The following is a 60,948-nucleotide window of genomic DNA, read 5'->3' on the forward strand; positions in this document are numbered from 1 at the left end:
GGTTAGGCCGCTCGGCTACTGAGCCGGGAGTAACTGTACCCGGGAGTAACCGCGACGGTAGCGTTTACATGGCGGCGAAACGCAAAAGGCGAACGTGTCCTGAGCGATGTGAGTGCACATTAAAGATCCCCAGGTGGTCGACATTATTCCGGAGCCTTCCACTACGGAATCCCTTTCTCTTTTTCTTCTTTCACTTCAACATTGCTTCCTTCTCTTACGGCTCGGCTCAGGTATCCACAGAGATGTGAGACAGATACCGCGCCATTCCCCCAAAAAACAATGTTTAAAAACCAATTTTTCTTTAGAGCGCGAATAAGATTAGACTGGAAACTAGACAGTCTTATTTGCTTCGTGCAAAAGGGCCCGGGACCTGCCAGGCTTTCTACTTGCACGCGTTGCCAGGCCGAAAAGCGGGGACCGCTTCAAGAAACAAGGCGACGCGCGCTCAAGCGGGTATACGAATGCCGACAGGGCGGCAGCGCGTTCAGCGGCTTCCGGCCATATCGGCGCTGCGCAGTTGTCAATTAGAGGACCTTCACTCCTTCACGGGAAGCGCGGCACGCCTCAGCGATCCCTCCGAGAGATGCACACTCGCGTGAACGCGCATGCATCATTGGAGCCGTTGGCGCCAAAGCGTCTTGGATGGCCGCCAAGTCGGTCCACAGATCTCCGCTCTCGCGTGCTCCCTGTGTGCCATCCCCTTCTCTCTTATTCTTTTCCTTTTTTGTTTTCTTTGAGTATTTCTCTCCGCTCTTGGCTTTCGAAAGTGCACGCAGTATATATATATATATATATATATATCACGACGTATTTCCTGATGAAGCGTGCGTCACACACTTGTGCATATCGCGTGGTGCTCCTCTCGAGATAATCGAAAGATAGGAAGTGCGAGAGTGTAAGCTCTCGTGACCCCATGAGCCCATGAGTGGTGCTCTCCCACCCGTGCTCTGGCACCTTAGCGGAAAGCGATTCACTGCTGTAGAGGTAGCCGCAGGGGCCTGAGAGGGCACGGCAGGACACGTACAAGAATATATTCCTACACCGTGAGGCGAGGGTTCGAGGCGCCTCTGAGGCGAGCAGCTCGGCGGCGGCGCTTGCGCGGGCAGTTGCGGAGAAATGTCGAGGTCAAGGGCGGGGTCCCGAAGGAAACGCGTACGCGTAGTGACACTAAGCGAAGCCGTAAAGCGCACCTTCAAATGTCCGTGGAATGTTCAGTTATGCGACGAACCCTTCTAAGCATGGTGGACAAAAAAAAAAAAAAAACTCAGGAGAGAGCGTGACGTGCGCCTTTTCTCCCCGGTTTTTCGCACTCCGAGCTTGTCCCTAATGTTCTGGTACCGGTATGTTTCAGTGCGCTCGTATGCGCGGCCCATGGCGCGGGCGTCTGCAGCAAGGAGGATAGTCTACAGCACGGTGGAAAAAAGTCTACAGTCAGTTTGCCGCGCTGGTCCGCGCATGCGCGTGAGCGGCGGTAAGAGGTGTCACCGCACACTATCGCGTGGTGTGATCACGTGGAGAACTGCCTATTTCCTTTTTACTTTTTATGACTAGGCTTCAAGGTTACCGCCGGACGAGCCCTCCTTAGTTTTTTTTTTTTCCTCCTTGCTTCTAAGCGAACTCTCTCTCGTCCTTCCTACCCTCAGCGCTTTTCCATGATGCACGTCTAAAATCTGCTTGAGCAAGAACACGAGTTGTGGCAGGAACTCGCATGGCTGCTGCCAGATCCGAGAATAGGCCATGCGGCGGGGTTATCGGCACCGTAACGGAGTCAACCTCCCCGACGCTCTGCTGCCGGATTCCCAACCGTGTTGATATGCGATTCTTTTTTTTTTTCTTTTTCTAGTAAATTGCTTTCAGCACAAAGAGTCGGGTGAGGCGAAATAAATTCGACAATGAGCTTATGTTCTTCGCCAAATGCTCGATCCTCAGCCATCCCAGAGTCCCCGTCAGCAGTTTGCAGGCGTTCGACATGCATGCTGCTACGCCACGAAACTCAGGATATGTTGAACCCATGTTTGCCCATATCTGATCTACCCAGGGTAAACGAACTCAAGCATTCTTTGCTTTTCTGCATTCACGTTCCCCTTCCAATTTTAAATGAATGAATACCTTCTCATTCCTTCCGCTATAATACTATACTTTGGTTACGGTATGAGTTCCTTACAATTTGTACCGTGCGCACACACAAAATCCCCACAGCTGCTCAGATCACCAACTCGGATCAAGAAAGAGTTTGAACAGGTTAACGGCCGATTTTATGCGAGCGATGAGCGTCATTTGTTGTGGGCATGCCCAGCTATGGCTTCTATGCGCAAACGCTTCCGCGGGTATGCAGTGGAACCGCGAAGGAGGCTACAAAAATTGGACAATGGACAGCCGGTATGCTGACAAAATTGTGGCTTCCTGAACGAAACTGGCCACCACGTCCTCCTTTCTCCTGTATGACCTATTCCCATTTCTAAACCTATCACTTGCGCATATGGCAGGTTCTCTCAGATAATGAATGGTAGCTTACCAATATCCCTGAAGAGAAAAGTATACAACAGCTGTATCCTACCGGTACTCACCTACGGGGCAGAAACGTGAAGGCTAACAAAGAGGGTTCAGCTTAAGTTAAGAACAACGCAGCGAGCTACGGAAAGGAAAATGACAGGTGTAACGTTAAGAGATCGGAAGAGGGCGGAGTGGGTGAGGGAACAAACGCGGGTTAATGACATCTTAGTTGAAATCAAGAGGAAGAAATGGGCTTGGGCAGGGCATGTAATGCGAAGGCAAGATAACCGCTGGTCCTTAAGGGTAACGGAGTGGATTCCAAGAGAAAGCAAACGTAGCAGGGGACGGCAGAAAGTTAGGTGGGCGGATGAGATTAAGAAGTTTGCGGGGATACAGTGGCGGCAAATGACAAAGGACAGGGTTAATTGGAGAGACATGGGAGAGGCCTTTGCCCTGCAGTGGGTGTAGTCAGGCTGCTGATGATGACTTGTGGCGAATTTGTCGAATAAAAAACAAAACAAAACCGCTCGATGGAAATTGAGCTGTTTACCGTTTAGTGAGGCAGTTGCTACGCATTTCCTTTCGACGTAACCACTTTTTTTTATCTATATCGTGGTCCTTTCGAGAAGCGTGACTTTGAACGGCGGCCGTGTGCCTCAATCGCCCTTCTGTTCTACGAACGCTTGCATGCCACGGTCGTCAGCTCTGCAGAGCTTTGTCCGCAGGGGTCTTCGCACATCTGTGAGGGAACCTTGCAACGGGACTCCAGGGACCAATTACGCATGCGCAAACAAACGCACCAGACATGCTGCGTACCATAGAACGAAGCTAGATGATCTTCGCTGCATTAAGGCATGCACCACAATGGATGATGCGTTTTGCGAGAGTGAAAGCCAGAACTTTGTGATCCAGACAGTTATATTCTTCATGCTTCATATAGATACCAAGCGTGAAGCTTCCCATAAAATCTGTGATTTTATGGGAGAGGCTCAGAGCCAATAACGAGAATTTTGTTCAAACTGAAAGAGTCAATGGTACGCCAGTGCCATTGGGGTCACCTACTCGCGATCACCGCATGAATTCCGTGAAGAATTTGAGCGTTCCCGTTTGCAGCTACAGCACATAGACACAAACACACAAAACCGCCAGCAAAAACACAGGGAAGGCGAACACACAGTCCGAGCAGCACGTACTGCCCTAGTCCCACCCCAACCCTTCGCTTCTCGTCTCTGGGGCATCCGGTCCGTCATGCGGTGTGTCGTCGATACACTACCCTCAAAACCCCAGGAGTCCGCTCATCGGCTCAATCTTGCGGCCTGAACGCGACCTTGCAAGGCCGGGCCTTTTCGCTCCCGGTTAACCGTCGTTGCCGCCATCTGCCGCGTTTGTTTCAAGGCACACTCATTTCGACGGCGCCAAAAAAGCGGCTGCTGAGCCTCGACAAAAAGCTAACATACAGAAAACAACGTTCGGGCTGCGCGCGCCATGGGGCCCTGCAGCGCAACAACGCGGCAACTCAACTGGACTCATCGTTTTCAGTCGCTACTCCAGCCAGCCAACACATGTACGAGCGTTTCTTTACTAATCTCAGTGACGTCAACGCTTCGCCAAGCGAAGCACTTTCCCTGGCTACGAGTGAATTTCGGTTTGCTCTTTTAGCTGCTTCAAAACGGTTCAGCTCGGTATACCGATCCAACTGTCCGCTAGCCACAGTCGCCCGTCGCCGCCGTGATGCTGTGTCGCTCACAGCGACAAGTTCGCGTCCTCTCAGGCGAATCTTATCCGAACCGAGGAGAAGGAGATATAAGGCAAAGGGTGTAGCAGACACGTCGATCGCCGGCCACTCCAGGCGGTTGTGCATTCACTGCACAAGGCGCAGCGCCGCCAACACAAAGCCTTCTCGAGTGGCCGAGTTGCGCTTCTGTTAAATGTGCGATATACACACGCGATAGCTGCTCAGCGCGATATCGCACTAGCCTCGGTGAGGTTTCGGGAAGCCGAACGATTTCGCAGCCGCGGAAGTATGCCGCATGGACGCTATACAGCCTCCTTTTCCAGGAGTGCTCCGAGCGCGGCACGATTATAGGAACTTATTCAGCGCAAAGAACACTTTTCTTTCCATGTATACTATAGTTCTTCCGCAAGAGGCGCGGTAGAAATGGTATTAGGTGAGCTGTTTCGGAGGGGGGGAGATGTTTTATACTCTATTTAAGCTAAGTAGCCTTCACATGATAAAAGCTTTTCCTGCTCCCCTGTTAGGTACACGGGTTCCTGAGTCAGATACAAAAACATTTATGGAAACGAACATTCCAAGCAAGATACTGCAACCTGCCACGCGTACAAGCATCAATTTGTGCACAACACAACTTTCAGGCATTCACTGACTTTATTGCTCGGGCTGGCGACAAATGTGCGGAGCGAATGATGTTTTCTCTCGTTCACCACATCGACCCTCCACACCGTGTATTAGTTTTTCTCGTAACATTCATCCAGAACGGTAAATCTTTGTGGAGAGTAGTACGGGGTCACCTTTGCATGAGCGCCGGACCTCGACTATCCAATCTTTTTAACCATCGATTTTCTTGAAGGATTTCGACGCAAGAATATGTCCTCGTTCGAAAATAGCTAATGCACGCTTTGTTTGTTTCAATGCTCCTCGCAGCGGACTGCGTGGACAATCCTGTTTTGAAATCTCATTCGCTCTCTCTTCTCCAACACACTTGCCAGCTCTTCTGTCATTGTCTCGTTTGTTCTGTCGCACCTCTCGGTTCAGAAGGGTGGCGAAAAGTTTGGGAGCATTAATTAACATGCGCTGAATCGAAAGCTGCAACCGCTCTTCGCGTTCTATTTCCTCCAATAGGAGTGCATGTGTAAGAAATTGCGGTTTGGGATGTTTTTTATAAGAGCAACGATTAACTCTGCGTGCTAATCAGCCACTATAGCGGAGGCATTAGGCAAGACACTCGAGGCACATGCATCATCTTCACCATCTTTAGTATGCATTCAAGGACACACAGCAATGCATCAGAAGCTGCGAGCACCAGATCTGTGCAGATTATTAGGGACGTCAGCGCGTGAGAGCAGCTTACTTGGCGAAGCCGTTTACAGCCACTGCAGGTGGCAGGTGGCGTACAGGAAAATCTCGGGAAAAGCAACCTGGCACTCACAGGCCCCATTAGCCACTTCCGGCAAAGGCATTGACAGCTTCTAATGCTATCGCGCTTCCGACTATCTTCCGACACATAACTGAATTAGGTACTCCAGTTTTTTTTTTATGAGCACCCTTGAACAGTTGTCAATGTTAATACTATAAAAAAAAATTCGCTGTGGCTTAGCTTGGTTAAGCCCGGTAATTGCGAAAGCAATATCCGTACGTACGCCATGGTACAGCTGGTAGTGTAGCTGGTGGTGGTCCTTGTGGTTAGACTTGTGGTGATGCATCGATTATATAATCCAATCCAATCCACTCCAATCCAAACCAATCAAATCCCATGCAATCCAATCCAATCCACTCTAATCTAATCTAATGTAATCTAATCCAATCCAATCCACTTCAATCCACTGCTATCCAATCCAATGTAATGTAATCTAATCTAATGTAATCTGATCTAATCCAATCCAATCCAATGCGGTCCAGTCCAAACCAATCCAATCTAATGCAATCAAGGTGAAATGAAGGTCAATGGTGGTCACCGCCGCGGCACGGCAAAGGCGTGAAAGTGCAAGTAGTATTGCTTTCGCAATAAAATAACTACAAATTGTAATGCTTTCCCAGCGGCGATTGTTTATCAGGGAAGTATTTGCATTACGCGTTCAATGCTGCAGAAATCTGAAGAGAAGGATGGTATCTTTACTCCACTTTAAAAACATTTAATTTCATCAATTTCATCACAACTGGGCCTACTATAGTTACTTATTGCGTACTTCTCAGTGAAAAGAGCTACACTTTACTTTTTTTCGCTCCTCCTTGTGCGGCCTGCCAGAGCTTAATCAGGTCACGATGGCGAGAGCGTTCTGCTTCCGCGCCACGATACTTCTTTAATAAAACACTCAATCACAAATTTCAGACAGATGGAGATGCGTGTTTGAAAGGGTAAAACCGCTTCCTTCATTTGCAGGACGGAACCGAAGGCTTTGCGGATTGGATTGGAAAACATTTATTCCGTCAAAAATGCAGATGCAGACGGTCCGCGCTAGATGGCCACCAAACCATGGCTGGCGGCGACCTGAGCGGCCCACTCGGTGGCCAAGGCTTGAACGCCCGGGTCCGAGCTGACCAGCACGGCCTCCCATCGCTCAACAGAAGCAATTCGTACTAGAACCTCCGGTGAAGGTTCTTCTTTACATTGCCATAGTATGTGGTCATACGTGGCTGTTTCGCCACAGAATCTGCACTCGGGGATATAGTCATCCGGGTACGTTTTTGATAATAGATAGGGGGTAAGAAAGGACCTCGTTTGGAGTCTCCTCCAGGTGGTCTCTTGTGCCTTATCCAACGTTTTGTGAGGTGGTGGAAATTTGTGTCTTTCCAATTTGTAATGAGTGGAAAAAAGTGAATTGCATTTTGGAGAGTCATAAACCTCATTTTATTTTGGCGACACTCCAAACATGCAAAAAAGCACACTTTTGTCTATTCTTGTAAGCAACAGGGACGGTGCACTGAAATTAAGCGCACAAAGCTTGCTATAGCTCAGAACGCAACGTATATGTGCTTCGCGGTGCTTACCGCAAAACCGCTAACGACGCGTTTTTCTGCGCAGAATGCCCTCGCTTAGGAGCAAAGTGCTCCAAAGGTGTGATTGCAACGCCGCATATGCTACACGGCGATTTTTTATCATCCAAAGAGGGAGAGCGAGGGCGAATGCTTACGTCAGCCAGGTTACGCTCTTTTCGAGATAACACTGGCTGCAATTTTTTAGACGTCTAGGTGTAGAACCAACTGTGCATTGGTCATCAGAAATGGATTTTCGTCTCCTTGTTGATGTGGATCCCCAGCTCGCAATAGGTTGTGTATCCCTGGAGTGACCTTCAAGGTGATCTTTCATGTCCCAACTTCAACAGGCAGCAGGTGCTCTCACTCAGAAATTTACAAGGGGGCTTGGCTAAAAATTCAGGGAGGCACTTTGTTGACCTAAAGTGCGGTGAGGCGGAAGCCTTAAGCGCGGTGTTGCTGCTTGTGTGACTGATGTGTGGTTAAGATGTTAAGCTTCGCCTCTGTGTGTGTAACGCGATAGCGTCTTGAAACGCTGCCAGGGAGACCACCGATCACCATCGCCCGTTCGGCTCTACGCCTTGCTCGTCGGTAAATTGGTTTTTGAGGAAAGGAAATGTAACTGTCTCGCATATCTTGGTGGGCACCTGAACCTCGCCGTAACGGGAAGGGAGGATAAGATGGGAGTGAACGAAGACACCGTATACTCACTAGACGCGCCTTTGTTCATTCCAAACAATCGAGCTGGCATGGCGGAGTGGTTAGCGTGCTCCTCTCGCACTCCGGAAACCCTGGTTCGATTCCCCAACTCAACCAATTAATTAGGCTAATTGGTTAATTAACTAATTAACTAAACTCAGTCACACTTACTTCGAGCATCACTATACCATCCCTTTAATTGGTTGCATGGTTACTAGCCAAAGTACACACAATTGGCCCCTTTTGATATTCGCGCACAGTGACGTCACGACTATTTGGACCAATTGAAAAGCGTAACATTTCTGTCGACAACTCCTGCTTACAACGATGAGGCATTAGAGAGTTTTAGTATAGCGTACGTAGACATACGCAAAGGCATAGCGTACGCTATAAAATAGCGTCAGTCGTACTGCGCATGCGCCAGACGCTATTTCAAACCGATGTCTTACGTACGTTCGCATTACGTACGCTATTTTTCGAATTTAGCGTGCGTGCTCTTGCGTACGCCAGGAAAAATGGCGTTGTCAACATGGCGGCGCCCACGTCCCCCGCTTCGGAGAGAAGATGTCATGTTATTGGGTTTTTAGGCACATTCGTTGCCCTTAAATGGAACGTGTGATATTCGCTTTGCCTCCTCTCGCCGACAGCAGAACGAATGAGTGATAAACTTGCCCTATTTTGGATGCTGTGTAACGATTCCGCCGTTCCTAACCCTATCAAAACACCGGCCACTGTGGATTGGCTTGATTTGGATTTTTATGCCAAGGTAGTCATAGCCTTGCCAAAAGTAGCCGTTTCGGCTGTTTCGGCTGTAGGGCAGTAGGGGTCCGAGAAAATAGTAGTACATACCATGACGTTCTTAAAAAACCTTGCTCGGTTCGGTTACCTAAAAAAATTAAAAGAAAGCTAGGCCCTGCCTCGACTGCGCAGTGCGCGATTCATCGGTGACGCCATGCAACCGGCTATCCACGTGATATCACTTGGATCAGCGGGGCCAATGCCTTGGCAAACCGCGAAATATACGACACAAAATGTTTTTACATTATAACACCAGTTGGCGCCACTGCGGTCTTCGCTATCGTTGCCTTCGGGCGGTTCTACGGTAAACTAAAAGTGCTCTTGCGACTCCCGCTAAATGCTTGCGTATACCGTACGTAAGAGCTCGTACGCTATACTAAAACTCTCTATTAATGGCTTCCGCCTTAAATTCACGCTGTACGTGCGCTTTGGTTGGTTGGTTTATGGGGTTTAACGTCCCAAAGCGACTGAGGCTATGAGAGACGCCGTAGTGGAGGGCTCCGGAAATTTGGACCACCTGGGGTTCTTTAACGTGCACTGACATCGCACAGTACACGGGCCTCTAGAATTTCTCCTCCAAAGAAATTCTAGCCGCCGCGGCCGGGATCGAACCCGCGTCTTTCGGGACAGCAGCCGAGCACCGTAACCGCTGAGCCACCGCGGCGGCGTACGTGCGCTTTCAGCCAACAGTATTAACATAAGGCATTCAGACCGGAATGGCGAAAGTCTTCCTCAGCATAATAAAATGCTGTAATAGAGTTACGAAGAAAAATCTGCAAACAGGATTTATCTAGAACCACCTGATCAGCAGCAAACTTGAGGCTCAATGTACGCCTTTGTCCGCCATGTGTGTTTTGTGTCCGTAATCTATAGCTCTACATTTATATCTCTTATTTACGTGTTCACTCATTTTACATTGAACGGCGGACAGGTAAGAGGAAAGTCGGCTCCAAAAGAAAGCTGAGCAGGTGCCCTTCTTAAATCCTGCTCTGCAGACAACCTTGCCGGTTTTTTTTTTTTTTTTTCAGAAAAAGCTGAGAAGGCGCACATTTTTAAACTGAAACTGTGTAAGCAGCCTTGAGACTGTTTTACAGCTGAAAGAATGCTTTCCTTGAGAAGTTTGTGCAGCCAGCCCTGAGTCTTTCTTCTAGGAAAACGGCTGTGAGCCTTTTGTTTCATTTTATGCAGCCTGTTTACGTGTCTAAAGCCATCATAATGTACCCCTATCATGCAGCAACCTCTAAAGAAGCTAGCAGTATGTTTTAAAAAAAATGTCTTCGTATATATGACCGAGAAGCCGTGTTTCAACATAGCCCAAATGTCTGCTGGTGCTAAAACATAGCATTCTTAGTGCAAACTTGAAGCACCTGGCTGTGATATTGCACAATGTGTATGTAGTCATACTCATTCTCAGCGCAGCATGGAGGCAAATGTCAGAACCGTACAAGTGCTACTTCCAACTCATCTTTTCGATAACAAATAGCAGCTTTTACATGGACACATACAGATGATACCAGAGGCAGGAAAGGGTTTGAAATATGGCATCTAAGAAATTAAATTCTGTGAAAAGCGAAACCGACATGTGTCTCCAGTAATAGGCGGGCTGCTGTATCTTTTATTGCAGGTATCCTGATTTAACGTCTAGGTTAATTGTTATCAACACCTCAAGCTCTCTGGCTGTTCATCGACTCTCCTCCTCCTGCACCGTCTCAGCATCTGGCACATGCAAGCCAGGTCTCAAGGAAACTCGAGTATACCCGGAAGAAGCAGACAATAAGAACTGCCGAGAATCGCTGAAGAATTGCCGGAGAATTGGAGGCATGATTTATAGGAATTATTTGGTTTGGTTTTATGGGGTTTAACGTCCAAGCGCGACTAAGGCTATGAGAGACGTCGTAGTGGAGGGCTCCGGAAATTTCGACCACCTGGGGTTCTTTAACGTGCACTGACATCGCACAGTACACGGGCCTCTAGAATTTCTCCTCCAAAGAAATTCAACCGCCGCGGCCGGGATCGAACCCGCGTCTTTTGGGGTCAGCAGCCGAGCACCATAACCACTGAGTCACAGCGGCGGCCAAATTTATAGAAATGAAACGGTAGGCGACCACAAGCGACTCAGTGTTGGGCTTGCTTCGCGGCAAATTTTATTTTCTACATGCCATGCTTAAGCACTTTTATGTCTCGGTTATCACACTCTTACATGTGCGTTCGTGTGCGTGCGTGTGCGTGCGTGTGCGTGCGTGCGTTATTTCTGGTCGATAATCTAGATTGGAAATACTGATTTTCCTGTGGCAGGCATCTCTAAGCTGTTGCTCAGTATATGATCCATTTTGGCAGTTATTTTAAGCAGAATAAAAAGTGGGACCAATGTGACTTTTTACCCACAGAAAGGTAACCCTTTGCGGAATAACAGATGTTATATGTCAGACACTTAATTAATACAGACAATACAGTGAAAGAAATGTTCACAGCACGGAATAGTACACATCAAACATTACTACATTTCATTTGCGTCAGAATTCAGTTGTTTACGACAAGTACAGCATGAAAAACAGGTTAGACATTCTGTGGCGTGAATTTATATGACAGCATACAAAATCAACGTATAATAAGTCAATTCAGGAAAATTAAGAAAGTTTTTGTTCACTTTCTAATTAATTTAATATAGTAGTGTGTGGTGCAACACTTCATGTTCGTATAGTAACTATGCGCGTCAGGAACAGGCGGCCCCCCGCAACGGCTCAGTGTTTACAGCCACGGAAGAAAATTGGTTTTGAAAATTGGCTTCGAGGAAAGGAAAGGGTGCAGTAACTGTCTCACATATCTCGGTGGTCACCCGAACCGCGCCGTAAGGGAAGGGATAAAGGAGGTAGTGAAAGAAGAAAGGATGAAAGAGTTGCCGTAGTGGAGAGCACCGGAGTAATTTCGACCACCTGGGGTTCTTTAACGTGCACTGACATCGCACAGTACACGGACACCCTTTGAGTTTCGCCTCAATCGAAACACGGCCGCCGCGGTCGGGTTCGACCCCGGGTACTCCGGCTCAGTCGACGAACGCCTCAACCACTGTGAATTGTAGGAAGCGGGATCAATCACGACCGTGGCGGCCGCATTTCGATGGATGAAAGAACTCCAGGCGGTCGAAATTAGACGTCTCTCACAACCCGTGTGTCGCGTTGGGACGTTCTACCCCCTATATACCATCCTCAGGGGTTAGAATTTTCATTTTGAACCAAAAAAAAAAACGCCGAATTCATTCTTGGCAATTCGGTTTTAACGGAAAACAGTCAGTCCTTGAAGGACGCTCAGAACTAGTTGCAAACAGTCACAAGTGAAAATGGAAAAAATGTGAAAGCCAGGAGCACGGTGAGAACGGGATCGGTGGAATTTGTAGCGCAGTTGTACGTCTTAAGGCATTACTCCAGTATAGACACAGGCTGCACGCAGACAAAGAGGCTCCAACACTCCGTAAAGCTTCTTGTATATTGACGACAGAGCCTTGTGCTCACAAACTGTCACCACTTTGTTTGAGCGGTTACATACTTCTGGATATGTTTAAAGACACTAAGGATGTTTTTAGTCGCAACAAACCAGATTCTAAAGCGAATCCCATCCATAAGGAGTCATGTTCTGGCTTCAGCGGTGGTTCAGGGGCACTTTCCTCACTGCCGCCATCATGCAGACTGCGTGATCCCATACGCCCTCTGGCTCCTCCTGGATTTTTGCTCTGAGCACTTTTTCTTTGAACCCGCCGCGGTGGCTCAGTGGTTACGGCGCTCGGCTGCTAGCCCGAAAGACGCGGGTTCGATCCCGGCCGCGGCGGCTGAATTTTGATGGAGGCGAAATTCTAGAGGCCCTTGTACTGTGCGATGTCAGTGCACGTTAAAGAACCCCAGGTGGTCGAAATTTCTGGAGCCCTTCACTACGGCGTCCCTCATAGCCTCAGTCGCTTTGGGACGTTAAACCCCGATAAATCGAATCACTTTTTCTTTGTTTTCAATCGGAAGCTTTTTTTTTTTTTTCCTATAGAGCGTTCGCTGCTTGCACGGTTCGTTCCGTGAGTGAAGGAGTGAGCAGTGTGTCGCATTTGTAAGCTATAGGATTACACTTCGATTTATCACAACCAGATAAAGTTATCCGCCATGAAGGCGACTATAGACACAGAGGCCTGGTTTTACTTGCATAAGCAGTTAAGTGTATGTGTTGCTTCCGCTTGCTTTTTTTTTCTTTTTTATCTTGTTTTAGCGCCCAGTTTTAAGAAATAAAACACTACTTCAATTCTTGTCCTATGAATCACTCACTTAATTTCTACCCCGTTACTTTTTTATCCCGGACGACGGTGTTTCATACTGCAACCATTGTTCTATACACAGCCATTTGTGTGCTCAGTTACAGGCACATCAGCTGCTCTCGCAAGTAAATAAGACAAGATAAACTGTCACAAGGCGAACCTTATTATAGTTTATGGTGTTCAAAGATATTTCTGAACTCTGTGGCGATCAAACAAACACTCTCGTTCAAGAAAATCGACTCTAGAAGGCATTTCATGTTTAAAAGTTGAACGTTTGCCACGTTGCCTAAACTGATCAAAAACGTCATTCACCATATCCTGGTGTATATAACAGAGTGATGTTTGTTCAATGGAACTAACAAATCATCCGCGCACCTAAAAACGTATAAAACATCTCTGCCATCGAGGGCATTCGCCAGTGAAAGGTCAGTATGTGATGTTCCTGTAACTAAAGGCTGTTATGACGTCGAGGTCAATCTCCTTATACGTGCTAACCACCTCTAATGTCACCCTAGCGGGTGCAGTTCATAGTATAGCAACAATAGTAGAAGTAGTAGCGGTTCAAAATAGCTGCAGGCACAGGAGATGCTATGAAGCATGGAGGAAGGAAAACTAAGGAGAGGCCCTTCGTATTCCCAATGCATTAGCGAGAATGTGGCGGAAGTGACTTCAAAATTTAGGCTTAAAAAGTCGGGACACTAGCAACGTTGTCGTTGTTGCTAAGAAAACTCGGGCCACTAGCAACGGCGTACGGCGTCGTTAGCGTCGTTGTTGCTAGGGGCCCGAGTGTTTCTCGGTGGCGGTGGACGGGCTTTCGGCACGGTGTGTTCGGCCTTGCTTGTTAAAGCCTACATGCCTGGCGTCGTGACGTTACGCACGCATCTAAGATTGCTTTTAAATGCAGCAAATAACCGCTCATTTGATATTTTGTTCGTCAAACTTGGTGTCGTTACGTGGAGCGATCGATGCATTGAAATGAATCTCGCGAAAAGGTGGCACTCCGGAACCGCGCTTCGACACGCGAAGAGGCGTTGATTGTTTTGATCAGCGAACTTTCGCACCTCACCAAACAGCACAGAAACATGAAGCCGCTCTCGGCGATGCTGAGCTGCGTTTCGAAGGCCACACGGCGGGTGTACGGTAGCCCGAGGAGGATGGTGAGCTGAGCTATAAGCGGCGCGCAATGTCGTCTTTCTTCGCCTGGCGTCGGAAAAGGTTCACCGCACCTGTGCGCCGGTCTGTGTCTAGGTGCGTGTTTGCGGGGAGGGAGGTGTAGGAGTGTAGCGGCGAGCGGCGCGGTTTTTTTTATACCTTTCTTTTAAGAAGCGCTTGCGAGCCGCGCGCGATCCCCGCCCCGTAGCTCGGTGGAGAAAGAAGATAGTCCGGAGAGCCGAGCCAACTTCCGGTTGCGGGGCGGCTTCACAAAAAGTGACGTCAGGGCCTCTCCTTAGTTCTTTCCTTCCTATATGCTATGAAGTCAATGCATCCTGAGCACACAATTACTCCCTGAACAATGCCAGTAAATCATAAGTTCCTGACAACGTCCATCATGCAACCACCGTTACTGTAAAAAGAAGACAGCCGACATCGAAGTTGTGAAAGTCCTGGCAAATCTCCTTTACTTTCACCGCCCACAGCGCTTCAAATGGAACCAGTCCATTCAATGTACGCCCGAGCAGAACTTGGCGGCGATTCGCAGCAGTGGATATGGCTTGTGCGGTGGCACAAGTCGCCGTTGGTAAGTGGTGCCCCCTGTTGTCTAGCGGCGAATACGCAGCCGCGCTTTGCTCCCGAGATGAACGGCTCCCCCCCCCCCCCCCCCCTCCCCTTCCCCTGGAAAAAGTTCTGCGGACGCCCTTGGACAATTGAGTCGTATTTATACAGTGTATGCACTGTAGGGAGTCCGACATCAAAGGAACTAAGCCAATCAAGTATCAAAACCGGCTGATCGACAGTGCAGACATGCAGTTTTGTTTAAATGCAAGCATACCACGAATTGATGAGCTTGCAAACGCGAAGTAACGATGGTCTTGCTACTAATATTTGCTACTAATAAATATTGCTACTAATATTTCGGTGCAGTTACTAGCAATACATGACCGGTGACAGCTCTTGCCGCGCAGTACACTGGATCGAAGGACAGCGTCGTTGAGATCTTTTCCTGGCCGTTGCATATGTACAAAAATGCAAAGCTTCTTGAACGACAAAGGTTCATTAAAATATTTGTTCTCTATACTTGCTAAGTTCATGCCTTTTACGTTTTTCATATCAGCGGCATGCACTGTTTTGCTGGTTTCGGAGTGATATAGTTTTAGACTTCGTATTATATTTTCGTTACTGATTAAATACTCAAAAGCATGGAACCATTATCAGTTATGTCTGCCACGGTGTTTAAGACATACGAGTGCATTCTCTTATTTAAAAAAATACATATTTCACTTGTCTAGACAGTGCGTAACGTTATCTAATACACAATGGTATTGCCAGTGGCAATGCAGTTATTATTCTTGCGTTTGATCCCTCCCCAAATTCTATGAGGAGGCCACGCTGCAACATGCCCCCCCTTGAACAAAATTTCTGGCTACGCCACTGCTCGATACTGTTATTCACCCTGTTACTTCTTAATTGTTACGTAAGTGCACTATGTGAGGCATTAACTGCCCGTACAAATAAACTGCTGTAGGATATGACGAAATTGTTATCATTATTAATTCCATAACAGCCACTTAGAGTTATGTACATAAGACAGGTCAGCACATTACAGTAACATAAATAATGAATTTTATTGGTTTAGTTTTATCTCCTAAAATAAGAACCTAGTAAACGCATTGTCTCACTTACTGTAATGTAATTAACTGTCCTTGTGAAGGTATTGGGTACTGTATAGTTTTTACTTACTTTCCTATACCGATACTTGATTTTCTGCGATTTATTCCGTTACTTCAAGAGTTGAACCAATTTAAATTCAAGCATTTATAAACATAGCTCGACGACGTCTCTGTTGGGTTTTGCCCCTGAAGTCAAGGCTGACTTAGGAATGTCTAAGATTTTTTTCTGTATTCTGCGAATAAAATTATGTCATCATTATTATTACCACAACCGGGGCTGCTTTAATGCACACCGAAATCTAAGCACCGGAGCATTTTAGTATTTCACCACCATCGAACTGCGACTGCCGTGGCTGGGTTTGCATTTCAACGAGAATCAGGGCAATATCTTAGGTCTACAGGCTTCTTTTTTTTTTTTTTGTCGCATGCCATCGTTCAGCTTTTCGTGGCGCATCTACCTCCCGTGGCAGGCTCGTTCTGTTCGAGCGCCTCTTGTCCCCTTGGCGGACGCATCCATCAGGGGCACCAGGAGTCGGCATTGAGGGCGGACAGTTGCGTGCATGCTTAAGCAGGGCAGGCGCCCGCACGGCGTGTCGAGTGGATGTACCGACGCAGCCTTGGTGTCCTCCATTCGAGCGTTGTACGCGCAGGACCGTTCTGTGCAGAGCCCGATTGCTCGATATGCATGTTCCCGCTGTTCGGCAATTTTTCTCTGCGGGCTTCCCGCGCGAACAAGAAAAGAAAAAAAAACAAGCAAAGATACTGTCGCATTCCAACGGTCCTGAAAAGTTACGCGAGAAGAGAGAGGGAAAAACTAAAAGAAAGAGTTGCTCTGGCTCTAGGACGCTCAACCGCAGCAACGATCCTCCGTCAGCGCTAGGCAGGCATGCCGAGCTTGTGAGGAATGCCAGCTTCGAGGGTTCCGGATAAATTTCTGCCACTTGGGGTTCATTAACATGCATTGAAATCGCTCAGCACCTGGGCACTTTTGCATTTCACCTCCATCAAAATGCGGCCGCCGCGGCTGTATTTCCATCTCCGCGAACTTGGCCTCATCAGCCGAACACCATAGCCACTAAGCCACCGCGGCGTGTAATATCGACCTTATTACGAGAACGGGTGCTCGACAGCAGTGATGGCATCTCCCTTGCCTATTCTGGACATCTGTATGTACCGAGAGTATGCCCACAGAGTCGGCGGAAAAATTTTCAGTGACATCATATGGCAGCAAGAGGGCGTGTGTGCTGTGCAGGCCTAATTACGTCGAGTTGCGACAAAGTAGCCCGAAATCGGCATTTAGTTTGACGGACTGGAGTCGCCGTTTCCTACCATTTGTCAGCAAGAGCGCGCGAATTGCTAGTGAAAGAGATTTTCAACCATGGGAGCACAAGATCGGTTGCCGGTGTTTGCGGCCCCTTTTTAATGGCTGGGAGGTCGTTTTGATATATGTAAGACACTTGATAGGGTGGTGATGTGATCGCATTTTTCGTCCTGACACCAGCCAAAATCTTGCAAAGTCAGGCACTGGCAGCTAGCGCCATAAGAGTTAAGTGTACAGAGTCGCCCACATTTAGTGCGAACACGCGAGGGCACGGCCGTGCTCTTTGAGGGCCACTGCGTTCGACACGGCCGCGCATCGAAACGAAGTGGCAGATGACGCGAAGCACCACGTCCAGGTCCATCTTCCTCTTGCGCCACATCGCTACGAAGGACGGCTGTGTCGCACGCAGTGGCCATGCGCTTGCCTGTTCGCACTATGGACAACCCTGTACTTGCCAAGCTTGATGCGTGCAGCTATGTTTGCCAGTTGCGCCGTCATACATGCAGCACATTCTGGGCCAGTTCCGTGAAACCTTTTCTTCTAATAAGCGTAATAGTCATACGTCTACCATTGTGTTCAGAATTGCTGGCTCTTTTAATTGGAATAGAACTGCAGATAAACAACGTCAAAAGTAATTTCTACCATTTTTTATTTCCTGCCCAAAATTTTTAAGCATTAAGTAATTTTGCAGAACAAATATTTCTCACTAGATTTTTCGCACTTTCGATACAATGAACTTTCTTAATCTTTCAGGAAAAAAATCCCCCCCTTCTGGGGTAAAAATCATCTTTTCTTCTGTAGCGTTTCTAAAATAACGGAAGAAATAATAGCACACACTTGCTTCTGGTTTCTTATGTTTAAAGCAAGAAGCAATTTTCGTCAAAAGCTGGTCTCCAATCAAGGATAAAGCCCGGCGTCATGCATATTCAAGGCAAGTATTCATCCCCGCACTCAGCTGTTCCAGGCAATAATACAAATTGTTTTGGTATAGAACACTTACTGATGTGTATGCAACACCACATCTTATGTAACATTTCTGAAGAGGGGTCTTTTTCGGAAGAAAACTACGAAAGTTTGCTCGTTAAACTCGGCGGAAGTTCGCCCATGCGCCCCTCCACACGCCTGCGCTCCTCCGTCTCCGCCGCGAGCACCCACAGCGCCATCCCGTGGTGTCGTCGCTAACTTGCGCTACGCCCAGTGGCCCTGGTGTACGGCGTTCTAACTAGTGTCTTTGGGTGCGACGCGGTTATGTGCTGGTTATATTAACTCTATGATGCGCGTGTGCCGTGGAAAGCCTTCAATGAACAGCTTTCGCTGTGATAAACTGACCTGAATATAAATGAATCCCTGAACACTAGCAGCCTTTTAAAGATTGGTGTAGTAAGCAATAGATCATTTTGCAAGATCCAGAAAGACACTGCACATGCGCTCATGCAAGCTCTAGGTGCTGACATTAGACTGTGTAGGCAGCACAATATATTGTCAGCATCTGCATTCTTGAGCGTTCTTCGCGAACTGAAAAGCATCGTATCATCGGCTTCATAAAGGTATGATTGTTTTATTCCTTGACGTCTCAGAACAACGAATATTGGTGCAAATGCAAAGCGACCATGACTGTGAAGCTGCAATAAAGCAGTAAAATGGGACAACTATAACCACACCAATCGTTAGGGTGTATTAGTCAACCTGAAGCCCATTTAGGAGATGTAAAAGTGAGAGTGAGAGTGATACCTGCTTCAAAACACCTTTAAGCACGGGTATCAAACTCATCTTGCGACGTGGGACGTTCTGACTTGACTTTCTGTCACTGGCCATTAGCCGCAATGAGGAGCGGGGAAGAAAGGAGGTGTCCAAGGATAAAAAAAAAAGTACAAAGTGAAAAAGTGAGTGAAAGTAGGTTAAAGTAAAATCAAGCACAAAAAGTCAAAGTAGATGAGCTAAAAGCTCCAGTGAAGAGCACAATAAATAAATGTGTTCGTGGTTGTGTTTTTATTTTCAATTTATTTTCTTATTCTAAGTGTCCAAGGCTTTAATCCCACGAACTGCTAACTATAGAGATGAGGACAGGAAAGGTCGGGCGTCGATAAATTATTTGTGGTCTTATAGATCACCAGGAAGTCAGAAAGGGGAGAACGAGTGACGCTCTTCCAAAACAAAAGGCTGGAATCTTCAGGCACAGCGGTCCGCGTGTTCGAGACCCCTGCTTGAAGGGTGCATTATTTATCGCGATAGCTATTATTACTCTCAAACCTTCGCCATGCGATGACGTCACACTTGATTCAGCTGGGGGCTAGAGCGTTTCGCTCCACCGAAGCCTCAATATGTGCGCGTCTGCGTAAGAGTTATAAGTAATAGTACGGAAGGGAAAGGTATACGCTACCAGGCTCGATGAAAAGGATGAAAGGTTAGAGACTTTCTTTTAATTGGCAATGTTTACGGTAGCTATCGCTGAATATGGTGATTTACGCAACACGCGTAAATTTTGACAATTTTGCACGAGATGTAACTTGCACGAGATGTAACGCTTTTTTTCTAGGACATACCGACTTTTAGTGAAAATTTATCGTCTCATACCCAACAATTCTGGACAAAAGCATTTCTGAACGGGAAAGAGTTTATGAACTCAATTTTTTATATATTTGAAGATTAGAACTATGAACAATCAATATATCCTCAGCTCTCCCGTCGTCAGGCTTGGAGGTGTTTGCTATTAACGTTATTGCTATCGTCAAAAGCGTTTGCCATTCGTTTTCTATGGCAGTATTAACTGCTCTATGCGAGCGATGGAAAAGATTTAAAAGATTTTGTTACACGTCGGAAGAATGGACTATTACCTTTAATATTTCCATATCAGTACCTTACAATTTTCCCGCATTCAAAATTTTTGTCCAGGGATGTTGGACATGGCCGCTTTGGTTACACATGACTACGTTCGCGAATAAGTTGAGCCGAATTATTTTAATAGGCTATATGGTATCTATACGCAATACACATGTGTGAAGTTACATTATACACAAGGTCTTGTGGGTGTGAAATGGCGTGGTAACTGTTACCTATGTTCAATGATTTCACTAATTTCCAAAAATTGACTTTTTATTAGTTAGGTTTGGGATAAGTACCGATATTGAAAAGCTGAAGTCTGTCATTTTGAAATTAAAAGTGCGGTATTTCATTACTTTGCTTTTAAAAGCAGCGTATGGTTCGAAACATCTTCTTGCAAATCAGCCTCACGTTCGGTCCCATTACGGACCCGACGGCCTGAACGACTCCGCCTACTTTCGACGACAGTGAGCGGCATGCAAATGAGTGCGCTCCGTAACTGTCCGGAGCGATAACGCCGCCTTCTTCGTCGTCCTTCCCGCCCTTGATCAGAAGTCCATGGCAACACTGAAGGACAGTGCGAAAAACCGATGTTCGGACGTCGGGGTCCTCGTGCTCTCGACTTGGTCATGCATCAGCTTCGGAACGGCCCCAGAATATACACAGCCTATCGCTTTTCTTCTTTATTTGCGTATACGCTTGGCCACTTCCAACGCGGAGCTTTCGAATACAAATGTGCTCTTTAAAAGGAATTCATGTACGTCGTCGTTTCTTCTTGAATTGTAATTGGTCGCACTCGCCACTATGCGAACATATTGGCTAGTTTATGTCGACTCTTGAATACAGAATTGGATTCAGACCAACAGGCTTGAACTACAGGCATAAAGCAGATTTTCGCGCGTTTTAATGTTCCAGGCAATATGGTGGCATCATACGAGGGGGTACCCAAAAGAAACCGGACTAAATTTTTTGGTCGGCAAAGCTTCTGTGGTACCACGTTTTGCCACTAGGAGCGCATAGAACGAACATTCCAGAGTCAGTAAGCCGAGTGCCGTCGTTGAAGGAGGTCAGACTAGTTTAGGCAGAGTTTTAGAGTGACGACTGTTTTGTGTGAATGTGGTTTTTACAATGGCTGATTTTCGGGAACAGCGTGCGCCGGTGAAATTCTGATTTTTGCTCGGAAAAAGTTGAATGGAAACTCTTGAAATATTAAGAAAGACGTACAAGGACGATGCTATGGGGACAACTCAAGTGTTCCTGAATCGAATCCTGAATCAAAGCAACAATCATTCCAATGGAAAACTTCAAATTCGCCTCGCCTCAAGAAAGCTCGTCAGGTGAAACCAAACCTCAAAACAATGCTGATTTGTTTTTTCGGCGTGAAGGGAGTCGTCCATTGAGAATTTGTTCCGCAGGGTCAGACAGTTAGCCAGGCTTTCTACTTGGATGTTTTGAAAAGATTGGGCAACAGTGTGCAGTGGAAGGGGCCAGATTTGTGGCGGTCGGGTGACTGGTTTTTCCATCATGGCAATGCCCCTGCTCACACAGCCCTGTCTCTACGACAATTTTGGACCAAAAATGGCATGACCCCTATTCCTCAACCCTCATACTCTCCCGACCTTGCCCCGTGCTACTTTCTTTGTTTCCTAGAATGAAAAAATAGGTGAATGGAAAGCGTTTCGCTGATGTTGCTGAGGTGAAGAAAAAAACGACGGAGGCACTGTCAAGCATCACAAAAGATAAATTTAAACAATGTTTTGAAAAATGGAATGAAAGATTCGACAAGCGGATCATTGCAAGTGGGGAATACTTTGAAGGAGATTGAAGGTCTGTGCTTAAAATGTGAACAAATAAGTTCAAACAAAATTAAGTCCGGTTTCTTTTGGGTACCCCCTCGTATAGGCTTCATAGCATAAAAGGGAGTGTTGTTTGCAATGTGAGAGGCTTGCTGTGGGACAGCTGGTCGCTGACGAATAGCCATATCCATCACAAGCGTCGTGCACGAACCATTACTACCAGGGACAGTTATTTTCCCTTTGGGGTCTCCAAGAAAGGCCAGGGCACTTCGTTTTTAGTGGCTGCCACATGTCGCGCTGCAACTATGACAGAGATAGGGTAGCTCGATGGGCCAGCGGACGCACCCCGTAACGCAGTGATCATCTCGCCGACGCGCAGGCTTCGACACCCGGCCCTTCCCACTGCGATGTAACGTTGTTGCCACTGTCGACGTCGGAATAGTTCGCATCTTCTTTCTAAAATTACATTTCATTTGCGAAGAATGTTAAATAATGCACCATTTCCCCGCGCACAGCGGCCGCGGGTGCCTTCCTCTTCAAAATAAAAGACTTTCTAACAATTCTTTGTGTTTATCATGTACAAGCTGCTACCGTCTAGTGTAGGGTACAGCAACTAATACAAGTATTACAAAACTTTACATATCGCAAAAAAAAAAAGACACTTCGAATAATGATTAACCTTCCTTGTGGCAGCCACACAGATGCTTCTTTTAAAGAACTGAATGTAATACGTATCCCTGGAATTCACAGCACAATGTTAATCAAGCGGTATAACTTGTAGGGGTTTGACGATTCGGTTTTTACTTTTTGAAATTTCGGTGGACTTTTTTCGGTTTTTATTTAAGAACGTGCCTTGTTTCTTCTCGGCGAATATTATTTTCGAGGACTGAAACATTGACTTTTGTCGGGGATTTAATGCAGAATTTTTCTGTGGTCAAAAGTCTACTGAAGTCTATCTAGGTGTTTTTGTCATCGTCAATAATTTACTTACCAGTGTTGTCATCGTGGTCCCAGCCAGCGGAAACGGCCGAGCCAGGCAGGCGCCATATCAAGCTACCGTGACCGAAAGCGCTGCTGTTCGGGGGAAGCACAAGAAACGCCGGCGTGGGGGCGGCTACTGGCGACGGCGTCGCCGTGAACAAAAACGTCTAATCCCCTTCGCCGGGTATGCTGAGTGCGGTGTTTCTCTTGGTTTCCCCCGGACTGCCCGTGGACCGACGGAAGAGACCCAGTGGCGGCGACGGTGGAGGCGACGGCGGCGCCGACCCATTGCTCGCGTGCGCCCTGAGCAGCCGACAATGCGGGGGTGGTCACGGCTGATTTGTCCCACCCACCTGAAGAGGTCACCGGGGTGAGCCGTCAGCACTCGCGTCTCCCATGATCAGAGTCGTCACTCAGCAGCGAACGACCTTTGGGCCTGGTCGGCCCGCAGCAAACCAAACAGTTCGCGACTGAGAGACGCCAAGTTCCTCCTTGCCAGTGTGTGTGTCTCTGCGGTGTGCGCGGTCACGTGGCGAAGGCGGAGCCTAAGAGGAGGCTCAGGGCCCATTGGACACTCGTCCAGAGTTCGGATTCCCAAGCTGGGGGCCTGGGGAATGTGAACTGCATTTAAGCAGCAATCTGTGGTGTGTCACAGAGCATCCTCCCTTTTCTGACTTTTGGTCTTCTTGCTATTCTGTAAATAATGTAAATAAACCTCCAAGTTTACTACTTCTCCTAGTCTTCCCTCCGTAGTCTGCCTGCTTCGTCCTCATGCGGTGAAGACCCTGGTCCAGATCCACAGAGCACATCACCAGTAACTAGCCTGCAAATGGTAGTCCTTGGAGCGGTGCTTATAAAATAAATTGTTATAAACATTAAAAGAGTAACTCAAGTAAATAAGATAGCCGGCAGACAAAAAACGCAAGTTGCAGTCCACTTCTAAGAAATGGGTCGGCATATTATTGTTGGGTTGTCGCGTTGGGTTGAGCGCGAGGGCGGGGGATCACGTGGTGTGCGTGTTGATGGCCTGATGGTACTGCCTCCAAATAGCCGCGATAGCCAGAGCATACATACTTTTTTGTGACTCCCGTGCACGGTTTCGTGTCAGTGTTCTGCATGCAGGTGCATAAACACTGCACCTGTGGCGAAGAGGTGGTGCTTCCCGGATGTCAGAGGCGTGTAAGCTTGCGAAGAAATACCTTAAATCGCACAACTGCGCCGCTTATCCAACAATGTCATCGTCGCATCATGTCCGTGGCTTCCTGATTATTTAATTTAAGCTTTCACTGAGTGTAACTTGCATTCAACAGCCAGCCGTCTATGTCTTGCATGCCAAGAATACTGATGAAGAACACTGACTGAATGTCAAAAACTTAGTTCGGCGTACGTTTATAGTTCTTTCTCGGTTTAAACCTAAATGTCCAACCTCTGGTATAAGCAAGGTATTAAAAGAATTAAGTCTCTTTGCAAAGCTCGCAAATTTACCTACAAAAATATGCAGACGTAACATTCGCCAATTTGAACAATAGATGATACCGCGTTTGCGAACTGATTATGGCTGAAGTACCATCTCCAATTTTTCTTGAATGACCTTAGTGCTACACAGCTTATAAGATGTGTAATGCGAATCTATGTGATAATGTATGCCATAATTATGTACGCTTGCTGCATGTTGTCAAGCACACGGGGCCGCGGACCCTGTCAAGCCCACTTTGAGTATTTTTACTTGCGGTCCTCAACACCACCGGTGTTGAAATAATCTTGATTGATAAATTGATAAACTTATCTATGCATGTTCAGTCTGGCGGGGGCAAAGAAGTAACCACCCTTTCCGCTATGGAGGTAAAAAAACTAGGAGGGAGTGCGCTCAGCCTCTGCAAGCCATCCTCCTCTGACGCCGCTGCCGAGGGCCCTTTTGCGCACTGACTCATGGGAAATAGGCCCTCCTCCACAGTTACCAGACTGCCAGCCAGCGGTGCTTTTTAGTGAACGTCCGTGCTCCGAAGTAGCGCAGCGCAGCTCTTTGGCGGAATGCGTACCGAGCTCGAGGTTGTCTGAAGGCTCCGCGTCTCTGTTGATTACACTCTTAAGTTTTTGGGTGCACTGTAGAAAACTGCGGGTAAACTTTTCATCAAAGGGTGCGGCCGCGACCTCGTCACTGTTCAACTGTGGTTCATAAAGAGAATGGAGAGGAATTCCTTTCGTCGTTATACACACATACGGAGCGTTTATTTCAGCGCATGCTATGAGCGGAGAACTCGAGAGTAGGCGAAGAAACGAGCCTCTAAAAAAGGGCGCAGCGGCTTCCAGAGCGTTCACGGCGGACGGACGTGTTGAACGAGCGCTCCGGCGCGCTGCGCAAGATTCTATTTCTCGGGCAGGCGGACTTCGGCTCGCCCATGGGCCCTCCGTTCTCCGCCATTCTCAAGGCACAAGTCGTGCCGAATACGCGCGCGCACATAGGCGGTTCCGACGTGAAATTCAGCAGTGAAGTATTTCTCTCTCTCTCGCTGTCGAGAGAGAGTGCCGGCGGCTTTACGTCTGCCCCTGCGCGGGGTCTCCCGGCCACTGCGCACAATCACTTACAAAAAGAAGTAAACTGTATGTATACATAGCCGCGCGCTCGTAGCGTCCTGTCTCGGACTAATCGCGCGCGCGGCATACTGCACTAGCGGCCGGGGTGGGGCGCCCGGCCGCGTACACCGTCGGAGGTAGCACCCACGGAGCGTTCGTGTCACGCGTGCACTACCTGGCGAAGAGCGAGCGGGAAGTCAAGCCCGCCTGTTCGATGAACGCACAGAGGCTCACCACTGTTCTGTCACGGGTATAGAGGCTAGAATATCACGGGTGCGCGCAGTGCCGCGCGGCCACAGGAGCGCTTCGAGACTGTCCGGGATGATTCCCAGCGCCCTGCAGGCCGCGAGAATCTCGCGACGCGGCACTGCAGAAGCGGCACAGCGAAGGAGCATGTGCTCCAAGTGTCTCCACTGCGCCGCAGTCAGCGCACGCGTCGCTCGGGGATGGTGGCCGCTGCGGCGAGCGAGCAGTTTGCGCTCACCACGGAGCCGTCAGTGAACGCAAGCAGATGGTCGCGTAGTTGCTCGTACAGCGAGAGAGCGAAACCGAAACCGAAATCCAGCTAAGAGCTACCACTGCCGTGTCACGTGAGGGCCTATTTCCCATGATGCTTTCCATTATATTTTTTATGACTAGGCTTCAAGATTGTGACGTCATTGGTCCCTCCTAGTTTTTCTTCCTCCATGCTTTCCGCTTTGACGTCGACGTCTCTCCGAGAACCAGTTCAGTCGAATCAGTGTATGGCGATCCAGTGCAAGCCAAGAACGCGCGAGACCAGGCATATGTTTACCTTTCACGGTACCAGAAAGGCAGCAAGGCCCTTCGTTTCCTATACTCGAGATGCTTGACCAGCCGCCCATTCACACCGTGCATGCATTTTCTACACTATCCCCTAGACATTTCGCTTCCCGATTGCGTAGACGAAAAAAAAATGTTCAAAAGCTGCGCTTCGATATATAGTAAGGACATATTAATATTGGACAAGAACCTACGAACGAACCCCTGCAAATCGAAACGCTCAAACAAATCATGATCATATATTATAAAGTCAAAGCTCCCTCTATCCTTTCTATCCAGATTTGTGTGTTCGATGGAGGCAAAATTCTAGAAGCCCGTGTACTGTGCGATGTCGGTGCACGTTAAAGAACCCCAGGTGGTCGAAATTTCCGGAGCCCTTCACTACGGCGTCCCTCATAGCCCGAGTCGCTTTGGGACTATAAACCTCCATAAAACCATAAAAAAATCTTTGTATCCAGATGCATCGCCACTGTTTACTGTGAAACAAAGTTGTGTTTTTAGATTTCAGCGCCCTCTGGATGCTCAATTAGGCGGAAGTAACGCCTCATTTGGTTTCTTCAGTGTTTGTAAACATTGTTATGTTTTCTTTGAGCTTTGTTTTCCTTCGTTTACCTTTTCGTAAGCAATCTTGTAAAAGGGCTGCCACTAAGATTAATAAATACCCTTCATCCTCCTTTCTTTTCCTTTCTTCTCTGTTCTCGTGCAGTTTCTTCAAATGCCCCTCTCCATAGCGCTCGAAATTAATTCAGGACTTTTGCCAGGTGTAATATGCATGAATGGATGCACTTACTGCGAGCAATACCGCGGGTGCTTCAAATCATTCAACGCAAATCTTTCTTTTAAAAGCCGTGAAAGGTATTTCAGTGCAGTAATCTGCAGGTTGATTGCGTGGTAGGGAGGACATTATTTGAGTGACAAAGTACGACAAAAAGACGATCATTTTAACTAAGATTAAATGGTCAATTTTCTTAGTGTTAGTTTACGCTGTGATATTAAATTACCAAGTTGAACGTCGTCAAAAAAGAAGGCGAGCCCTATTTAGAATTTCATAATCGGCATCGTAGTTTGCGATACTTAAAGTAAAAAAAAAAATTAACGCTTTCCGTGGCTTTCCCAGCTGAGCATCGATAAAATGGTCTTGCTTGAAAAAGAAATACAGAAGAAATGTAAATATTTTATGGTGTAAGACAGGTCGAAGTGATTACAGTCATCATACTACGCACAGGGACACTATTATGCGATACGGGAAAGCCATCGCAGCGTCCTATCAAAAGGTTTTATGGTTTTATGGGGGTTTAACGTCTAAGGCTCTGGGGGACGCCGTAGTGACGGGCTCCGGAAATTTCGACCACCTGGGGTCCTTTAACGTGAACTGATATCGCAGAGTACACGGGCCTGAATTTCGCCTCCATCGAAATTCAACAGCCGTGGTAGGGATCGAAACCAAGTCTTTCGGGCCAGCAGCCGAACACCATAACCATTCAGCCACCGCAGTGGCTTCGTCCTATAAAAAAAGTGCTTTATAGTAAGGGAATCTTGTAATATGGGCTCGCTTTTGACATCGAAGGCCTTCAATTTCGCAATGCAAAGTTGCGCCCTCTAACCAGTAATTAGAAAATTGCACAGTTAATTTTACTAAATCGTCTTCCATAGGACTCTATCGCGCAAATAACGTCCGCCCTGCCGTACAATCTACCATACAGCTCACCAAAGCATCTTCTTACGAGTTTTCAAAGAAAAATCTGCACTGAATAATTTCAAGCACCGTATATAATCTTAATCAGACAACGCGCTAATTTGAAAAAATTTGAACAGAGAGATTACGAACAAGGCGCAATTTATGGGGTGTACCAATTAGCCCCAATCAAAAGATTATTTTTCGTTGGGTAAATATTTTTTTTTTTAGATTGCACGCAACAAATTGAGTAGTTCCTAGCATCGTACCAAAACTGCCTAAAAATAGCAGCGTTTATTTCTGGCGCTGAGCAACTATGGCAGTGAAGAAGGCTTCGGCGGCGTGCCCTCTGGCGTAAGCGTCTGCATTACCGGCAAGTGTGTATATACATACACGATGTAGCAATGCTGCCGTATAGCGCGATAAAAAAACCGCGGACCAAAAATAGCTTCCTTCCGCGATGAATTGCGCCAGATGGCGTATGGTAATAGACGAGGCTTCGACGCTGTGTGCGTAATATCTTTAGAGATCGTTTTAACGGCTGTACAAGGCTCTGCCTTGACCTTCCTTGGTCGCATCCAGGTACGCTGCGAGTTTCGTGCCAGCTGGCCTCGAACGGGAAGGACGCAGAGGAAAGGTCAGAGCATAGTTGGCGCGCCCTTGAAACGTTGCTGAGAGCAGAAAAATAAAAAAAGGAAAAAGACCACGGGCACGTGTCCGAGAACGGCGACGGCAAGTGTGCGGGGCTAACTTCTCCCATCGTACAGCGACGAAGTTGCAAGGAGTCGGGACACCAGATTTTTAGGTTGTGTTTGCTTTTGTTCGTGTTAACGATGCGCAGACCCTTACGCAGGGGTTCTCAAACTGGGTTTCGCGGAACACAGGGGTTCCACGGGCTGTCTTCTTGTGTTCCGCGAGAACCCTCACTGGCCCTGACCCGGCAGCTGATATGAGACTGGCTCTGAGTGCTGCTGAGCTACGCTTTGACTTGCTCTCAAAAGGGAAGCAGTGCCACCCATCACATTAGTATTTGTATTAATCGGTGCAATAAACATTTAACTTTTGCAACTCTCTCTTTGCAAAAATGCACTCGACAACATTGCTGGTAAGTGAAAGCGGGGTGGGGGGGAAGGGGGGGGGGGGGGGGGGTTCCCTGGAACTTATTGAAGGCTTTTGGGGTTCCTCCAAGCAAAAAAGTTCGAGAACCCCTGCCCTTAAGCATGAACGCCTGGAGGAGACGTGTCCCGGTTTGCTTTAAACAATTTTATTGGAGCCCTGCTTTTCATCTAGTTTCGATTTCGGTTTCCGCGGGCTGTAACATGCGATGTCAGCAAGCAGAACATAGCACACAGAAGTGTAGTAAATCACATGCGCTCACGAAACACTGACGAATTTCGTCACTGTTCTGTGAGGGCATGTGATTACCGGCGGCTCTATGAATTCTGAACATGAATTACCCTAAAAGAGAGCAAAAAGGGAGTAAGTCATCTTCTAGCGCACTCTCTAATAGGGGCAGGATATATTGCCGAAACCCTGGAGTAGATTTTCATCATTAAATATACGAAATACTTACGGCTGGCAAAGGAGACAGATTTCCTCTTGAAAGCATGCGAAGTTCTTGCAATTAAAAAGACTTCAGCCGAGGTTTCAATCCCCTCTATCAGCTAGGACCTTCGGTGCCGCGTTTACAAGTCTACTTCCATTGTTAACTGAGCACTTCAAGTTAACCATGCCGTGAAATGGGAATATGGCGCTGTTGCCAGCAGTAAGTATTCCGTATATTTAGTGACGGAAATATACCCCTGAACAGGAAGCATACCCTGCTCCTAAAAGGCAGTGCGATATAGGACTTCTCACTCTCTTTTTAAGCGAAAAGCTTCACTAGGCTAGTCAACATCACGCTTCGCGTGAGCCACACTACAGATTTGACACTTCTGCGCATGCGCGAAACCAAGTGACGTCACGCACGGCGCAGACACTCGCCATGAAAGGAGAAGAAGCAACAGTCGGACGACGCAGAAACAGGCAGAAGTGCCAGTGCGACCAAGGTCTTCACGGCAGACTGTGAACAATCGTTCGGCTACGTGTGTGACGTTTGTGAAAGACTATGGCATTTGCGGGATCTTAACAGACATTGAGCTTAGCATCTGCTCAGTTGAGTGAAATCGTGGGTAGGGTGTGTGCCTCATGTAGGGCATTTTTAGTCAAAGAGAAAGACCCTCTGTTCAGCGTTTGACCTTTCGCCGCAGCCGTGCGCAGTGCGCATTTGAAAGGAGGGGTATATAAGGCGCGCTTGCCCATAGAACAGACGCAGACACTCGCCATTGAAGGAGAAGAAGCAACAGTCGGACGGCGCAGAAACACCGATCCAGAAGTGGTAGCTTGGGAGTTGGCTGAAAAGCAGCGAGAGCTTTTCGCTTTGAGATATCACCTTAGCTAAGCCACAGCCAATTTTTTTACTTTCTTATAGTTAAGTTCATGTTTACAGTGTATGCTATCTTTCTACGCCACATGCCGCGGAAACGAAGCTGCAGGCGAAAAACAATGCAGTAAAGAAATTATTTTTTAAAAAAACGGGACAAGTTTCTTCCAGTATCGTCATTCCTAAAGATCTGCTGCACATCGTTACCAGGAAAAAAGCAGAACCTGAAAGATTTATTTTCCTCCCCCTATAAGGACAACGTCCTGAAATGTATAAGTTGTGATACCTGAATAAAAGGAAGGAAGGAGCCAGCCACCGGATTTAATTAAGTGAGTATACAACAACGAAGACACCATTTACAGCCAGGAGGACAATGACCAACATCGTGGCCCCAGTGGTATGGACCCATAGTCCACCGCCACGACAGTTGTCGAGCAGCACGCCGCCGCGGTGGCTCAGTGGCTATGGTGCTCGGCTGCTGACCCAAAAGACGCGGGTTCGATCCCGGCAGCGGCGGTTGAATTTCTTTGGAGGAGAAATTCTAGAGGCCCGTGTACTGTGCGATGTCAGTGCACGTTAAAGAACCCCAGGTGGTCGAAATTTCCGGAGCCCTCCACTACGGCGTCTCTCATAGCCTTAGTCGCTTTGGGACGTTAAACCCCATAAACCAACCAACCAACCAGTTGTCGAGCAGCACAGGTCAACGTTACATGGCGATCGTGCATGGTGGAATTCGAGTACGGAGCGAAATGGGCCGACTGAAATGGCACGCCGCTGCAAGTATAGTACTCGACATGAAGAGCGCCCGAATGTCGATCACTGGCTCAAAGCAGCTCGTGTAGTGGAAAGTATCCGAACCTCTCTGCTTATCGCAACTTTCTGCAGGGCCCGTGAAACCAAATTTGGAATTCCCATTGGCCCGGAACACGGAGATTAGCCGACTGTCACGCCAACTGCGACGTGTCAAAGCAACAGCACGAAACTGCTCAAGATGCCGACAAGAAAGTTGCTATAGGCAGCCAACAATAGTCAGCCACGCATTACACAGGTGGGGCCACTATTTGCTAACCTGGTTACTGGAACATCACTTTAATCATTATTTGGTCACCACATAACGGCCATGTATCAAATGTATCAAAATCCGGCACCATGGTTGGTCAGAGATCCGATTACTGTCACGCCACTTGTGGCAGTCAAGTAAACTGCTCTGCGGTACTCTAATTATGAAAATAGATACTGTTTCCTGCCTCCATGGATATGGGGGAAAACGAAAAGTTCCAGGGTGCCACGAATAGATAGCAAACAGTGCCTTCCTTGCGTTTACCTCATTCGGGGGCTTTACTTATAGGTGCGTGGGATTTTACACTGTAGTTTTTCTGGTGCAAATTCCTGCTATAGGCGGGAAAGGCTTTCACATTCTCTAGACATATTGGTGCCTCACTTGTTGCAATTTCAGAAATGGTGTTCGGATTTTCGCAGAAGAAAACTGAAGTATGCTGAAAGGATTCAGGCTATGATGGAAGCGGTATTTCTTTCAAAAATGTTCAGCTCTGAAGAGAACTGCAAGCCACAGTGTGCCGAAATTCGTTCAACTCAAACAAACCCAGTCGCAATGAATACGATGACGTTTCGGTGAGGGATTTCGCAGCAGTTCGTTTATCCCAGAAGTTCGTTCAGGTGACATTCGTTCAAGTGCCATTTCAGTGTACACCAAGTGAAGACAATGCGGAAAGTGGCTCCTCCTAACGCGACGTTGCACACACAGTAACACATTGTTTACGTGGTCAAGAGCTTAACTTTTCAAAGCTTATGAAAAATGCACAGAAGGTCATCCATGCAATGCTGGCGAAAACCGTGTTCCGTAAAGCAGCGCTTCAGCACGGTCATGGATCATGGTGTACGCGCTATCTTACTATAGTGCAGCAGCTCGACGTCACAGTCGTGCCTCATTAATATGACCACTTTGGTTCCCGAACAAAAGTGTCCATAGAGAAAGCCGTCCGTTGCAACGCGTCGTGTAGAAAACCAAAAGAAAAGTACTTATTCAGAAAGAAAAAAACTCTGCTTCTGTGCATAATAGTGTGCAGTGAAGAGGAAATTAGAACATATCTTGGGAATTTCTAATGTGTTATCATGACCACCATTGTAAGTGAAATATCGTGGCAGAGTTTGAAGCACTACGATCAGACGTCATCACGAGACACGTATGACATCTCATGGCGCTACCGCGTGTCTAGACTACGGCTGTCTACGTAGCACAAGCTGCAGAGAAAATCTGTTCACAATCATTCATGCAATATGGCAAAAAGCGAGGCTCGTCAACTGGGCAACTTACCAATGCAAAGCTATAAAATCACAAAAAAAAGGCCACAAATCGTGAACCTGCATTTTCGCAGTGTCTTTCGCCGGTGCCGGGCACTCAAAATAAGGAAAAAACATTATGCGTATAGGAAGTCGAGATTGTATTCTTATCGCTTTCCAGAGTAAGGCGACAAAAATGCATGGGCTCAAATGGGTTCTGTGCATTTTCGCTCTGATATTTGTCCAGACAGCGAGCGTCTACGTTAACGAGGCAGAAATGCATCGAAAAAGATTGATCCTACAAAAACTGTGCGTCATTCGAGTCTTCGATGTTAACGGAGGTCGCAATAACGGGGCACGACTGTATCTCGCTCCTCGCTCGTTTCATTTTTTATTTTTATTTAAACAACATGCGGACCTCATGCGATCCAAGCAGGATGAGCAGAAGACTAAAACATAACTCCTTGGAATAGAGTTTCAATAACAGTACAATTCAATAACACACAGTGGGTGGTCAGAAAGAAAAACTGCAAATAAAGCAGAAGGAGGCGGAAATCTTTCAGTTTCAAGGTGACTTTTTTTTCTTTCTTCAGGCACCGGATTAAAACAACAAAAAAAATTAAAGAAATGTTGGCTGTCGATTGCACATATTAATGACGCATTTCTTTCTGATCTAAAGCACTCAAACGACGCGAACGTTCTTTTTAGACAGCGACAGCAGCGTTAAGTAAAGCAGAAGCAACGGACTTGTCATCTATACTCTTGCGAAAACATGGACACCTGCGCTTACGTCTTCTGATGGCGAGTCTCCTTCTGACCCAACCCTGAAAGCCGGCCTGCAGCGTATTACGGATTGCCGCTTAGCAATTCCGCCACTGATCGAGCGATCCAACTTGAATAAGGCCATGTTCAGACCGCAGCTGTAACAGGCGCGTAATTGTGCACAACTATCGAACTTAACACTGGTTTACAAGTTCGTGTTTGTCAAACGCCTGCTTACTCACCTTTTAACAATATTGCGGCAGTTGTAATCACAATAAAAATTTATATAAGTTGAAAAGCCATGGATGTACTTATAGCATTTTTGTGTTGAAGAAATTGCTCTTAAGTGCACTACATAAAAACACATAATCCATCTGCAGTGAGAGGGAAACACTTTAATGAAAAAACAAACGAACTCGGGGCGAGCATGCAAGAATTAAAAAAAAAAAACATACAGATATCAAGCGTCTAGTTGCTGGTGGAAGGCAGGATCGAACTCGATATAATCGGAATGTCTAAAGGCACGAAATATAAGTTCAAAGACACCACGAATGCAACATCTCGCTCCTTTACAAGTTCCAGATATGTTACATGCACAAAAAGTCTGAACTCGTCTCGCAGTTCGCTAGTCCGCGAAGAATGGACCTCAAAATCCTTTCTCATCAGTGTGCTTTACAAAGGGATGCGATTTGTTTTCGGTGTGTCTATGTAGCAAAATTCAATTCCTGTGCATTATTATGCGCAAACTTTTGCTAGCAGTGAGGTCGCAAAACGTCGAGATTGAGGTAAAACTAGAGAACAGAAGCCATGTGCAACTGCAGAAACGTTAAAAATCAAAGAAAAATTGTAAATTAAACCTCATATATTTAATGCAAAACTACAATTTAAAAAGTGTGTTTCATAAAAATAGCGCTCATTTTTAAACAACTTCAGTGTGAGATGTCAGATAATTAAGGTATAGCCGATTTTCCATTCCTTGAAGTATAGTGCCTTGCTGTGTTTCTTTTCTTGTTCGTCGTCTGTGTGCGCTACCTCGTAGCAATGAATCTATATCAACTAGCCCAAGTAGCCGTTCTAACAGGCTACACCTCCACTCGTCATGCAAACTTAAAAAAATCAAATAAAAATAAAATGCCGACAGCCAAATATGCGGTACGATAATTTAAGGTATCAAGGATTTTACTAAAGTATATGCGTTACATTAGCCATCTATGTTCATTGCTCTTGAGTCAAAGATGGTTTATTGTAAAATGCGTGCGCAGTGCGCGAACAACGTAATACTCTTGAAGATTGATATTAGTGTTTCGTAGGGGCCAGCATTTTCAGATTAGTTATTATATTACTTTAAATATATGAACAGAAAATATTGAATCCGGCACTAAACAGTACGCGATGGCGACCGGACCAAGCGTTGCACCGCTTGTTCAAATACCATCTCTCTCTCTCTCTCTTTCTCTCTGTCGGATGGCGTATTCCAACCTGCGATCCGAAACACATTTCCTTGCACCGAGAAAACGAAGAGCACGTTTCAAATGGCGTTGGATTCAGACCCTGAATTCTGGTTCGACGGCGACCGACATCGTGCTCCTTGGTGGATTCAGCGCGACGCCCCGAATCGCCGATTGGAATTAGCCATTAGTGCTACCAATAACAATTAGTCCAGTTGGCTATTCTGCGGAACCTAAACGTATACCTTTCGTAGTAAGTGAATCACGGCAGGAAATCTTCACCTGGAGAAACATGGTCACCACAGCCCTCAATCGCGTCGTGCCGTAACCATGATCCCCACAGTGCCCATGCTCTTAATTCTTTTCGGGCATTTTGTGACTGACATAATTTTAAAGAAATATATACATGAAATCTACTTCGTCTACAAGACACGGAGTTGTAAGGCAACGTCTGAGTAAAATTATAGCTTTCGTCAGTGTGACAGTTAAGTTACGACCCAGTAACTTCAGATCAACCTTCTTCTGAGCAGCAAATTTAGTTAGATGCAAGTTATCACCGTTCGAAGGACGGCAAGAGATAGCTAAGTAATGTGGAGCCGATTCTCTTTTCCATACGCGTACCTCGATATACAGCAAGCGCTGCCGAAGCAGCACCGCCGGTTCATCCGGCGTTCGGCGGACAAACGCCTGCAAAGCACTGACACCAGGGCATCAGCCGAAGCCGCCGCGAAATCGACGCACTCACCGGTCCGTGCAGGTCGCGAGTGGCCGGGCAGACGAGGCCGTGGTTATAAAGCTACCGAGGACGTCTGTTGCTGCTGCTCTGCCGCTGCTGTTGTCCGCTCGGTCGGCTCTGTCGCCAGGCAGAGCACATGCGCCAACTTGGAGCACGATGCGCCAGCTTGCTGCCGTGCGCGCCTTTACGCCGCCAATCGCGACGAGGTCCTCCCCCCCTCACAGATGGCCACTGCGGCGGCGGCGGGCTGCATCTCGTCTGGCGTCGGGCTCTTTCTTTTCCTTCGGCTTCGTCTGAGCACGCCAGCACCAGCAGTTCTTGCGCTTGCGTTGCGTAACTGTCTGTGCGGCTTCTTCCTTTCGCCGACGACGCCCCCTCGCCCACAGACAGACAAAAAAGTAAGAACCTGGTCTTCCCGCAGGAACGGGCGAACGTCTCGCCGGTGCCTGCTTGTTAATTAAGCCGACCAAGGACACACTCCGCTCTTCTTTGTGATTTCTGTGGTTCGCGCGCGGTATATATACGTCCTGCTAAGTAGCGCCGTATGCGCAGACGCTTAGTTAAGCCTAACTAGTTTGCGTACTTAAGCAAACATGTGTACACGACAAGGCTCTGTCTTTGTTGGGGCCCAACGCAAGCTCATCAAAGCGCCGAAGCAGTGCGTGCGTAGATTTTGGGCAACGGCTGCTCACCGCATACGGTACGTATAAACTATTTAGCTACCCATGACCTGCTCAAATTCACCTATATCATCCCGGCGACCGTAATCACACGCCCATGGACACGCACGTGCACTATGAAAGTGCGCCAAGAACGGCGCCGCGGAGATATGCGCTTTCATAGTGCATGACTTGAACAGCGCGAAAGACGGGAGCATGGAACGACAACGCGTCTGCTGTTAAAATGTGCAATATGACAGCCTTTTACACCGGCTAGTTGTTTTTCTAACTGAAAAGGAGGCTGTATTAAAGAAAAGAAAACCCGAATTTGAGCCTCAGCTGGTCAAGACACAGACAGCTTGCCGAAGGCGGAGCAAGCCAACCGCACAGCCTTGCAAGCCGTCGCTTTGCGCTCTTCCACTTAACGACTTCAGCGCTCATGTGCCGCCAAGACCATGCAGACGTGATGATTCTACTCTTTGTTTTTTCTCTCCCAAGCCAGTAACGCAAGAGCAACTAGAGATCCGCCCTTGTCCCAGGCCGTCATATTCCTACACAGTTTCGCCATGAACCCCACCCGCGAGCTGTGCGGTGCCATGTGGGCGTTAAGACTACAAATTGACCGGAAGCCCTCCAGTATGGCGACATGCTTTTCCTTACCTCCATTCAGCTTCTCGGCTTCATCCGCTATCTGTCATTTGCGAAACCTATAGCCGCTGCTTCTTCAGTATTTAGACGCCGGCTCGCATACGAACAAGGTCCATACTGAAGTGTCCTTTCTCAGCTTCCAAAGCCACCGAAGACGATCGAAGCTGCACCTGACGGCAGCCTCAGCCGCCGAGAGCACGTGTAGCAGAAACGCCCAAAGACACAGGAGGGCCTCCACACTCCGACCACGAGTTTGTTCCAATTTACGCTCCCCCCCCCCCCCCCCCTCCCGCGCCATGTGTACGTTGAGTATGCAAGTACAAGGGAGCATGAACGTGGAAATATTTCGGCAGTTACTCCCACCATTCCCAGTCAATACAAGATGAACATTAGGAATTTTTACACGGACCACTCATCAAGACACAATGTTTAGAGTTGTTCTCCTGATCGTTGAAACGGCTTTTAACGTGCCTGCTTGCACGTTGTCACGCAGGTATGAAACCCTTGCTCATCGTTAGCTTCGATTGAGATCTTGCCGGGCTAGTGTTTATAGGTGGCAACTCTCTTACGTGGCTCTCCCATTAAAAACTGGCGTCCCTCATAGCATGAGTTGCTCGGGACGTTAAACCAAATAAACCAAACCAAAAATTGCAACACAGATTGGCTTGATGCTTGACTCAGTCAAGAAAGGTATAAGGAACAACAAAAAATTGAACGCTGCTGATTCCAAAATTAGCGCCCACGTCAGTTGAAAAAAGAACGTGCTCTCATTTGCTATCTGACTAACCTGCCTATTCGTCTAATGAAAACGAATGAAGTCTGAACGTAATATCTTCACACTGTAGGTTCTTAACAGCCCTTTGTCTAGGCTGCTTCAAAATCGTTAACAGGAGCGCGTTTTAAAGGCATTTTTTGACAGAAGCTTCTTTCCAGCTTGAAGCGAGAGAAAAAACTGTGAGGCATCATGAACTGAAAAAGCAGACCGGACGAACCTCGCATGTACGGCGCGCCCCTAGCGACACCATCCAAGCATGCCTGTCCCTTCTATAGCGTGCAGCAAAAAGAAAAAAGTTTCCCCTGTGGACTATCGACATGTCGTCCTCCACGTGTGAACTACGTCCAAGTGTCTGTACGATCAGGCAGAACGTCAAGAACCCATTGGTAAGGCAGCACGTATAGCAGACCTTGGCCTTGCAGAACGCTTCCTGCTTATGATTCGGTGCCTTGTCTCGTTTTTGTGCCTGTGTGCTCGCGAGAACGGTCGCTTTGATGCGGCGCGTAGAAACTTTATCGGAGGCACGTTTTCTTCGACCCGCAAAGATTCGCTAACAAGCGCACTTTTGCTACGCTGCCATCAGCGAGAAGTGCGCATGCGCACGTCGGGTTATACTGTATAAAATAGAATACAGCGGTAAGGGCTTCTTAGCACTGGCTTCGAAAAGCAAACGTCTGTGTTTGTCCTTTTGTTACGTGCATGTAGTGCATTCGTGCACTGGCAGAGATCGCATGTTTAAATAGATAGTCACATAGAACTCGAAAACGAAGCGGCAAAGGCTCCTCAAAGGAAGCCCTCCAGTCGATGGCGTTGACTTTTCATGAGGTCGCGGTCAGTCGTCTTAAACCGGCTAACCACCCGCGATGCCAGGCTACGGTCGATGCAAGGCTGTTGGCCGCAACACTGTGACGATACACTCTAAACATGAATACGCCTATATGGGAGTAAGAAGGAAGTAAGCTCTCCTCTAGCGCACTCTCTTTTATAAAAGGGAGTGCGCTAGAGTACAGGTTACTCCCTCTTTACTCCTTTCTGTTTGGAGTGATGTATATAGCTTGACGCCACTGATTGGAAGACTTTCTTTTAAGGACACTTGCCGCTCCGTTCTTGAGTTGTGACTACCGTATTTTCCGGTGTACAAGACGCACCCTTGTATAAGACGCACCCGCCATATATGCAGGGTGTCATTGAAAAAATTGGTATATAAGACGCACCCGTGTATAAGACGCACCCCCATTTACCCAGTTAGGCTAGTGAGGCTTAATTAAACATGCTTATGCGACCATCGCAATATGCACTGTACGTGTGAGAAGTTCTTAAGCAACGCTAAGTGATCGAAAAATGCAACACTCACGCCGTACCAGCCCACGTTTTAGCACAAAAGAAAAAAAAAAGCGAAAGAACTCTATGTCCATAACAATTTATTTTTACATAAAACCTTTAAAGTCTTCATCTTCGGATACGCTATCGAAAAGGCAACGCGTCTGAAGCATTCTCTTCGCACTACGTACTTGCAAAGGGTGACAAAAAAAAAAAAAACATCGGCTTCTCTTGGCTTGTCTTGACAATGGCGAGAAGCGCGACTGTCGCTATCTTTTGTCATTTCACATTACCTTTGCTTGGGGCCACCGAAACGGCCGCGTGTTTAAGATCCCGGAAGTGGTCAACCCCGCCGTTTCATGATAAAGTTCACCTAAAAAAGTTGCGCACGGCGGTTCCCGTATTGAAGTATTAACCATGTTACAACCGCGTTATTGGTAGTAATATTTTTTCGGTGGAAAAAGCTTGAACGTGAACCTGGGTAATTTCTGAACTCGCAAAAAAAACCGGAAAATTCGCATATAAGACGCACCCTTGTATAGGACGCACCAGCAAGGATTTTTGAAAAATAACCGCGTTTTATACACCGGAAAATACGGTATGTTTTGTCCAAAGCCGAGCTGAGACGTGTTCGGTCAATTCCAGTGACTCATCTGAGCGTCGACGGTCGAGACCATCATGAGGCGCAAAGCTGCACGAGAAGATTTCTCCCGTCCTCATCACTGGGAAGTGTGGCTACTTCTGAATGGTGTCCAAAAACATGCTCGTGCCTGTGGAGTGCACCGGCGGCTTACTGCGCATGCAGGCACGTCTTGCACTTGTTCCTCAAGGCATCGCGTGCCGCATGATACCAAGGACGGCAGGGTAAATACCTGCCAAAACTCGCCAGTGATTATACGTCCTACATGCGTTGCAGTCGCTGCGAAACCTCATGAAGCTGGGTGTCCACTCCATCTTTACAGCAGACGGTGAATGCGCAGCAGAAGTCACCTCGCGTTTACGATGTACACATTCCCATACCCAACCCCAACGCACCTGCTATGGAAATACACGCTCCGTGAAGACTTCGTTCGAGGGAGACGACTCCCCTGACAGGTCAGAGTAGGATAGGATAGGATAGGATAGGATAGGATAGGATAGGATAGGATAGGATAGGATAGGATAGGATAGGATAGGATAGGATAGGATAGGATAGGATAGGATAGGATAGGATAGGATAGGATAGGATAGGATAGGATAGGATAGGAGAGGAGAGGAGAGGAGAGGATAACTTTTTTTCAGCTCTAGCGCAAGTGTTTTTATGCGGTGAAATGAGTCCATCTCCACAATGGTCGGTTGCCCCTATTCCAGGGCTCCGCTGGATGCTGCCGTCAGCTGAGCTCGCCGTACAAGACCGATATGGTCATCGCGGCAGTCGCTAGAGAGCAGAACCTCCCACTGATCCGCACTTGGGTTTGGTATAACTGAAACGACGTCGACTTTTTGACATGCCCATGTTACGTGATGCAGTGTAGTTTTTTCATTCCATGACTACAGCGCAACGAACGGGACAAGAAGAAGGATACAATTTTTTTTTTTAATTTTGTGTTCCCGCTGTATGACTTGTGCCCATTTCTTTTCATTTTTGGCCGCCAGTTAGGTATTTATTCCCGCTGGCAGCCAATAAAGATTCAGTTGTGAGTCAGCGCTGTGTTGTGTCTCTGCCTGTGTCGTCTTCTTGTCTCGTTCATTGCGCTGTATTCATGGAATATCGAAACCAACTCGCCCAGCAACTTACCTTGTCAAGTTTTTTCATGGTATTACGGACAATTGTGGTCGTAAAATGTAGGGTGAACTTTACTTAGTCTATTTAGATTTGGATATTACCCCCTTTGTAGTTGTCTCCATGTGACAGCCTCGTCTTTGTTTAAGGATTTGTGCAGTGGTGTGTACTGCATCTTGCTGCCTTTGTAGTTGTTTAGTATGGCCGAGTATTCCCGAGGTGCTGGCAGGGATTCTTCAAGGTCGTTGACGTTGGATGCTCGGTAGTTAGTATATCCTCGAGCTATCCTGTCCGCCTCATGGTTTCCTGCCACCCGCGTGTGCCCCGGTACCCAGATGATCTTATGTTTGATCGGCTTGTGTGGTTCTGCATCTATTAGTTGTGGCTGAGCGCTGTTAGTTAGTTGTGGCGGAGCGCTCTGTGACCAACTGCCGCAAAGATAGTTGCGGCAGGCTGCTTGTGAGTCAGAGTTGAACATTTGCATCATTCTGTGTTGCCTTGGGTACTGTGAGGTAATAATAGCCTGAACATTGTTAAAGAAAAATGGTTTTTTTTTTGTTGCTGAAGCTCGGCTAAATGCTGGCTCCCTCGCTGAAGGTGCCTAAAAAGCCCCCAAGAGCGTCAAGACTGAGCTATCTGCATCCCAATGAAGCTCCATCGATGGACAGTCCTATTCTGTGGAGGGGGTTCGCGGTCCTCCAGCAAATCGTATGAGACGCCTGAATGCCCTTCCAGCGTCGTTAGTGGCATCACCCGAAGGTCTTCGAGGACGTTGACATCTTTAGAAAAGGGACGTCTCCCTCTTTCGCAGCGTTTCTCGCACCATTGCGTAGCGCACAGCTAGTGCTGAGTGCTCCCTTGCATGAAGATGCAATACAAGTAGCGAGACCTGCCTCTACTGAGAAACAGGGATATTTAATGTCATTGCCAAAATTCTCTCAATTAGGTCGGAAAATTTCTATCTTCAGCCCTTTTTTCCCTGCAGCAGCTCGAAAACTCCGTCAAATCGAAAAAAGTGAGACAATTTCGGTTCTTGAAGTATAAATTCCCTTTTTGCCAAATTTTGTTCCTAAAACTCCCTGCAAAGGGAAAAATTCTCCAAAATGGCGAACAACACAGAAGACGTGTACGGCTCAGTCATTTCGTCGTATTCGATGCAAATATGCTACAGCCACTGCAGGTCGCCCAGTCATAATAGTGTTCCGGGGTCTCACGAATACGGCGGGTGCTCCTAATACGGCTGGAATACGGCTGGAATACGACTGGGTGCTCCTAAACGATTGCTAGCAATCGTTTAGGAGCACCCAGAATATACCTCTCCACCTTTCCTTTCCTTAAATTACTTTCTCTCTCTCTTTCTATCTCTTTCACCCACATTATCGCAAAAACCGTCCCTTCGTCAGTGACCTGCCGCTCCAACAAACTAGGGGGGGACGAACAGTTTACAAGAGAGTTTTAGTATTGTGGAGATGCACTAGCGTAGAGAGCCCAGTGCCTGCAGCGTATTCGCAGCTATAAGTGCGCGCACACACGTGGCAGCCGCGCGTGCACAGTAGGCACACTGCTCATTCGTTAAACGTCCAAGCTAGTCCAATGCCTTTAAGAGAAAGCCATACAGCTTTCGATCCTCTGTAACCGTACGGATGCGTTTCAATGGATGCTAATGGGTAATTATTCCCTTATTTCAAGTATACGCTAGTACATGCCTGTTAAGGTAGATCTGCCTCTGCACTACATATCAAAAAGAACGATACCTATAGCACAGCAATTCGTCCGCAGAAAAGAAATACCGCGGTTCCTTTGTTTAGTCCTTCTTTTTTCCTCGGAGCGTATGACGAAAGGCCAATGCTTTGCCGCAGCGCCAGAGGATTTAATCGTTCTTTTCGAAGGCATCCTGCTTGTCTAACTGTCTTCGACTATGCGACGTTATTATTGGCACGCATGTGCTTATACGCTGTCTTTTCGTTTTTTTTTTTTCGCCCATGTTCTCTCCTTCCAAATTATTCTGTTTACGATAGCAAAACCGACGCGCTCGCGTTTTAAACCGTTGCATGAGGCCCTATGCACTCTATGAGCGATAATTTGTTCTCTCAGGGCACAACCGCGTCACCACAAGGATAAGTCCTTCGCGGCTAAATGTTGGAGGGATTAACTATTAGTCGACTACTAATCGTTCCTCAGGGCGCAACTGTTCGTCCGAAGCGAGCAACGTTGAGGTGCAACTGTTCTTCCAAAGAAAGCAACAGCTTGAAGAAAAAATTTCCGTGTCTGCGGTGGGAATCGAACCACTGCCTCGTCATTTAAGAGCAGGGTGCGCTATGCCACCGCACGAACCTGGCAACAGGTGTGTACAGGACGAAAGAAACTACAGATATGAACGTCGATAAGTAAAGAAGCCAGTCTAGCAGCGCTGTTCGAAAAACTAGCGAATATTAAATGAGGTGTCATAGGGCTTAGTGAGGCTAGGTGGATAGACGAGGCGTATTCAGTGCTGAAGGGAGGGCACGTACTATGATATCGTGGATTAGCGGACTGGCGAGGGCTAGGTGTGGGATTCCTTATAAATCAAGCTGTAAACATGGAGGAATTATATAGTATTAACGAGAGTGGTAGTTGCAATTAAGCTTAATAAGAGGTACAAACTGAAGGTGGTACAGGCCTAAATAGCGCCCGGCGACGCTATAAAGCGCCGGCGCTGAGATCGGCGTTACAGCCAGGTCGATGAAAGATTCTATGAATACATGGAATCGGCCATGAACAGAGTAATAACAAAGTAAACTGTATTGACCGGAGACTTCAACGCCAAGCTTGGTAGGCAAGAAGCAGCCTGGAGACCAGACAATGGGCCTCTATGGCATAGGCTCGGAGGAGTTATTAGTAGAGTTCGCAGAGTGGAGTATTTACGTATTATGAATACCATCTTCCGCAAAGGAAGAACAGGAACGTGGAAGAGCCCCGATGGCGAGAATAAAAATGAAGTAGGCTTCATACTTAGCGCTCACCCTCGCATCGTGCGGGATATGGAGGTCCTCCGAAAGGTGCGACGTAACGACCATAGGATGGCAAGGTCTCGAATTAACCAATAGATTTGAAGAGGGAACGGAATAAACTAGTGAGTTAGCGGTACGAGAAAAAATAGAGGAATTCAGGATCCCACTGCAGAACAGATATTCGGCTTTAAACGAGGACGACGACCTTAATGTTCCAATAATGAACAATAATCTCAAAGCTGTCATTACAGAGTGCACAGTAGAAGTCTATGCGGTGGGATGGTTATACAGGATACTGGCAAGCTCTCTCAGAGACGAAAGATCTGATTAAGAAATGCCAGAGCATGAAAGCATCTTGCCCCACCGCCTGAACCGAACTAGCAGACCTATCTAAGTTAATAAGCGCAAGGTAACCGATATAAGGAAGTGTAATATGGAGAGAATCGAGCATGCGCATGCTCGATTCTCTCCATATTATACTTCCTTATGCACTAAAGAACGGAATAACGGAGGTAGCCTAACACCGGTGAAGCGGAAACTAGGTAAACGCAGAAATCAGATGCATGCACAAAGAGACAAGTCATTACCATCATGGATAAGATAGCCGAAGAATTTCACACAGATATCCACAGTAGCCGAAATAAGCAGGATGCTAAAGATCAAGCCAGTGGTTTGGACGAAACGGGCATCCCGTCGGTAGCAAGGACGAAGAAGGGAAATCCTTAGGAACAACGCAAACGGGAAAAGAGGCTGGTGAGGTAACAAGCAGGTAACAGCAGACAAGGTAACAGCAGATCTTACATTGTCTGAGAAAAGCTGGCCAGCCTGTATGCACAGTGCCTCATGAAACAATAGAACATATTCAAAAAATTATCAGTCAGATGATTGAGAAATGCGCAGAATATAATCAGCCCCTATACATAGCCTTTGTAGATTGCGAGAAAGCATTTTACTCGGTCGAAACCTCGGCCGTCACACAGGCATTACGGAATCAGGGTGTAGAAGAGCCTCATGTAGTAGTAAAAGATACGTATAAAGGATGCACAGCCACGGTAGTCCTCCATAAAGACAGCAATAAAATTACAGTAAGAAGCAAGGGTAACAGGCAGGAAGACACGATCTCTCCAATGTTATTATTCACCGCCTATTTAGGAGTTATTCAGAGCCCTGGATGTCACTCAAGGAATTAATTGCAAAGACCGGCAAAACAGAACGGTGGGTCTACAAATTAATATGCAGAAACTAAAGTAATGTTCAAAAATCTCGGAAGGGAACAGGAGTGTATGATTGGTAGCGAGGCGCTAGAAGTGGTAAGGGAATACGTCTACAAGGGCTGGTAGTGCATCCGCAAATCCGGACCACGAAAGTGAAATAACAGTAAAAATGATAATGGGGTGGAGCGAATTTGGCAGTTCGGATCATGAATGGCAGTTTACGCAAAGCCCTCAAGAGAAAAGTATACAACAGCTGCATTTTACTTGTACTCACATGTGGGGCACAAACGAGGAGGCTAACGAAAAGGGGTTCAACTTAAATTGACGACAACGCAGCGAGCTGTGGCATGTAAAATGATAAATGTAACGCTAAAATACAAGAACAGAGCAGAGTAGGTCAGGGGAACAAAACACGAGTTAATGACATCCTAGTCGAAATCAAGAAGAAATGGTCTTGGGCAGGACATGTAATTCGAAGGCAAGATAATGGACTGGATTACAAGAGAGGCATCTGTCCTGCAGAGGGCATAATCAAGCTAATGATGATGATGATGATCAAGTAAAGAAGCAGGGTATCTGATGACAGTTCACGGAGGCGGATTCACTGCATCTCCAGCTAAGGGAAACCAGCCAGCCTTCCCGACGTCGACGAAATTACGGCTGTCTCAAAACTTGCCCCAAGAGGCAGCTCAGGCCACTTTCAATCAATTCAGAGGTGTGCTGAACGCTCATTTAGCCTTCGGACGACGTGGAGCTGCAACAGCTGCAGTTCGGCCCCAGCGCATCATCCGCCCCGTGCCGGGAGACGCGCGGTGACCGGATTTCCGTTCGGTAATTAGGACTAAGCCCGTTTGGCCCACCTGTTTTCCTTTTGAGTCAGTACATGGTCAGTGGCGCACACGAGAATTCGCAATGACACCTAGGCGCCAATGAATGGAATAAGGAGAAGTTAGTGAAGCTCCACCCACATTCAGGACCGCCGCGCAGAATTCTTCCACGACGAAAAAAAAGAAGTCCGTTGTTAAAAGTTTTCTTATTACCTGAACAAGTAACTAATCACAAGAAAAAAATCATAAGCTCGAAAATTTTGACGCACCTGGCTTGTTTGATATAGACTAACATTAAAGAACAGAATTTATTTACTGTGGCGATTAAGCCGTGTACCATGCCCTACTGTTACCAACTGCTGCCTTTTCAAGTTGTAGCCTGTTGTGGCGTGTTGCCCTTTCGATCTTCTTTCCCGCAACTTTTACAGCATCTACTATGCGACGGATCCTCCCCAACGCAAACGTCGTTCTAAAGGTTAACTAACGTTGCTAACGTCGGGTAGCCGGCCGGCACGCATCGAGAGCAGAGGCGCAGCCCGCAAAGAAGTCCGCTCGGAGCATAACCGAGTCCGAAACAGACTCATCGCTGCCCGGAGCTAGCTGTCAGCACTGTCTGATGCCACCGACGCAGGCTACTTTCTTGCTTCCGCAATGTCAGGAGGCGAACCCTTGAGTTGTTTGCGCTGCGCGTTTTCTGGCTGCAAGAGCGCCTCTGCGCGCGCTTTCTATATTGCCCTTTGCGGAGCCATGGCGGCGACTGGACACCAGAGTAGTGCCGGCTGCAAAGAGGCGCCACAGTTATCCGCAGTACAGTTCTTCGACAGATCGTCCGCAGGCTTAGAGTACACGTCCACCGAGCCCTCAATCCGAGTCACTTGGGCTGCGCTGCAGAGGCTGATGACTGTGAGCGCTTTTACCCCGAGACGGCACGCGTTAAGCAGAGCAAAAAAGCCGCTTGTGTTTCCAGCCTAGCGAGAGACAAGGCACTGATTCCCTTCTCAGTTTTAGAGAAATCGCAGCCCAAGAAAAAAAAAAGCATTGGTTCCAACTGGGGTTTCCAATTGAAACCAATTATTTAGACCCAATCGGTTCCAAATACCGAATTACACATCCCAATTGGAAAGCCCATTCGACCCAATGTTTTTTTTTCGCCTGGGAGTGTACGGACGATAGCTACAAGCGTATGGACACAGAGCAAGGAAAATGTTGTTTGGCCCAATCACATGGCTCACGGCCAGTGATTGGCGATTTAGAACCTAGAGGAAGAAAATTAGCTTTGAAAAAAGCCCTCGTTGTGCATGTAGATATTCCGGTCTTAGGTGACCAGAACCATCGGCTCAGCTGAGAATGCGAGTCTCCCTGTTAGACAGTCCCAGCTCTAATCTTCTTAGTAAGTTGCAACATGTACAGTAAATAGGCTGTATGTAAGGTTTACCAGTCAATCGGCTTCAAGAAATACCTTCAGTGTCTCTGGCAAGATCTGTCCCTAGCAAGTGCACCTCTGGTTCAGAGGGTCTGCTGCCTGGTCAAAAAGTTACGTCAACCTCCGGCAGGCAAGAAAAAAAAAACCTACATCCTTTACTGTTGTTATAGTATAGGCAACTGATAACTCCCATGTTCACTTGTCGTTTGACGAGAATGTAATCCCTGCGTGCCTGACCTTTGTGAGCGCAGAAGTGGGAACCGTGTTAGGCATCCTGTGCAGCTATTGCTGCACTTTAGCATCCTCAGCTCCTCAGGAGCGGGAAGTCAGTTTTCGATGCTCGTAAAGCACTGCTTTCCTGAGGTGAGCCATTTTCCGATGTCTGCATAGACTCGAGAGAATAATTCATTGTTATCCTGATGTGCAAAAAAAAGGCCGTGTTTCAATGGAGGGGAAATGCAAAAAGGCGCTTGTGATCGCCAGGTGGTCGAAATTGTTCTCCACTACGGCACCTCTTTCTTCCCTTCTTCTGTCACTCCCTCTTCTATCCCTTCCCTTATGGCATGGTTCTGTGTCCACTAGATATGCCAGACAGTTACTACACCATTTCCACTCCTCAAAACCAATTTTCAATTCTCAAGATGCAGAAGAGGAGAAACCCAGAACATAATGCTGACCGGTAGGCCCAATACTTACCTGTGCTATAGGCAGGTCGCAGAACTCAGTGAGAGCTGTTTGTCGCTGCTAAAGTTGTAGGCACATGTGGCTTCGAGTGGTTAAAAGAACCGCTTTGTGATCGGTGAAGTGATTGCTGATGTGCACAACACCGTAGACGAGGTGGTCTTCCTCGAAGGCAAGGTCAATGCAGGTGCCGCGTTCAGAGGCCAGTGAGCACTTGTATGTCAAGCGACACAATTCGAACCACCACCACTACGTGCCTAGCATGCTCCAGAGTGCGCTGAGGCGCAAAAGCCTTCTCAGCATCCATATGTACAGCGCAGAAAGACTGCGTTATGCAACAAGTGTCGCTTATATCGCCGCACAACAACTGCCTATGTAATTGGTTTAACAGCGCAACCTCGTGCTCGGAGCTAAGCACTGCCTATAGTGTCCTCGCGCGAGAAGCAGACGCAGCGCAGTGTCAAGGTAAGGAGCGAAGAATGAGGCAGCACAATCGATCTATTGTGACAATGATTATGTATGGCCCGGTCCTTTTGCAGCGGGTAAACATACATGTGCTGTCTGGACCATTAGCACCCCCTCGTGCTAAGCAGACTAAATCGGATGGGGTGAAGCTGCTCCGTAGCCGAAATTTCCTAGAAACTGCTCTCGCTTAAGAGTCCATCGGGATGATAGCTCAATGTTTCAAGAAGTAATATTACATGACATAAGACGACGACGCAGGCAATGCTGGCTAAAGCCAACACTGGAATACACTATGTGTCCCAATATATCTTCCGAGTAGTTCACCTGTGTTTATGCTATTGCACACCCTTTTTTTTATATGCTGCTCCCAGAGGCCTTGTAAATGATAAGCACTTAAATGGCCACTGGCACATGCCAAACAAATAGCCCATTTTTTTCTACTGCATTTATTCACATGGGCATACTACAGCTTTGGCTGATGATCCTGATATATGACGTTATGACATAACTTAAGGTCTGAGCCACAGAAGCTATTAGAATTATAACTTATTACCAAGCAGCACATCTGTGAATATAAACAATGAACAGTGATTGTGTGGATTAGCGATTCAGAGGGTGCCATACTTTGATGAAGAATGCTGCACAAATGTGTTTTCGGAAAACTGAATTTGTAATGATGTGGTCCAATCCTGGCATGAAACAATTTGTGCTACCTCCTGGCACTACTCTTGAAAAGAAATTCATTGCTCTATTGGTGTCATCTTATTATAAAAGTGCCGTGCACATTGTGGTGATATTTATCAAGACAACAATAGCAGTGAAAACTACACTACCATCCACTTGTTTGTAGCTGGTGTAGTCTGCACAGAACACATGTAACTGTTGTCTACACTACCGTCCACTTGTTTGTAGCTGGTGTAGTCTGCACAGAACACATGTAACTGTTGTGTTTCCCAAGGCAGCACAACCCTAGCGTCTGCCTAGCCTAACCCTCATCCACAATAGGACACTGGGAGTCTACAAAGGTTTCTTCATCTGTAATGTAGCACTTGGGTATTACGTCTCTCCTGGCTTTGACATAAGCTTCAGGCGACGTCATCGTATCCAATAGCATTGTGTCCATCTTCAATGGAGGCAGCACAATGGCAATGTAGCCAGACGACCATGGCTGCAAGAGTGAAGATTTGAAATTTTCAATCATTCCTATGAAGGGTCATCAGAAAACAAAATTTGTGTCCTTCAAATGCAACAAATTAACCTCTCACACTGAGAAACAGTTACTATGCAAGAATAGTTGTGCATTCCAGATACATTGAGAAGCACAGCAATCAAAGCATAAAATGAGCATTGCCGCCAAGTTGGTACCAAGTCATACTAACAACAGTACAGAGTAATGTGCATAGTTGTTACCTTTTCAGTTAAACGCTCTGGTGAAGTGGTGAGATGTTCATTGACTTCTATCAGACTACCAGGAACTGTGCTTACAATAGTGTAAGTCTGCCCATCTGAACAAGTGACGATGCATAGTGCTGATTGCTTCTGAAGCTTCTGACCACCCTGGAAACAAAAATTCAATAAGTAAGCAAGCAACAAAAAAACATTATCGTGCAACACATATATAACTTAGAGGGATCCTGATTCACTTTTGTGCACTCTTTAATCTGTTTCATTGCCAGACTTAACAGGAAACACCGGGATAGCTTTCTTTATGTAAATAAATGAGCTGCCATAGGATGCTTTCCTGCAAGGAGCCAACGGCACATCCATGAGTGCAGAGTGTGAAAAGATAGTGAAAAGTGCAGTATGATAACATATGGTTAACAAATCATCATAAAAACTAAACATGCTACACTGGTGCCAGCCCTTTACTTCCCAGCACAATAGCAATGCCAACAAGACAGGAAAGCTCCCTTAAACAAACAAATGGCACCATCAATGAAGTGTTGACGGTCCCTTCAGAAAACAAAAAGGACACAAAAAATGTCAAAAGCCATGTTCTGTCAAAGCTTGGTCTAAAAGAATGGCAATATTCAAGGGCCATTCCACGTCAAACGCACCAGAATTTGTGCTTGGCCCTCCCAGATTTTTTTCAGAAAAATTGTGGCTTCCAATTGTGCTGTCCAAAGACTTTTGCCAGAAAACTTTTGACAAAAAAAAATTTCAGGTCATGCGCGAGGCCTTTGAATTTTCCACACTAATCGAAAAACTAGTTTTCATTAAAAGAGTCACAAAAGTGCCTGGAGCAGGCTTTGCTGCTGCTTGCAGGGAATGAATGGCGTTCGCGATGAAGATGGGGGATAATGATGAACACAGTCAAATGAAGACGAGGTTCACGCATAATGCTACAATACTTATTTTTTGCACACATTTCAAGTTTTTTCGTCAACAAGGCTTGCAGCATATCGCACAAGAACAGCATTACTTAGCTTTTATCTATTTTAAGTTCTCAATTTCGGTGTGACTTGCAGCACTGTTGCAATTCTTAAAAATATGTAAGTCATCTTTTGTGATCATTATGAATTTTTTGGTGGCTGCATGAGAAATGTACAACATTTTAAATATAGTTGTACTATAACACTAATTTCAGTAAAAAAAAAGCGAAAAAGTATGTTTTGTCACATATTTGGTCGTGAATTTCACCTTGAGGTGGTCCAAGTAAAAGTACAGAAAACAGCCAATTTCATAGTCAACATTAATGAAATTCGCTCCATGATTTTAAATGGCACAATTTCTGTTTTAGGCAAGAAGAAACTTTCTGAAGTTGACCGTCCACGCTGCCAGGCACTGCTTCCCCGCACTTTTACTCCACTGCACAATGCGACAGCAGTACTCTTCAAAATCCTAGTCTGCCGGGTTCTTATGAGCTCAGGCGTTCACGTCTTGGTGTTCAGGCATTTTCTCAACAAAATGGCATTTTTTTGCCTGCACTGAAATGCAGCCACCACAGCGCAGACCAGACCCTCGAACTTGTGCTCAGCATCCAAACACCGCAGCCACTTAGCCACCACGGCAGCGTGAGCTCTACTTTGAGCCAAGTGAGCACAAAAGTCACTAAGCCGCTAAAGAGCCGTTAGACAAGTGGTATGCTACCACCATATTAGGATGCAAATGCAATGTCATAATGTGAACTGCCTCTGCTTGAAAGTCAAATGTTATAGCAGCTCACCTTCTTCCACTTTCCAGACACTTGGTTGTTGAGACGATTTAGTTTCTCATTTACTTGATAATCAACTTTTGTGACTGTTTTGTTCTCCTTGAGTATAGGATGAGATGGAGCTAGCGTAACAAGCACAATTCTGAAAAGAAAAACCACAACTTAATAGCATGTACCACACTAAGAGAATATAGTGATCAAGCCAATTTAAAATGGACCCAAATAAACCCACTGAGCCATGCTGACAAAAGCACTTGTTACAAAAAATTTAGATATTCATTAAGATGTCTCTGTAGTCCCTGACACATAAGGGGATTTACACAAATCTGTTCACCATAACAGGTTCCAGAGGGCTGCAATGACCTAAGCAAGATTACAATGCTTCATAAGTAACAAAAACAAGTTTTGGAAATAATCCCTTCTTTAACAATGAGTCTTGTAGACATGAATATTATAAAGTGAATTCTAGGGTGGACAAGATATGGTTAGCATTAGATAACCATTTCAAATGCTAGGCCAAAAAGATTTTGCGTCATTTACCTTCAAGTCTAACATATTCACTCCTTCAATCTTGTCAAATTCTGAAACTTATGCAGTTGCCCTTTAAGATGACCTTGCTTTTGTGAATTATTTCTAGTTGTATTTACAAGCTCTGAACAAAAGAAAACTTGTTAATGAGCTTTCAGCACTCAATGCAAGCCCAAATGTAGTCCCACAAATATCAGCTTTTCATAAGGTGGGTGTCATAACACATTTGTGTGGGGTGTGCTTTTGAGAGGCAAGCATGCTTGTCCACAGATGTTAAGGTTCAAGCTAATGCAAACATTACACTGATGATGTACACAAAAAACCCACACAAGAAGCATGACTGCACTCCAAATGTCAGCTTGCAGTTAGGTAATAAATACTGGCTACCGGAATCAGTGCTTAGCTCTTGTGCCAGCAGCGAGTGGTCACAGAACTGCTCTGGACTGGAGGTTAATGCTGCTCAATTCGCATACTACACTCAGAAAACACACCCTAGATTCACCCTTACTTTGTTCCTACCAGACCATTCCACTCAATTTCAATCAACAGATGTGAAAGGGCATAGATTATGGAATCATCCCCTCAATGAGGGGAGGAGTCGTAACCCTGATTATCATTAAATGGACACTGAAAACAAATTGAAGTTGGCTTGCATTGATAGAGTGTTGCATTCTAATCACAAAGAGGCCACTTACACCAAAAATGGAGCTTTTACAGGCTAGAAAAGACCAGGAAAAGAAGTACAAGTGTCGCTGTCACTGGCTGATTTCGGAAGTGGAATGCGTACGTCGACACCAATTTTTGGGAGTGATCCCAGAGGTTACACTATATCAGTCCTTTTTCGTAAGGATGTTGAGAGTTTGAATTGACTGGCGCAAAAATTTTTAAATGCAATTTTCTCACCAATAAATGCGTCTTTTGCTGCCAGACAAACATGAACATAGCCAGAAAGAGCCAGAGAATCTGTTGTTACTGAGAACGATAATTGGACAGAGTTGTCCTCAGTGTCCCTGAAGCAGAGGAATGCGAGTAGCGTTGTGTAACACTTGGAAATTACTTTTGCAAAAGGAATAACAAAGATGAACTCAGACAGTGGGGCAAAGTAGTCAAGTACTCCCGCAATACTGGCCGACTCGCAAGCTATTAGAAGGTCACCACCATCATCTCATCATTACACCATAAGCAGTGAAACAGTTAACTTGTGAACAGCTCAACCTGTGTTTCCACTGTATCCACACCTTGTGGTTTGTTATATAAGCATAGGGCCCTTCATTTTCGGGCTCTACTTTTTCTGGAATTAAGAGGGTAAAATTCTGGCAATTTGTTTTTGCTTAAATTCAGGTAGAAATCAGGTTATTCAGCAAAAAGCTTCAGAATTCGAGTTTCCAAGAGTAATTTTCTTCGGGAAAATGCAACTGACTATAAACGCCCATCTTTTCTATGGGACGTAAAATAGTTTCTTTCGAGTTCATTATTTATAAACAATAAGAAAAAAAGCTGATTACACAAATAAGTGTTTCAGCAAACAGGTATTTCCTTTTTACTTCTTCATTGCAATTATTTCGTCACATATATTAACATCTCCTGCGTGGCACTTCCGTATACTGCAAAACGTGCCTGCTTTAGTACACTTCGAGAATATTCATTTGACATGACAGCAACCATTTCAAATACACAAGTGCCTTTGAGCAGGACGTCATTAGTGTTGGTACCGCTCGATACACTGATGCTGTTAAGACATCTGCTCAGGACCTGTGTCCTTACACCTCGCTTCCAAAACATACTTTTCGAACTTGTTCACAAGCCATGTCTTGAATAACAAGTGCAAAAGAGGTTTAAGATCACCAATTACCCTAAAACAACCCTCTGGAATAAGTGCAAGTTACCCGCTAATTTCCACGCAGTGTCTTCAGCCTTTTGTACTGGACAAATATGTTCCACAGAAGGTGCATTTTCGAGTAGAAATTGGATTTAACCAGAATTGTAAAAGATTTGTTCAGGGTTCAAGGATCGAATAAAACAGGGTCTGACCAATAGATGAAGGGATTTATACACGCATAGCTCCTAAAATGGTGATATCCTTTAAAGTTGCTGTTTTGCTCACTCTTCCCGATTTGCACCTTGCTACTTTACTTTCTAGCCAGTTATTTTTTATCTATCTCTTCTTCTCATCAATCCAAAATGAACACAAAAAGAGTCACTGCCACGTTATGAGGACGGAAACATTACTGTACCTGTTGGAGTGAAAGAGTGCACACTGATCATGTCCTTTCTGGCCATTTGCATCTGGAACCAACACAAGTGTGCTGTACAGTGGCCTCCCATTTAATTTCATAACATTCTGAGACACTCTGGATTCTCAACTGTCACCTTTCTCAGATGTGAGTACTGGTCATAAAAAACAGACACAATGAACAAACATTCTCGTCATGCCATCATGCATTAGTTTTACAATCTGCATTTTAAAGCAGTGGTTATGTGGGGCTGTCTTTTAAAGAGTTATAGTGATGTAGTGCTTAATCAAAAACTCCGGGGTCATACCTAAGTCATACCAAGCATACCAGTCCGGGGTCATACCAGCCTTGATAGCTAATATGTGCCTATAACCCTTTGCTTTACCTCAGTGTGGCCTCAATTATATTTAAAGTCTTGCACAACTGGCACTAAGCAGTGCCACAGTTCAGTGACACTTGTCAGTGAAACAGAAGAAATATTTCTCAACAGGGTGAAACAGGTATTTGAGAACACACATTATAGGTGACACACCATCCTATATGTCATAGTTACAAATCCTTTTTGCTGCAGGTGAGCAGGGAAGAACATTGGCTAACTCAGAGAATGAGGATTCATGCAGCCATCATCTCCTTGGCTGCTTGCCAGCCAAATTCAAAGATCAATACATTCTTGAAAGTTGCTTGGTCATTTGTGTTCAAATTATGGAAAGAATTGGACGCTACTAGGGGCGATGTGGATGCTGTTTCACACAGGGAACAACATTATCAGCGTTCTGACACTCTTCGGACTACGGAATTCATCAGTCAGTCGTGTTTAGGGTATCATCAATAAGGACCCTGGGAAGTCATTGAGGGCCCTCACCAATGCAGTGGAGGTTGATAAGGCAGTTATCAGACGTGTCCTGTCATTCATGAGGACAGTGTAGTTCGCGGTGCTGTATTTTGTTTGCCGCATCCGGTTCACAATAGTGGAATGCCCATTGCTTTCTTTTTCTTGGGCCCTCCGCACAACCGCACAGAAAGGGGTCAGTCAACCCAGCGGAAGAAGGGGGGGGGAGAATCTCCATGAACAACTTAATCTAAACATGCGGCCTCCCAGCTTCCCAGATGTCAACCCAATGGACTGCTACATATGAGGTGAGGTTGAGAAAGAGTCCAACAGACACCCACACAACACCACTGTGGCTCTCAAGGAAGCTGCTGTGTATGCAATGTCTAATATTCCAAAGATACATCTCATCACTGCCTACAGTTGGTTTTAACAACGTGAAGAGTCTGTTATAGCTGCTGACGGTGGTTTCATTGAATGATGTTGTTCACTGTATATGTGACCATTTGTACTAACAGCGAAAAGGTCATAAATAACCTGTCTCCACTCTTTGTATCTGTGTGCGTATGAATATAACTTTGTTCTCAAAAACCTGTAGCACCCTGTACATATTGTCTGCACCCTCGGTGCACCTTCTCCACATTCAAAGAGAAAAGAAAAATAGCAAAAGGGTTGACGAAGCCACTGTTAGAGGAATAACTGTATGATAGCACTGGTCTGCGCACATGCAGCACATGGTAGCACTGCAGTCTCTTCATTTTACAGGATCCCTTGCAGACAGTTTGGCCACGTATGTGAGACCTTCCCCCAAAAGAACAAGGAAATAAGGGTTAAGACGCAGCTCCTAGCTTGAAAGCACCAACCTATACAGTTTAAATAATGGTAAGCCACCAAAAGTGCAAAGCACGCTATGGCCCAAAAAAGAAAATACAAAGACCCAGAAGCAAGTGACAGATAACTGAAGACAAAGAGAGAATGTTGTGCACAGTGCTCGCTCAGGGGAGGACCACAGCTGTGAAGGTCACTTCTCAGTCTTGGGTGCAATCAATAAGTATGAAAGTTTTCTTCATCAGCAGTATTAAACCATTATGGGTAAGATAAGAAACATCGTTTAGTGGTTACCAAGTAGGCAGTCATTAGGGGTCATTAGAGCAGTCATTAGAAAATAGCAAATCGAATATCCTCCAATTCATTTCACTGAATGAATGAAATGGTGCACAGGTACGCAGCTGCAATCTGACATGCCATGCATTTCTTCGATGGATGTTTGGAAAACATCGACAACTCTGACGCCGCACAGCATACTGCCACGATTAGCTTGTGTTCAGTGACGCAACGGGGTCCACTCAAGTGATGGAATTCTTGAAGCCTATACATATGGCCTCCAAGACTGGGCGACATGGCAGGGCTCAGGCAAATTCTGCAAATCCAGCCCTGATGTCTGAATTCAGAAGCCATGGCTCATACATAGCTGTAATTATATGTCATATTTAGTTACATTCTCTTTCTGCAACAATAGCAAAATGCATTTTTCCTATACACATCATTGATGGCTATAGAGTTAACATACTGATTGTATTGCAACCCCTTAGTGCAGATTAGTCATGGAGGGAGGAGAGGCTGAGAGAGCCCCTCGCTATCCGAGCTGAATGAAAAAAAGTGTGCAGGAAGACACGTGTTTTGTCAAGGACTACTGGGACTCTTTAGGTCATCGCGCAGCGGTGTCTTCTTCACCACCCACCTGTCAACTTCTAGCAGCGTGGCACACTATTGTCTACTCGCCTTGATCTTTGTAGTACTAGACAATGAGCCAAACAGCGAATCGGAGCCACACTTTTAGCTTCAAAAATGTGACAGAATGGTCTCTACTAAGTTTTTTTCTTCCTCCCTGAGATTAGTGATTTCCTTCCTCTATGAGATTAGTACTGAGTCTTTTAACAGCCATAGCTTCAGCACCACAAATTATAGCCCCATACCGCAGTGCCTTCGCCAGCACTTCAATGTTTCACGAGACTGCTCGTTTTGTATGAATATTCACACAAGTAGCGGATGTTAGTACTGTAAGAAAGAGAGTTGGAGTTTGATGCCCCAGCAGCTAGCGCCGACGAAGGAGAGGAAGAAGAAGATAGGCGAAGCCGACGAAGTTCGGGTTTTGCACTTGCGGACGCTGGCCTGCCGAGCACCACCGCTGGGACAAGGACTGTGGCTAACTGTGCGAGTTTCCACATTACACTTGGTGGAGGTGCTGCTTGTTCTCCCCGTGGATCTACACCACGATCTACGCCACATTACAGTACAAATATTCAATTTGTATTCGATTCAGTAGTGAAGCTACATTATTCATGTTCAATTCAGTCTGGGAAAAGTGTTGTTCGCACAAACCTAGAGATTAGTGTTGCGTCTTTCAACATCGACAGCTTTAACTCCACGAGTTGCAAAGCCACTGCTAGCATTTCACGATTTCATGATTTCACATGAGTGAATAATAGGAATATTCAATTCACAGTCAATTCGGTTGTTTCACTCCTCGGTTCGTATTCGATTAGGTTTTGAACTACATTATTCGAATCGGATTTGATACTGAAGCTAGACTATTCAGACTTCTTTGCTTTCAAACACTTACTACTCACACACCCATAGCAACCATGTATTTGCAAATGGCATTGATGCTATACATGCCTAACATAAACCTTCTTGAGCACTGTGCAATAACGCTTGAAAGAGCTCCTCACCCTTTGCACAGTGTAACTTCTCAAGTATACCAAAGAAAGTCAGAAATGCTTTTCAAGAAACAAAGCATTTTTGACACACTGGGGCTCTGTTTTCTACTGCTCCATCAATGCACATACACAGAAAGGCAATACTCATGCAACAGAAATATGCGCAACGGCCACCTCAAGGTGAGCAGAGACTAACAGGTATTTTTCATAAAAAATACACGGCAGATGGTAAACATTTGTTTACAGTAAAACAAATTTTCCACTTCAGATAGCATGTATGAGTTGTGTCAGAAGCAAACAGAACAATATTATGCAACCCAACTGCTGTGGTGTCCGGGCTTCTGGAAATTAGCAGGCACAGTTATGAGCACACAAATGTGGTACTGAAATGTTCACCCACAAGCCGAGTATACTTCCAAAACTTCAGAAGGTCACACGTTACCACACTTTGATGTCACAACGATTTTCTGTTAAGTTCCAATGCTATTTGTACACATGAAGACAAAGGCAAAAATAATGTAACACTGGCATCTATCTACACCAATGCACAGCCTACAGGAAATGATCAGGTGTGTCTGTATCTGCTGTTCACCATACTCAAAGGGTTCAAATGCTACTCGTCAGGCAATGCTTTAAAAATGAAAAAATGCAAGGAATGAAATGCCTCATTTCTTTCTTTCTTTTTTTTTTTTTTTTGCACTGATTGTGCTTTATAGAAACAACGTAAGGTGGTCTGAACAAAATTGAAACAATCTGCTGCAGTTTTCTGACCCTGTCGACATAGTCAATGTTCGTAATGTAAGAATGCATTTTGACTGCTGTTGGCACTTCCAAGAAGCAATACTGCGACGCGCACATACTTTGTTTTGCGCCTTGGAATACCTGGACAGGTTTTTTTTTTCTTTTTCTTTCAGTGTTAAAACACAAAGGCTTTGTCGTAGGAAGGGCGATGACAGAACATTAAAGCTCCAGGGAGCATGCTGCTCCACCCAGGCGGTTGAAAACTGCACTACGTGCGTCAATTCAATGCATTTGTGAACCTCAGCAGCGGCGAAATGTGTACGATTCGCATGTGTTTCGGCGACATGTAACAGCCACCACTGCAGCCCACCGACATATACTGCGTTCATGTGGTAAGATGCGCTAGAAACTGCAACTTTCCCAAGCAAAGTACACCACCGACGGCAGGCCGCCGCATGACGAGCGAAATGAACACCGGCCCCGAGATGTCATACTCGCATTGCAGGCCTAGAGTCATTACTCTTTGTTTCCCAAGTGTGGTCGAGTCATCTGCGTCAGCGACAGATCTGGAGTGACACGAAAAGTATTCGTTGCCTAGCGAAATCATATGGGCAATCACAACACAACGTCGAGGAAAGTGTTAACTGCGGCAAGCCTTTGGCGATCGGGGCACAAGAGCCGACAAACTCACCAAGGAGAAATCGAGGCTTGTAATATCGTTCTGTAACGCTAGGAAAACTCTTGGAAATTCGGTTGCCTAGCCTGAGCGACAAGTTGGCCGGCGGGCCTTGCTCATCCGCATGCTCATCAGCAAGATCAGACATCCTGCCTGCACTTATTGGGCTCAGACGTTTGGAGTCCACACGTGGGATGTAAATTCGCTGCCACCAAGCAACCCACAACAGCGCGGACCTACAGCCACCAAGTGTACGACGCCAAACACAGCCGCGCTCCGTCTGTGCGCTCGCACGCTAGATGGCGGCACGAGTGAGGGGATTTCTAACGTTTCAGCAAAATCAGTTTTCGCTTTTAATATTTTATTTGTCCACATCAGCAACAACAAATCTTTCATCCTACTTAAAAATTGCGTAAATATTTTCAAAAACAAATGAGACGCGCAGTAGAAACAAAAAAAATTATAAATTCAGCGTCAAACACGATGACGTACGCAGCGCACCGGCGCTATGAATGGACTACGAAGTATGTTGTGCACTAAAAATCATCGGAAAATTCATGTTATCGAATCAAGCATTCACTATGCTTTCGTGTATCCCATAGGTTGCAAAGCTATGTGAATGTTCAGTCAAAGTGGTAGCTTTCGGGACACGCGGAGAGACCACGGCTGAAGGAAGCCATGCAAGAACTCTTTTGACAACGCTACAACTCCGCAAGGCTAGAAGCAAGGCAGAATATGAGAAATGTTACAGAATGAAACAGATGGAAAGCGATGCTTATACCATGACGCCGACGCGTACGGGAGAAAAAGGAAGGAAGGAGCTATGTATTAACAGTTTTTTTGGCAAACCTAGCAGTTACCGACGGTTAGAGCAGAAAGAGGGGGTGATACAGTTGGTGACGGACAACAAAAAAACTGTACAAGAGTATTGTACATCAATAAAGAGGTTAACATCCACAAATTAAGTGTCGCATTCACTGAGGAGGCAGTATGTAAATGCCTGCCCGACCACAATACTGAAGAATATGTTCCTACCCTAATGCTTGCAACTGCTGCATGCGAGCAACCAAATGTAGTCAACAGAGTATACAACAGAATGTCAACAGAATGTAGCGAGCAACAGAATGTAGTCATTCACAACGAACCTCGTAGCCCATCTGAAAGGGTGGCCGTGATGCTCCAAGATATTTACTCTACAGTGACACGAAAATGTTATTACGAGAAAAATTCAATTGATGGGTCGATCGCTTAAAGGATTAACAAGGAGGAAGAAAATGAGTCAATGTTTCACAACTGTTTGACTATACAATGCACCCTGGCCAATCCCCCACTGTGGGTACATGCCACTCCAACAGAGGACAACAACAACTAAAGGCAAGAGAGCACTGAAAATTACTACCCCCAGCTGCGAGTATTAAGAGATGAGACAACATATCTTTTGTACTGGTATTGCTTTTGAGTGATGTGCATGACAACAGCCAGACATAGACTGCCCCTAGAAATTACCACATATGCTTGCTAAATAATTTGTTATAGACCTCTCCCTGGTGCAAACAACGTGACATCAAAGGGGCATTCCCAATGGGCAAAACCATCCACTTTCGCTTCTGAACCAGTTTTGCTTGTGACAACCGCTCCGCCCCCCGCCTTTATTCTCCCGATTAAGGATGCCTCGCTACGTTTGGCAGCCATTCTTCTCCCGATTATAGCCCCTTCGGTATGTGGCATCTTTCGCCGATCGGACCAGATGACATAGCTGATGACGTAGGCCGGAAAAAGTTTACTGAATTTCTTCTCCCATGCAGCTTCAGTTCCAGGAGTCAAACAGAGGTTGTGACATCGCAG

At 46.3% G+C, this 60,948-nt stretch overlaps 1 protein-coding gene across 1 annotated transcript; it reads right to left on the reverse strand.

The window, feature by feature from the left end:
* Positions 1-48,978: 48,978 nt before the first annotated feature.
* Positions 48,979-59,349, reverse strand: LOC149342320 (protein Abitram). Its single transcript, XM_089544614.1, has 5 exons — positions 59,119-59,349; positions 54,138-54,189; positions 51,388-51,517; positions 49,632-49,778; positions 48,979-49,389 (listed from the first exon to the last, which is right to left on the reverse strand). The coding sequence occupies exons 1-5, from the start codon at positions 59,249-59,251 to the stop codon at positions 49,207-49,209; spliced, it is 645 nt and encodes a 214-aa protein (XP_089400740.1). The 5' UTR covers positions 59,252-59,349; the 3' UTR covers positions 48,979-49,206.
* Between the last annotated feature and the right edge of the window lie 1,599 nt (positions 59,350-60,948).

Source organism: Amblyomma mixtum, chromosome 5 (genome assembly GCF_055824585.1).
Source record: "Amblyomma mixtum isolate Tamu chromosome 5, ASM5582458v1, whole genome shotgun sequence".
Classification (NCBI taxonomy): domain Eukaryota; kingdom Metazoa; phylum Arthropoda; class Arachnida; order Ixodida; family Ixodidae; genus Amblyomma; species Amblyomma mixtum.

What these genes read in the sequence shown, in the direction of transcription:
- LOC149342320 (XM_089544614.1), bottom strand. Translation starts at nt 59,251, where the DNA reads ATGTCTGATCTTGCTGATGAGCATGCGGATGAGCAAGGCCCGCCGGCC. An exon ending in GCACTCTTTCACTCCAACAG is followed by an intron (nt 51,518 to 54,137) that starts GTACAGTAATGT and finishes TTTTCTTTTCAG; the next exon opens with AATTGTGCTTGTTACGCTAG. An exon ending in CAGAGCGTTTAACTGAAAAG is followed by an intron (nt 49,390 to 49,631) that starts GTAACAACTATG and finishes TCACTCTTGCAG; the next exon opens with CCATGGTCGTCTGGCTACAT.